This window comes from Amblyomma americanum, chromosome 8 (genome assembly GCF_052857255.1).
Source record: "Amblyomma americanum isolate KBUSLIRL-KWMA chromosome 8, ASM5285725v1, whole genome shotgun sequence".
NCBI lineage: Eukaryota > Metazoa > Arthropoda > Arachnida > Ixodida > Ixodidae > Amblyomma > Amblyomma americanum.
In genome coordinates this window covers 58,081,271-58,153,359 of record NC_135504.1, presented here as the reverse complement: position 1 = coordinate 58,153,359, position 72,089 = coordinate 58,081,271, and the positions used below count along the sequence as shown (strand labels likewise).

The following is a 72,089-nucleotide window of genomic DNA, read 5'->3' as shown; positions in this document are numbered from 1 at the left end:
CACGTAAGTGAGAAGGAAATCTCAAATGGAAGAAGGGATGTGACTCATAACAGTAGTTGAGAAGATAAATGTTTGGACTTATTCGACTCTTATACTTTACTGAAGGGTGCGCGGCTGATTTATGGGTTAGAATAGAAACCTTGTACGCGGGTGGGGAAGGCTTCAGTCCCTAAAGCCGCAGGCTACTCACTGGTTTTTGATGGAAACAAGACTACCGTTGTCCTTGAGGTCAGCTTCTGTCGGGTGAAACGCTCGGGAAAAGCGGGCCTTTTAGCCATCCTCGAACACGCCAAGAAATAAATTAGCCATTGTGCTCCATTTCGTTTCTCTGTATCAGGATCTCGCATTTGCAGTCGCCTTATCACGGTGGATTAAATATCAATATGATATCGAACGTCTCACACAAACCCCAGAATGGCCTAGATCTCAACATACCCAACTATAAATTAATTTGGCTGGAACTCAGTTAAAATTTCACAAACATTGACCGAAATAATTTCATTGTTAGTTGATTCAATCGCTCCCCTTCTTTATCCGTACAAGACTTTTGTAATGCTGTTCATGACGTCATGAGCACGTTAAAAGCTCAAAACAAAACAGCATTATATGAGGCGATATTAACATTAATCTATTTTACGCAAGATCCTCAAATACCGTCCTTTCGTTCATGTGCTTCCGAAACGTTGGTTTTTAATGCCTGATCACTACGTACGCATTTTAATACTGAAAGCAAAGTTCATTGATTGATGATGTGTTCTCCAACCGAACAATTCTATCGGTTGCAGGCATGCTTAACACGGACATTATTTACCATTATCCAGCTTTCTTGCGCTTTACTTCTAATCGATGGTCAAATATATCTCCCTCCAAATCTGTGCTAGATGAGTAGAAGTTCAATGCTGCCATTAGTAACGCGGACTGGTCTCTTATGAACCTAGCAAATGATCCCCCAGGAAGCTTTTGGCGTTTCTTGACACTTTTAATACCATCCTTTCATGCTAACTATGAAAAAAGAAATTCTAAAATATTCTATCGATCACTAACACACCTATCGATCACTGACACACTACTGGAGGACATGCGCGCACTTGAGAATTTTTGTTAAGAAACAAAGTAGCAGCCGTTTAACAAGAAACAACTTGTTCATTACAAAAATGTTTGGTAACTTCGTTTCGGCGCAGTTTAAGCAAGCCAGTGCATATTTCTTTGAACAGCGAGTTCTCGATGCGGTAGCAAGAAAACAAACAGGTGTCAAGTAATTAACTCATCTTTAACAAACGCAGACAATACGCGACAAAAACAACCGTCATTCATGGCAAAGTAACATACTATTGCCCTCAAGAGATCGGTGGTGCTTTAAAAATTTCTTTTATAGTTACGGTAATTATAATTATATTTTTAATGCGGTGCCAGCTACGCATTATGTGTTTCGCTTGAACTCCACCTAATGATGTTGTTTACGTTATTTTCACAGCAAAAAATAAACAGCGCTGGTCTTGATAACTATCAACTAGCTATCTAAAATTAGGTCCGTATAGCACACTCATTTCTTTAACATTAATAGTTTCAACAAGGGAATAATTCTTCGCCAGGTATGGCATGGCAAGATTACTACAGTATTTAACTAATGCCACCGCTCCTGACAAACAAATTATTGAACAATCGGGGTAGCTCATTTTTAGCAGAAAAATTGAAAAGTTAAGTGAAGAACGCTTGACCAAATATTTAAATAAGCTTTATGTTCTCTCCGTATACAAATAAGGGTGCCCAATTGGTGAGAACTAATATCTTTAAGTGACAAACTAGAATTTTTCCAGTGTAAGAAATTGCGCTGGTTCAGTATTTGTACACCTTACCAAGACATATAACACAATCAACCTTTAGACACATTTTTTTCAAAGTTACATGCACGAGGACTTACCGGTCTACCATTGCCAATAAAATAACATTTCCTAAAAGACCGCAGCCAACTATACTAAGGGACACTTTTTCTTGGCAATGGAGCCAAAGCTAAGGTGCCGAAACGCATTATCTTCCTACGCAGCTGAAAACAGTCCCTAGTTGTATGAGCAGTTTCATGCAAAAACAAATTGAAATCAGAAAGCTCTTTGTTTGCGGTATATTTTTTGTTACGGTACCAGTTTTTCGACATGCTTGACCTAGCAGACAAGATGACGACTGCCGACTGCTCGGGCAGTTCCTTTTGGTCCGGCTGTTCCGGCTCGTCCACTTCGCAAGGGTTGGAGCGTTTTCACCAGACAAGATTCGAGTCAAGTTCAAGAAACGCTGGCTGTCGAAGCAAACGAAGTAAATGATCTGCAACGTGTATGCAGGCGTGTGGAATAGTGACCCTGGACATCCGACCGCTTGCGCGTACCGGAAAGTAATAAGCGACCTGGCCGGAGTGAGCGAGCGTACCGTCGCCCGCATCAAAAAACTAACTTTGCGCAACGGTCTGAAATCGCCGAAACGAAAGCGGCTGAGGTGGACGTCCGGAAGTGTTTCAAAGTAAACTGGGAAGACGCGACTGCAGCGGTACGACTCATTTATTGTCGGTGCTCTGCGGCGAAAAGTGCATAAGTATTTTTTGCGAAACGAACTGCCGACAGCTGCAAAGATCCGAAACGACGTGATAAATGATCCGGACATGGAGATGTCGAACGTGTGTGTGCGTACAATGCGCAGGATACTCAACGACATTGGGTTTGCTTTTCAAAAGCGCAAGCGGAACTCGGCGCTACTTGAAAGAGACGATATTGTCACGGTCTTGGTGACAAGACAGGGACAGGAAGAGAAGTCTCGGCAGCACGTCCTTCGATGGGAGAGACGGCGAACTTCAACGTCCCTCAATCGCGCGCCAGCAGCGTCAACGTCTTTTCTCCTCAGCGCCACCTGGCATTCCTCCCCTCTTAAAAAAACGCAGCAGAAGAACGCGCGAACACAAGCACACCCAAGCCTACAAGAAAGACGAAGTATCGAGGGGTCACCGTGCAAAATACGGCTTCATGCGTAGAGCATGGACGATCTCTGGACGGAATAGTCGACGGCTTCTCTGCTGTGAAAGTTCCACGTCCGGTAGTTCCTCGTAATAACGTCGCTGACGCGCCGCGAGACTTTATAATACCGAGATAGCGGCAAATGAGTGTTTCGGACAAGCCTCGTCGTCGAACAGGTATCCATACCCAAACCTGGTCGCCGGGATCGTAGAATACTTGTCTGTGCCGGAGGTTGTATCGGCGCGAGTCTTTATCTTGTTGCTGTGTGATGTGAATACGTGCTATCTGAGGAGCCTGCTCGGCTTCGTAGGCAAACTTCTCGGCGTCAGCAGAAAGTTGGTCATCAGTTGCGCAAGGGAGCATTGCGTCGAGCATCGTCTGAACCTCCCTGCCGTAGAGGAGGCGGAACGGTGTGAAACGGGTCGTCTCTTGAAATGCCGTGTTATAGGCGAATGTCACGTACGCTATGATCATGTCCCAAGTCCTGTGTTGCACATCGACGTACATCGCCAGCATGTCCGCCATGGTCTTATTAGGCCGCTCTGTCAGCCCATTTGCCTCCGGGTGGCAAGCAGTAGTTTTACGGTGGGTCGTATCGCTTAGCTGAAAAATTTCGGCCATCGGCTGGGAATTAAAGGAGGTCCCTCGGTCGGTAATGACGTATGTCGGGGTGCTGTGCCGAAGGACGGTGTGTTTCATGAAGAAATCCACAACCTCGGACGCTGTGCCACGAGGTAAGGCTCTGGCCTCGGCGTATCGAGTGAGGTAGTCTGTGGCAATGATGATGTACCGGTTGCCACCCGAGGACAAAGGGAAAGGTCCGAGAAGGTAAAATGCCGACCTGATCGAAAGGGGCACGTGGTGGTGCAATAGATTGGAGGAACCCCGGAGGCTTGGCGGCCGAGGCCTTACGGCGCTGCCATGGCCGAGAGCTCTGCACATAGCGTTTCACAACAGTGGCAAGTTTGGGCCAGTAGATCAGCTGGCGGATTCTGGAAAGCATGCCCGAATGGCTAGACGTTGGTTCGTCGTGGCACGCAGAAAGTATTTCCTCTTGAAGTGTTGTCGGCACGACTAGGAGGTACGCTCGCGAACTGGAACCAGGGTTCTTCTCATAGAGCACGCCTCGTTGCAGGGAAAACGACGACAGGTGTCGAGAAAAACTTTTAGGTACGGTGGCCGTCTGACCTTCCAGATAATCAATGAGGGGTCGTAACACTGGATCGGCGCGCTGCTGAGTAGACAAATCAGAAGAATCGATTACCCCAAGGAAACTGATGTCATCGTCCGTGTCGGTGTAGCGAGTTAGACAGGCGCACGTGAGAGGTTGTCGGCGTTTTCATGCTTGTGTCCGGACTTATAGACAATGGTGATGTCAAACTCCAGCAGGCGAAGGCTCTATCGCGCCAGGCGTCCAGACGGGTCACGCAGGTTGGCCAACCACCCCAAGAGTGGTGATCAGTGACCACTTTGAACTGGTGAACATAAAGATAGGGGCGAAATTTCCCAGCGGTCCAAATAATGGCGAGGCATTCTTTTTCTGTCGTGGAATAGTTAATCTCTGCACGCGACAGAGCGCGGCTTGCATTAGCGATGACTCGTTCAACGCCACCCTGGCGCTGCACGAGAATCGCACCGAGGCCGATGTTGCTGGCGTCGGTGTGTATTTCAGCGTCACCCCGCTATCAAAATGGCCAAGAACGGGCGGAGTTTGAAGACGCAGGCGGAGCTCGGCGAAAGCCAAGTCTTGCTCGTGGGACCAAACAAAAGGTGTGGCATCGCGGGTGAGGCGATTTAGCGGGTCTGCGAGTTAAGCGAAATTTTCGATAAAACGCCGGTAGTAACTGCAGAGCACTAGAAAACGCCGAACAGCTTTCTTGTCACGCGGGGGTGGAAATTCCGCCACTGCTGCAAGCTTGTCGTGGTCGGGTTTCACGCCGGCGGCGCTGACATGGCCGAGAAATTTCAGCTCCTGGTAACCAAAATGGCACTTCTGGGGCTTCAATGTGAGGTTAGCTGAACGAAGGGCTTCGAGGACCGTCCGCAGGCGCTCAAAATGTTGGCTAAACGAGTGAGCGAAAACCACCACGTCGTAGAGATAGACTATGCAACACTGCCATTTAAGACTGGCAAGGATAGTGTGCATCATCCGCTGAAAGGTGGCAGGCGCAGAACAAAGACCGAAAGGTAGAACCTTAATTCATAAAGGCCGTCTGGAGTGACAAAGGCCGTCTTCTCGCGATCCCGTTCATCGACCTCGATTTGCCAGTAGCCACTTTTTAGGTCGATGGACGAAAAATATCGAGCGCGCCGAAGGCGGTCGAGAGAGTCGTCAATATGTACGTGGCAATGGGTAAACGTCCTTCTTCGTGACTGCGTTCATTTTCCGGTAGTCGGCGCAAAAACGCAGAGTGGCGTCTTTCTTTTTAACGAGGACGACCGGCGAGGACCATGGGCTGTTGGAAAGCTGAATAACGTCATCTTCGAGCATCTCCTTAACTTGGGGCTCAATGACTTCGCGCTCTGTAGACGATACGCGATAGGGGTGTTGACGGATTCGGTGTGCGTCATCGTACGTCACGACGTGGTGCTTGGCTATGGTAGTTTGACGCACTTTCGACGAGGAGGCGAAACACTCTCTGAATTCGAGCAAAAGTGCACACAGCTGTTCTCGTTGGCTGGTTGACAGCGTGGAGTTGACATCGAGGCTCTCGAGGGAAAAAGGAGGCTGCACTGGTTCTGAGGTGCAGCATTAGGAAACATCGGAGATGGGTTCGACAAAGGCTACGGAAGTGCCGCGAAAAAGATGCCGATGCTCATGCGTAAAATTAGTAGCAAGTACCTATGACTGGCCACTATTAAGATGGATCAGACTGCGGGCCACGCACATGCCTTGCGTAAGCAGTAACGAAAGGTTGATTTCGGCGATGGCGTCACCGTCCTGAAATGATTCGCACTCAACCGTAATGAAGGCGCTGGTTCGAGGCGGCAGTGTGACAGTGTCCGTAGAAATTCGAAGCGTGTGGCTTGGTTGCGGTGCATTGCTGAGGACGACTACATTCTGAGTTGAAAACGTGACCTTGTTATCGCGTAGGTGAATAATCGCCCCATATTCCCGCAGAAAAGGCAGCAGACGACAAATGTGGACCTCTGGATTTGAACTCGGGCGGTGCACATGCCGAGAGGTGCAATCATATGACCGCCCGCAGTGCGAACGTGTGTGCCAGCCCATGGCGTGAGAACCTTTTTGAGAATGGTGGCGAGCTGGCTGCTTAGAATCAAATAATCAGCACCAGTATCTAATAACGCTCGAACGTGGTGACCATCCAGTATCACAGGTATGTCTAAGAAAAACCGCTCGCGAGTTGGAGGCTCCGGAGGGGATGATCGGGCACAGGCGTCGTTGGCTGCATGCTTTGGCACCGGGAACTCATCGGCGAGGTGTGTGCTTTCTAATGGCGTCAGTGCGTCGGAGGGACCGGAGAGCGCAGGCGTCGTAATCGTCGAGGCGCCGTCATGTGTCAGCGCCGATGTGTCGAAGCGAGCGCGTACTGCGGACCTCGAAACCGTTGAAGCGTCGTTGTGTCGAGGAAGCGTCGCTGTGTCGGAGTGAACTATGACCGCGGACTTTGGAACCGTCAAGGCGTCGGCATGGCGTGTCCGCGTCGATGGGGGGTCGCACGCACAACGATGTCCAGCGAGCCCACCCCCTAAGGTCGCTGTCTGCAGTTTTCCCGGCATGGGCTGGGCGAGCGACCTTGCGCCGCCCGGGAAAAACTCGCTGTAGATGGTGAAGGACGACCCCTGGGGGATGGAGATCGGGCCTGCTGGCGACGAGTCTGAAGCCAACGTTGGTCCTCAAGGAAATCTGCGATGGCCCGGGGTCGTTCGCCATAGCGGGGTCGAGGAGAATCGGCGCAAAAGCCTTCGAGGCCCAGACGGCGGTAGGGCCAGTGCCGATACAGGTGACCTGGTTCGCCGCAGTGAACGCATAGGGGTCGTCGGTCGGATGTGCGCCACACGTCGGCTTTGCACGTGGATGGTCGGGAAGCTTCCACGTACTGCAGCACGGGTGCAGGCGTCCCCGGCACTTCACCAGGAGCCGGAACGAAGGACGCCGAAGCCGGAGCAGGGCACCGCAGGGCTTCGGCGTAGGTGAGACGACGGTCAGGCGAGACAGGAAGAGGGGATGGTCGAAGCTCTTCGGCAGGAAAGGACGGCCGGAGCGCTTGCTGCACGTCCTCGCGGACAAATGTCGCTATGGAGCTTGGAGCTGTGGGAGGGGCACCGTACAGCTGGCGGAGTTCGCGTCGCCCACAATCGAACGTATGAGATCGCGGAGCGGTGAGGCGTCGGTGCCGATGATAGGTAACTCGCCGGAAACAGAGGCGGCGGACACGGGTCGATCGTACGCGGACGCTCTTTGCTGAAGAACCCTTTCAATCGTCGAAGACTCAGCGAGAAACTCGGCGACAGTCTTCGGAGGGCTGCGGACATGGCCAGCAAAAAGTTGCTCCTTGACGCCACGCATGAGATGGCGTACCTTTTTGTCTTCGGGCATTGCAGGGTCCGCGCGCCTGAAGAGGCGCGTCATGTCCTCTACCTACGCTGCAACATTTTCATTCGGAAGCTGAACGCGAGATTGCAAAACGCGTTCTGCCCGTTCGTGACGATTCGACCTGCCGTATGTTTCTAGGAGACGACGCCGGAACTCACTCCAAGAGGATAACTGATCTTCACGGTTTTCAAACTAGGTCCGAGCGCCGTGGTCTAGGCTGAAGTAGACGTTTCTGAGGCGGGCGTCTTCGTCCCACTGGTTGAATGCGGCAACTCGCTCGTAGTGCTGCAGCCAGTCTTCCACGTCCTCAAAGATGTCACTGTGGAAGGACTTCGGGATGGGGGGGGGGGGGGGGTTCTGGAGCGTGAAGTAGGGTGTGGGCGCCCCAGGCATTGGGGTGGTCGCGGCAGGCATTGGGGTGGTCGCGCCAGGCATTGAGGTGGCGCCAAGTTGCTCCTAGGACATACCCGATGGGTCAGGCTCGGGTGGTAAGCCTCGAATCCGGCGGCGAGCACGGTGGACGGGCGTCTTGACGGGTATAGGACTGGAGCGCCGGCTAACCGTTGGGGTGCGGGACATGAGATCGATCCCACCTCCGCCAGATTTGTCACGGTGTTGGTGACACGACAGGGACCCGGCAAGAAAGGGCTCGTCAGCACGTCCTTCATTGGGAGAAAACGGCGAACTTCAACTTCCTTCAATCCGCGCGCCAACAGCGTCAACGTCTTTTTCTTCAGCGCCACCTGGCAATATCATCGCATGGCGGAGAAAGTATCTGCAAACCATTCGGGAGATGCGCAAAGAGCACCGGTACGTACGAATTTTTTCGCGTGTTTGAAAAAACAAAATGTGACGGCTCTGCGCGTACAGTGCGTGTCATGTTAACCCGTTTTTCTCTGCGGCGGCGCCTCCACCATCGCTGAGTCGTCGACAGGAGAGCTGTGCACGCAACTGAAAGCTGTCGAAAGACTGCCTGCGTCGAAATTCGACGAGTGCATGAATACATTATTATACTTGTCATCAATGTAATATGTACATGCTTTTAACTTCTGGGCTACAACTTATGCGAGAATATAATTTTGTTTTGCAGTACCCTCTACTACATTGATGAGACGTGGGTGAATGCTAGCCATACGAAAGATAAGGTTCGGACGGACACGACCGTGAGTTCACGAGATAATGAATTCCGGCAGGGCTTGACCGCTGGTCTTCACTTACCAAGTGGCAAAGGTGGCAGACTCATCATTGCACACGAAGGAATTGAAGAAGGATTTGTCGAGGGAGTACTCCTCATCTTTCGGGCAACCAAAGGAGCTGCTGATTACCACTCAAAAATGGATGGTGCTAGATTCGAGAAGTGGTTTACGAAACAATTTCTGCCCAGTATCCTGCCCAACAGCGTAATCGTGATGGACAAAGCTTCTTACCACAGCGTACAACCGGAAAAAAGTGCCGTCGGCGAACAAGCGAAAAGTGGACATTCAGTCTTGGCTTACGGAAAAAAAAACATACCGTTTTCGAGTGACCACTTGGAGGTGGAACTGCTGGATTTAGTGAGGCAACGCAAGCACAGGTTTAAGGGATGCCGTATTGATATTCTGGCCAAGTACGCTGGCCACGAAGTAGTACGGCTGCCCCCGTATCACTGTGAACTGGATCCGATCGAACTGGTGTGGAGCCAGGTGAAAGGCTACGTCGCTTCAAGTAACACCGCTTTCACTTTGGCCGCTGTGGAGGAACTGGCACCCGAAAGGTGTGTCCCGTGTATCCCGAGAAAATTGGTCGCGCTCCTGTGCGCATATGATAAGGCTGGAAGAGGAGGCATGGGAACGGGATGGTGCCATCGACACCCACCTGGACAGCCTAATAATTACTCTGCACTCAGATTCCAGCTAATCTAGCGAAAACAGCGACATAAGTGGCGTCGAGGAATTGGAACGAGGGCAGCAGTACTGCTGAATACTGTTGGCCGTTCACCGCTACGGCTTTATCTGGTTTCGATCACAAAGTTCCAACCTTCCGTTGCAACTCAGGCTATGAGGGACGCCACAGTGAAGGGCTCCTGATGTATTTAGACCACATGGGGCTGTTTAACGGGAACTGACATCGCACTACACATGGACGTTTTCGTATTTAGCCTTGAACGAACTTCAGCCGCTCAGCCCAGGATCGAAGCCACGACCTTGCGACCAGCAGCTGAACGTCAAAGCAACTGACACCACACGTGTGCTGCATAATTTGTGCGCAATTTTTTTCGTCACTGAAAATAAGCGCCTGCAATTGACTGAGTGCCAGAAAAAAAAAAGCTCCCTTCCGTCCCGCACCGCTATCACGCGGTTTTGTAACGTTTTTTACTCACATTTCGTTCGCGTACAAAAATCCAAACAATTTGTTGTATTGTGGCTTTCTGTATTCTGAAAAAAACATTCCGAAAGTAGAACCGAAACTGAAAGCTAAACTGAAAGCCACGCGGTCGAAATACTTGGCGGAGTGACACATTTAAAGACGCTCCGCCTCCCTACCTTTGCGCCCATTGCCAAGAAAAAGTGTCCTCGACTATAGTAAGCATTCCAAGTGTTAAATCTGAATAGAAAAAAAAAGACAATAAATGCAAGGCTACCACGCGGTTCTGCATTTAGCCCCCTCGTCTCTTTAGTTTAGATTAACTACTTGCGTAAACTCCTCACTTCTTGTACTACATAATATACGCGGCCGACTCTACAGTCTACGGTTCCGACAAATTCGTAAGGACTGCTGCTGATAATCTAAACCGTGAACATGTTCATGTTTTAAACTCATGTTCACAAAACAAACTTGAAATTAACCCCTTTTAAAACTTCCTTCATATTATTTACCTCACACAAGATGTTACGAAACCTTTCCAATCTGTTCAAATTGACCAGTATATAATCTTAGCTAGCGAACCCTGCATGTACTTAGCTTCTACGAATTTGAAATTTACCTAGTTCTATGTGTAATACATATACCAATTTCTAACATGGTGCAATTAGCTCGATTTCATTTGATGTGCATTGTTCTACAGAGCGAATAAACCGCGCAACGACTTATTTACAGAACACTTATATTTTACTATTCATGAGTCAGTAAGGCGGCGACAAGCTTAACTACAGATCGCAACATTTAGCTGAACACTCTCATTTTGTTGAATACAATAAGCCGAAATGTCTGCAGAACTTTATGAATAAGGTTCGCTGAAGAGACGATTATCAATTTTGATCCCAGTTTTTATAAATCCCTGCCACCTTTGGTAATATACTGGTACTACTGATAAGCTAATTTATATGGGCCCGAAAATATTTGCCTGCGTTCTTAAGGCATCAATGTAAACAAGTAAAATATTGCAATGAAGAGAACGCGTGTTAAAGACTGACTATTTATTTATAACATTGACAATACATCAACATCGCCTCACTGTCTTCGCGTACCCCAAGCCCACAGGTATCAGTGTGTTAGCATTCACATCTTCCCCTACTTCAATCTGGTGGAAGGGGCACGACAGGCAGAATGATGTATAATGGACAGAACCCTCGGCAGTTATCGTTATCATTGTATTCTCGCCACATCTATTCCAACAATGCACATCCGTAAACCGATTAGAAAAACCAGGCTCACAGACTGAGGCGCTGACAAATTTACAGGAAAGCATGAAAACTCAGTGCACAAAGATAACTCGCACCACCGGTACACCAGCGGGAGACTCGCACCTTCTCCCTATTTGGAAAGCCCACAGAGGTCTTCATAAAAATTGAATAAAAAAGCAGGAAGGCAATCGTGAGCTCAAGCTACGCATAACGACATTCACAGAAGCTGGCAGTTTTTCTTAGAAAAAACTGAGACAGCTGTGCAATAGCATACAAGGTATCTTGGACACAACCAATACCTTGTCTCTCCTAAGCCACCACATAGACCCGAGGTAAGGCAAAGCAACCAGCCGCTCGACCACACAATGGTTACTACACCAGCACTAAGGAAAAGATGCAGATATCATAGTCAAGCTAAAAGCCAAATACATAGCCTCACCCAGCCCGCCGCAGAGCACCCTCTCCCCCCGCATACAGCGGTACTACTAACCACGAGATAGACAACCTAATCGCAGACACTGAGTTGATGCAGGCCATATTCACATTCACAGGCAAACTCCTACGCAAACCGGACGAACCTTAATTCAAGCCCTCACGAAATACCAGTGCCTGCAGCACATTATCTTATTTGTCTGACATTAATGTGTTAGCCTTCATGAAGTTTTTAACGAAGATTTTCTGGTTTCTCTAATTTAACATTGTTTGCAGTAAAAAGATGGTATGTGCAAGTGTTGCTTGTCCTTGCTGGTTCCCGTTGCCCTAAGCCGAGATAAATAGCCCGCAGCGCATAGTCATGTCTGAAAGAATGCTTCCGCTTTGTTTGTGGCCGCCGCATTTGTCACCGCTGAACATTTCCCTGAGTGATACGAACAAGCACGTGCTGAGCAGCGCATAGAGCGACCTTGAGCTGAGAGCACTTATCAGCATGATGCACAGGCACTGTCAGAGCTTGCCGGAGTGATATAAAGGAGCAGCGCAAAGAACACATACACAACAAAGAACCACCATGGAAAAAAATGGCGCACTCAGGACAATGAACAAGGAAGACCAAACTACAGGAGCACTTGCTCGCTACTGGGTGTTCATTCAAAAAACGAAGAATAAAGAGAGAAAGATAAAAACCACAAACAAAACAAAACCCTTCACGCAAGCGCGTCAGGCTAAGTATTCATGCAGGTGCGTCAAGATAAGAAAGCTCCTTTTCATGCAGGACCCCCACGGGGTGAACAATACACGTGCGCTCATTCTTACGAATGCGATAGGCCACTGAAACCTCTCTAGTTAGATGATTAGGGTGTCGAAACAAGACTGGTTTTATGCAGCAAGGCTTGCAACCGCAACAATTCGCAGAGTGCTTAGCAAGGTTGGATGAAGGCGGCTTTTTGAAATACAAAAAGTTATCTTGCTGGCGTACATTAAGGCAACGGCAAGTTCGACAAATGTAAGTCCGGCCACAAGAGAAGGGAATGTGACACACCACTCGTTTTGCACATCGGACATAGCAGTTCCCATAGTTCACGGTGCACCGCTTCCTTTTATAACACACGCCACTGCTGGAGCGCCGGCAACCTTCGCACAAACTTTTTTTGGGGCAGAAAAGATAACATTAACACCAAATCTCTTACCCACATTTTTTAGTTCATGCGAAAACCGAAGAACACTGAGTGTTCCACGCTCGGAAATAGCAGGAGTAGGATATAAATCAGCAGGTCATGTAAAAGGAGGCACTAACCTTCAGTAAACGATCGAACAATCTTTAGCACAGCCGTGCCATGCCACCGCTGCTGCCGATGCGAGTAGCGTGGGTGTGTCGACCACAGCACAACAATTTCAAGGAAACAGCCGCGCATAGGCACCGGTAGTTGTGGCCTGCTGGAAGACTGTTGCTTATTGTCTTACGCACCTCGAGGATTGGCTGCGGCCCAGACTATTCTGTTAGAAGCAGTGCCGATGGTGGTCGCTTCCGGAGTTCAGCAGAGACGAAACGACGGAGACTGCAGTAGACGGTGGAACGATCTTTAGAAACACCGCTTCATGCCATAGCTGCTGCCTATGTTTCCTGTCTCTGTATGAGGCGCCTCTGATTCGTCAGAGAGCATTATTGCAAATGCGCAAAATAAATGACGTCACGATTCTCATTTTTCGCATGTGCTTTGGATGTGAAAAAGTTTTTAGATTTTCATTCGCGATTTCCAGTGACGTACCACCTTTACAAGCAGAACAAAGTGTCGATAGTATTTTCGATGAATATATTATGCGTTATAGCATTGTTTGATATTTCCCTTTAGGGTCCCCTTAAAGAGTCCGAGCAAAATATTCACAAGGGGGTTATAAAATCGGTGCATTACGCAAAGTACAGGTCCTCAGAAGTGAGCCGATAACTTGGAAATAATTTTTTTAAAAATTGCGAATCCTGCGCTTCACGTAGACGTCCGTTACCGGTCTGTGCTTTCAATTTCGTGACGTCATGAGGCTCGCATGGCATCAGTCGCGAAGGGCTCTGATTGGTTAGCCCGAAACCGCGTCGACGTTTGTAGACGAAGCAGCAGAGTAAGAGCACCAGTGTCTTATGCGAAGGCGCGAAAATGCCTTTCGCCCGTCCAGTGCATCATCCAAACATTCCCTCTCGGCTGCAAGTACTATCACAAAGGAAAGCCTGACGTAAGTAAAATTTCGCATTCTATCTCTGCGACATACTTTCTCCTCTAGAATCACCGCCAAGAGTCACGACAGATGCGAAAGGGAGTGCTGCCTCCGATGAAAGGTGATAGCCTCGGTGATTCGGTTCAAAACATCGGCAGAGCACGCTTCTCAACCGCTTTCTGACAAGGAGATTGCGATTTTTATTTTTGGTCTAATATGGTCTTTTTTTTTCACGAATCTTTCGTCAAGATGGCCCATTGGTCGTCACACCCAACGCTGCCGCAATGTGAAGCGCATGGTCTTTCGGCCAAGGACTCGATAAGATGGCATCGATAAACACTCAGCGTTGAACACTATAAGACGCAGCCGTGCACACTCAGCGCATGCTTACGTGTCTGCACTTGAGCCTATTGGATAACAACTCTCGTGTCCTAACTAGGCCATCTGTCTGACATTTAAACCAGCCAGACCGTGAGACGTGATGTCCTAGGAGTGAGAGAGAACGTTATCAGTGGGCACGTTTAGCTTGCTCACTTTCTTTGGATCTCTTCCCCCCCCCCCCCCCCCACCGCACCCCCGCCCACTCCTCTTCTTTCGTTTTTGTCTCCAAAGATTTCGCTGTGAGATTTCACTTCAGAAGGCGCCGTAGGAGCAGCCGAATGCGATGATGGTGGATGTTACTTGGGCGTGGGCGGCGGCAGTGCTTGCTGCCCTGTTGTACAGCCTGGCACACTGGCTCGTAAGGTGAGACGCAAACGATAATTTCTGGTCGATCTTCTGGGTGAAATGTAGCTGCCGGCATGACGCGGTTTAAGAGAGAAGCGCAGCACATTCTCATGCCCAACAATTCTGGACAAAACCATTTTTGAGCGGAAAACCGTACATGAACGCAATTTTTTCATTCAAGGAAAGATTTCCCTACAACAATCAATATATCCCCAGATTACCCGATCGCAGTCTCATTTCTTTGTCTGTGAACGTCGTCAAAAGCGAACCCCATTGGTTTCCTATAGCAGTCTTAACTGTTCGATGTGACGACGGAAACGCTATAAAAGAACGATTTTGCTCCACATTAGAGAAATGGATCATTGCCTTAAATATTTCGATAATAGCTAGTAAATTACAATTTTGCAATTTTCAAAATTTTTGTCACAGAATGTTGGACATGCGGACGGCTCACATACGCTGCCAGCTGCAGTATTTGAAACGGGACTAGGCCGGTTGAAGGCGTGTTCAGCGCGGCTTTTTCTGCGCGGTACTTCTCTGCACTTATTCACACATTTCGATGCCTTCTAGAGTTCGGGTGCGTCCTACAAAAAACCATGGACGATCAGTCAAGTGCTTGCGCGCACCGGCGTTAAATCCGCGTTTGGTTCCTTTGCACACTTATATGGGTTTTGAAATAATCGAGTACCATCAATTGGTTAATCTATACTGCCGCCAAACACGTCGATGGGCAAATTTAAGTTGTGAGGCCTAAATGGCACCGATTACGAACATTCATGCTTTTTCACGCGGTTGCATTAGAAACGCCGTAGGAGAAAAAAAACGAATGTCATGTATCTGAAAAATCCCCGATTGGACGAGGAGGTGTGACGCCCAAATGAAGTGAAGAGATCACGTGACGAGAAATGTAACGTCACTGGACCGGAAGTGGCGCCAGTTCTTGCGTGCGAATGCGGCAACGGCGGCCGCGTTTGAATGGAGGCGAAACGCAAAAAGGCACCCTTGTGCTGTGCGATGTCAGCTCACGTTAAAGATCCCCGGGTGGTCGAAATTATTCCGGAGCCCTCCACTACGGCACCTCTTTCTTCCTTTCTTCTTTCAAGCCACCTTCCTTCCTCCCCTTACGGCGCGGTTCGGGTGTCCATCGACATTTGAGACGTTTACTGTGCCAACTATGTTCCTCGGAAACAAAACTAAAGCTACAGCACTGCCGATACATAACGTAGTTGTGTGTCCCTCAATTTTTTCAATTTTTTAAATGGGGTACGCTTTCACGGCAGTGCTTTTACGCTCATTATCATAACAATTAAAAGGCACCCAGCCTAATATTAACATTGCGGAGGACGACAATTTACCTAGAGGCGCAAAACTTGCATGGCCACTACCCTACCCCCTGTAAAGGCCTCAAAATGGTGGAGGAGCGCTAGCTTCTCCGTCTATACAGTACACCAGCAAGGTATACTGTGCCCGGCAGTACTAAAGCATTTCAATCCGGCATATTCGCCGGGGAGTGCCCACACTGTATGGAGGTGTTTGCAGACACCTGTCACATGGTGTGGGCTTGCCCCTCAAATCCTTTCTTCCCACCAAACACAACCGTAAGCTGAAAATTAGAATTGCCCAGCTAACGAAACGGGCGGAAGGGTACGCGTGGTCTCTAGCAAAAACCAACTGGATATCTCAATGCGATTCTCTACAGGGTACCCTCAACACGAAGGGTACCTGGTGCTTCCTAAGGTGCCTCATTGAGCCTAATAAAACCATAGGCGAACAGAGCAGAAATTAAAGGAGGGCACTCAACGACTTTAAAGGCACGGACGAACACCTGTATTAATGGAATGGTTTTGCAATGGAATATGCAAAACCAACTAGCCCAGTCTGCGGCTTTACTGAACACCTAGCTGTAGGCGATGATGAGGAGATTAGGACTTACAGCGGAGATGAAAACTGAAAGTTGGACGCAAAATTTACCAGAGAGGAAATCAAAGCCGCACTGCTGAAGATGAGGCGAGGGACGGCACCGGGAGACGACAAAATCGCGGTCGGCCTTCTGGCCAACCTCAACGATCCAGCTCTAGAAAATTTTACGCACTACAACGACGAATGGTAAGACTCGAGGGATTTAACGAAAGATGGGAAAACATCCGTAGAGACGTTGATCCTCAAACCCCGGTAAAAAAATAAACACAATAAATTTGACACGAATACCTCACGTCCTGCGCAGCAAGATCATGCAGGCGGCAGTGAGGCAAAGGTTCTCCAATTATTTGGAACAGCACGAGGTACTGCCGCCCTCTATGTTCGGCTTCCAGCCACATTTATCAGCCCAGAACGTGCTGCTCTAAATCAATAGGGAAGTCACTGACACCCCTCCCCTTTCGGGAATCTGACAGACAGGGCTATTTTAGCCCTGGACCTGAAGGGGGTTTTTCACAACGTTAAACATAGTAAAATTCTGGAGAATTTGAACGCCATGGATTCCGACGAGAAAACATTCAGATATATATATATATATATATAAGACTTCTTGAAAACATGAAAGCTTTCATCAGAGTTGGGAATGCAAAATTCTGGCCCATGAAGACGGGAACCCGATGCACGCCTGAAGGAGCGGTTATCTCTCCGCTGCTTTTTAACGTTGCCCTCATGGGCCTCCTCGAGATGCTCAATGCCGTGGATAGCGTACGCCACGCTATCTACGCAGACGTCGCTATCTGGTCGTCCCGGGGCAGCGGTCGGGGCAGATGGAGGGGGCCCTCACAGAGGCCGCCTCGGTAGTGGAAGATTACGCTCTGGAGTGTGGTCCGGTGTACGCTCTGAACAAATCAGAACTCTTAGACATTAGAAAGCGCAGAAAACTAGGCGCGAACATGCAAATTTACGTTAACGACACCCAGATACCGGTGGTGGAAACGCTTCGGATATTGGGATTACAAATTAATAACTGGGGTAACAATGCCATGGCCTTGCAAAAAATAAACTCGACCTGCCAAAAAATTAGTAGGATCATTGGTAGGATATCCGGAAAGCAAAGTGGTGTTCTCGAAAAAGAAACCGTTCGCCTGGTTCAAGCGTTCATCGCAAGTCACGTGGTGTATGTGGCGCCCTACTTCAAGCTGAGGAAAAGCGACCGCGGGAACCTCGACGCGATGATTCGGGCGGCGGTTAAAAAGACGCTAGGACTCATTGCCAAAGCGTCTACGGAGTGCCTGCTGCAGCTTGTTGTCCACAACTCAGTGGAGGAGCTGATTGAGGCCCACAGAGCAAGTCATATTGCCCGGCTGTCGATGACCAGCGCCGGTAGACAAGTCCTTCGAGAGCTCCATCTCGCGCTTCGCCCCACCACCGAAAACAGAGTCGACGTCCCAGAGGCATGGAAAAAACAATGACAGTTAAGCCGCTCCCCAAAAATATGAATTGCGAGTATGATCAGGCGAGGCGTGAAGCCAGGGCAAAATTTATTAAAAATTACTACAGGAATAAGGCATGCATATAGTACGTGTGTGCAGCGGGTCCAACCGAGGAGGGCATAGATGTGCACTATTGCGGTGGTGCACGAGGAAAAACAGGTGAACGGGCTCTCGGTAAAACTAGCGACGCCCTTATGTTGGAGGAAGTGGCGATTGCACTGGCCGCCACCCACTTCGACGCAGCGTACGGAATGTCGGACTCGCAGCAGGCCTGCCCAAAATACGTGCGGGGTAGGATAGCGCCACTCGCCCGCGGAATTATATTGGCATCTGAGAGCAATGCTGATTAGGCGATTAGTTTAAAACAGATAGCATGGGTGCCCGGTCACCAGGGGGGTGAGGGGAACGAGGTCGCTCACGCGGCTGCCCGAGCGTTCCTTCCCACGAGTTGCACTCAATCTTCAGGTCCTGCCGTGGAAATCATACCAATCCCGGTAATCCCTTTCGCGGATATAACAAACCATCTACACCTCTGCAGGAGGGCACTCCCGGGACTTGCCAAGGGTCTCGACAGAACCCAGGAGTGCCACTTTAGACGGATCCAAACCGGGTCTTTCTTAAATCCCGCCGTACTAAAACACGTGGATCCTACATTCACGGGCAGGTGGTGCAAATTCTGCTGGTAGTATGCTGACCTATACCACATGGTGTGGTCCTACCAATACAATACTCATATAGCCGTTATAGGTCAGCCAACTAGGGAGAGGGCTGGGAGGCGGCCCTGTCCTGCTCGGACCTGAGGCCCAGCGGGCTCTGGTCCAGAGAGCACGGGCAGAAGCGGCGGCCAATGGCGCCGCGGAATAGAGGCTGCCATCCGGCGCAACAACCATCCCAACCTCCCATTTGGAATTTAATAAAGTGTAACAATAAATATTTTCTCCTCCTCCTACACCAAATCACCAACCTAGCCTAGAGGACTGGAAGGCTGCCCTGCTCGGTTTCTCCGACCTCCAGGCCCAACAAGCTATAGCGGCTCGAGCGCGGGCAGGGGTCTCGGACTAGGGACCTCCGTGGCTTCCTAGTTTCCGAGTTATTCCGAGGCTTCACACAAGATTTTTCGTTGTGTTTGACCCTGCTATGTAGTGCTTTCGCACTGAAATGCCTGCTAAGCACAGCTGTGGTAGAGTAGACCAGTGGAAATAAATTAACAGGTGGAGAAGGGTCGTTCGGAACTGTAAAAGGCAGAAACCAAATCGATAGAATGAAGCCGGGTTCAAGACTTGTTGAGAAGATATATATTTTGTAAGTCTTCGAGCTCTGTAGTGTGTTCCACTGTGCCGGGGCGATTGATCGGGTTCGAACAACCGGCTTGAACGCAAAAGGGGGCTGGGGGAGGGGAATCGACCTCCTTGTCACCGGCTACCGGCCGGTTTCCAATAGATACAAGCTTTCATCCTGGCCTTGAGCTCTGTTCTGCGGTGAAATGCTCGGTGAATAGGCCGTTGACACCACCTTCAACACAGAAAAAATATGTTAGCAATGGCGCTCTGTGGCCGAGTTGCAACCGCGTCATGAAAGCTGACTCATCACCGCCATAATACTCTTTTTATGGAGGTGCGGGAGTAACTTACAAAAAAATAAATTCTAGCGTTACTGGTCACTGCAACACCGGTACAGCTTGGCAGTCTGATATACAGAGCGTCCTGGGCGATTCGTTACACATATGACTCACAACGCGGTGCACAAGGTAGAGAATTTATGCACTGAATTTGCTGATGTGGCGCTGATTAAGAAGATAAAAAAATGTATATCTTTCCTCATAATCATCCTCCGTCTGAATAAGTTGGCTTGTGTATCTTCTTTAGGTGTTTCCAGTCAATGAAATCGATGGCTTCTGCTTCTGTAATGCGCTGTTCGCCTTCAGATATTTGTTGCGCGGCAATTCTGCAGTGCGATCGTCTGAAAGCATACACCTATTTTAGATATTTGGGTGGTCTGAATGTACCCCATATCTTTGTTCTCAAAAAATGCCGTGCCCATCATTCCTAGCAGCGTTGATAGCGGCTGTTTTACGCTCGTAAAATTTTCAAGACCACTTTTATTTAGAAATTCGCAACGAGAGTAAAGGCGGACTGGGAAGGTAATGCATTCTATGTACGACCATTGATATTTACGCAATTATGCCTGCGGTATCATATCGGTACACACCGAACCAAGGCAAATTCTTTGTGTTGCAAATTAGAACGTGTATTTCTCTCAGTGGTCCGTTTTCTTCTATTCAATTGCCGGTCAGAGACTATAACACCGGATCCCACCATTGCCACTGATTTGCAGCAAGAACGTTTAACGTCCCAGTAAGCAGTGGTCCGCGACAAAAATAAAGATACAATTCAGAGTAAAGACTGGAACAAAATGGTGCTCATTGAATATAAACGGAATGCGCGTTTTATTCGAATGAGATATTGTAGTAGCATTCCTGCTTGGTCAGTGGTGAACAAATTGGCATCTTTCAAATCTTCTTTGTTGGCGCTATCCTAACTGGATACAGACAGCGTCGAAAATGCTTCGAGGCCTTCGAGGGTACCGGGATACCGACTGTGCCACTCCGAAGTCTCATCAAAGGCAACTTGGACGAGTTCCAGAAACCGGTACGTAAGATGCCTGATGCTAAATCCTCCTCCAAAAAAAAATTAGATTGCAATACTTGAGCAGTTGAAAACAGTGCCAAAATGTGCTTACCAAACTCAAAAGATCAGTGAGCATTTTAGTACTTTTCTGTTCAATACCGTAGCCCGTGTTTTACGAAACGGCGAAAGTTAAAAATCTCTTTGGCCTATTTCCTAATCTAGCCTCCTGTGTACTTTGGGGTACGGATAACCAACTAGAACGAACAAAGACTGATTTAAGTTCGGTGCTTTCTTCATTCTCTTGCCGAGGCCCATAGTGGCCCTAAAGGCCCGCTGATATTTTCCAGTGTACCTTAATGCGCGTATTTTTACGTTTCCTCAGTCATATAATTGCGTAATGAGTGAATTACAGCTAATGCCTGTACTCGATAAGACGAACCTACGCGACTTGCGAAGAACTTCAAAGATTCCAAAAAGAAATGTGTACTATTGCCTGAAGTGAATAAGATCGCTTCTGTGGCACCCCTTCCGAAAACCATTCGGTTCCCTTGGTTTATTGGAGCGTAACTCGTCCTGTATGTTATTCGAAATACGTGTACTGTGCGATATCAGTGCATGTTAGAGAACCCCGGGTAGTCGAAATTTCTGGACACCTTCACTATAGTGTCCCCCATGGGACAAGTTACTTTGGGGCGTTAAACCCCATAGACCAAACCAAGTAATTCTATTCGAAAAGCCGCTTACAAATACAGTGTGCGCAAGGAGCAGTCCGTTAGCGGGGAGATAAAGTTTAACGTTTTCAATATGCCGTCGGTATATCTTATACTATACAGTGGTGCTATATCTCCTGTGCACATGATTGATTATATAGGTTTTGATTTTGATTGTGTGAATTTTTCGTTATAATCGTACGCGACTTTTGCTTCTAGAGGGAATCGCGTAAAATTCATAGCGAATATTTTTTTCTTGCTACAAAAATTTTCTGAGCTTGCTTGGCAAGACGAGGTTGCGCTCAGAAATCAGTTCAGTGTTGACAACGGTCTCGGGCATTTGAAAATTTTGCTCGCGCTGGTTTTTTCACTGTGACTGCGGTCTACGGCATTTTCATTTTTTCTCGTGACGCCGCGTAAAGAGTCTAATTAAAAACACTTGTCAAAAAACCTGCGAGCTCATAAAAAAAATAAAAACAGTATTTGCAGTAAACTCTTTTCTGCGCCTTCTCCTTATCTGAGCCTCTAAATCTGGTGTGTGAGTAATAACAGTTTTTCTAATTGCAGAACTGCATCGAAAGCCTCGGTGAATGGCTTAAAGAATATGGCGATGTCTTTGGGTAAGTCCACGAAGTTATCTACTAGAAAGGAACTGAAGTCGCTCACCGTCGCGGTACGGCGGGTGACAAGCGCTTACCGGTTCGCCAAATGACAGCACACTGAAGCCGACACTCTTGAGCGTCTGTCACGGATCCCCGGAGAACACTTGGACCGAAAGAGTAGACAAGGCGGCAGACGTACCCACACACACGCATATTTAGTAGACCCTACGTGACACAAACACTAACACTCAAAACTAATAAACAAACCTAACACAAAAAACAAAGATTACCGACACACGACCCCGGAACACTACTACCAGCGTCTACTACTATTGTTCTACTACTAGCGTTCGGCGTTCGTGCTCACGGTTCGGTGCTGATGCAGCGTTGCATGGATCCAGTAGCCGGCGTCGAGGTGGCGTTCGAAGTACTCAGGCTGGCGTCGCTGTCAGCGTCGTTCGCTGCAGCGTACGAGCTCCCGGTCCAAGTGCCCGTGGAGGTGATGCCGGTGATGATGGCGTTGTGGGCCCCACCGGGATGGGTAGCCACAGCGCTGAAGGCACCCCCGGCCGCTGGAGATGGTAGCGTCATCCGTTGACTCCCCGGAACGGGCTCAGGCACGGCAGGTGGTCCACGATGCGAAGCCGTAGAACGCGAGCTCACCGGAGCAGTAGCCGGCGTAGCTCTCTCCAGCCGAAGCGTCCCTGACCCGCCGGAGCCTCCGCTTCTCTGCTGTTCCCCCCGTCCCACGCTATCCCTCGCGCTTTTATAGCCTTGCCGTTAGTCCACGTCATTCTTGTCGTCGTCATCTTCTCTTCTCCACCAATCATCTCTTCCCGCCTCACTGAGTACTTCTTCGTCTCCTTTATTCTTCGCTCACCGTCGCGGTACAGCGGGTGACAAGCGCTAACCGGTTCGCCAAATGACTGCACACTGAAGGCGATACTCTTGACCGTCACTGCCACTGATCAAGCACCAGTGGGTGCATAACATGTGAATGGAAGATTACGGTCATTTTATGAGGGTAGAATGCTGTGCTTTCCAGCTGCCAGCTTTGTATAATTGTATCCAATTGTGTATCGATAATGGCAGTACCAGTTTTAATGCGAATGCATTATATGCACCATCGGGAAAAAGAGTGGCGTCCGCAGACAGCTGCACAAAATCCCACACGACGTCACCATTGCATCTAAGAAAAATATTTTTTTCGGAAGGTGCGGAGAACTGAGCCCGAAGCTTTCAGGTTGCGAGACGAGGCTGCAACCGAAATGCCTTAAAACCACTGTTCTTCTTGGCAAACCGAGGTGAACCTAGTATATATTTTGCTGTATGACTGAATGCTGATAAGTAGGCGTGTCAGTATAAAAGGAGAGAAAAAGTTATTCATATATACTGACGAAAAATAACAAAAGAAAAATGAAATGTAATGCTTTTGCTTTGAAAGCACGCAAGAAGTCCTAAGCGCCCTACGTAATTTTTTGGAAAGCATCCGCATGCGGAGTTGAACGCGGAGTTCCTACATTTGACTACGTAGGTGTCACGGATCTCTCCGGAGAACACTCGGACCGAAAGAATGGACTAGGCGATGGGTGTACCCACACAAACGCACATTTAATACACCCTACGCGACACACACACTAGAACACAAAACTAACACAACACACAAAGGCTATAAATACACACGACCCGGGCACACTACTACCAGCGTCTACTACTAGCGTTCTACTATTCGTGGTCGGCGTTCATGCTCACGGCTGGTTCGGTGTGGCTGCGGCGTTGTATGGATATAGTAGGTGGCGTCGAGGCGGCGTTCGCCGTGCTTGGGCTGGCGTCGCTGGCGGTGTTCGACGTGCTCGGGCTGGCGTCGCTGGTTGGCGTCGCCCGTGGAGATGATGCCGGTGTTGTTGGCTTTGGTGGCGGCGTCGCTGGCTGCGTCGTATAAGCTCCAGGTCCAAGCGCCCGTGGAGGTGATGCCGGTGTTGTTGGCGTGGGTGGCAACAGCGCTGGAGACACCCCTGGCCGTAGCAGGTGGTAGCGTCCTTTGTTGACTCCCCGGAACGGGATCAGGCACGGCAGGAAGTCCACGATGCGTTGCCGTAGAACGCGAGCTCACCGGAGCAGTAGCCGGCGTCGCTCTCTTCCAGCCAAAGTGTCCCTGACCTGCCGGAGCGTCCGCTTCCCCCTCCCCCCCCCCCCCAGTCCCTCGCTCTCAGTCGCCCTTTCATAGCCTCGGTGTTAGTCCACTTAAGCCTTGTCGTCGTCATCTTCTCTTCTCCACCAGTCATCTTTCTCCACCTCAACGAATGTTTCTTCTTCCTCTTCTTTATTCTTCGGTTAATTCGCGTCGCCTTCTTAACACCTTTTTCCTTTAAAATTTAATTTAGGCTCCTTAATATATGTGACAGTAGGAAAGCTTTTGGAACAGAACGTCAGGTGTGCACCGAATGGATGGTGACAGGGTCAAATCTAATAAATTATGTTGTTCTTGAATAGGAAACAGTTAACCACTGGTGCATCTGCCTGCATTAGAACCTGCTGATAAAAGCCTACTATACTTCTTTCCATTTTTATACATGGTTGCATATATATATTTCGCCAGTCACAAGACTGAAGAAATTACACGCAGGAAATGACTTGGGAAGGTCTCAATGACGCGGCACACTCGAGAGGCACGCACATACCGGTTGAAGACAGAAGTGATTCTGAATATACAAGGCACCAGAGGAAATGCCTGACTGTAAGTTGAAGGACAGAGAAATTAGCGATGAGCCACGATGTCAAGAAAGAAGGGACATTCGTGGAACTTGAGGGAGGCGCCACGTACGCAGAAGGAGCAATGACTGATTTTCGACGCACAGGTAGTAGCGCCTGTCCGAACCGCTCATAGTCTATACTGTGCAAAACGGGAACACATGGTCGGTTTTTTGGACAGGAAATGGCGGAGTAAATTGTCTCAATTCGCAATGGACACCTCCACCGCGCTGAAAGGAAAGAGAGGACGATGGGCGTGAACGAAGAAAGAGGTAGCCGTAGATTGATTGATTGATTGATCTGCCCTATACAATTGACCAAAGGGAAGAGGTCCCACGCGATGTGAGAAGACGCATCAACCACCTGGGGAAATTTAACGGGAACTGACATCGCACAACCCACGGGCGCCTTTCGCGTTTCGCCTGCAACGAAACGCGGCCGACTTTGACGCGTTATCAACCATGTACTCCGGCTCAGGGGTACACACGTCTAGTTCGCCAATGCGTAAAAGGTACAGGAGGGGGGGGATTTTTCCCCGTTGCTGGGTAAGACGATGGTTAGACAAAGCCACGGGAGTCGTGGATGATGGACCGCTTCCTTCTCTACATAGCTGCAGTGAAAGTCAAGGGACGCGAGAGGGATTCCTGTACGCTCTTCGACAAAGGCCACAGAGCCTATGGTATATGGTAAGCGTGCGTGGTTTCTGAAGGGGTCTTTCTGGTGGCTGACCAGCAAACAAACAACGAGGGAGAAGACCACCAACTAGGCAACGTAATGTTGTAGATGACACTCCAGTTTCTTTGTACGCACACTTTCTTGTTCTCTTTGTTTGGAATAATACGAAATGTGGGGTTTCACTTCCCAAAGCTGTACATGGGCTACGATGACAGTGGGTGGCTGTGGATTATTTTAAACCTGCCGGACTTATTTATTATCCAGTTACATCGCACACCACACGGCGTTATTTCCGTCTCGCATCGAATGGCATGCGGCCGTCGCAGACACTAATCGACCTCGTGTCCTTAGGGTTTGTAGCCGAAAGCTCAAGCTTCTCAGTCATTGCGGCTGCTGTGTTTTGTCCTCGTAGTTTGTGCGCTGGTTCGCACCCAGAATTCACCACTTATGGCCAGCCCAGTTTTTCTTCTATGATTACTGGAGAGGGGTTGTCTTTGCAATGGCGGGAAACCTACCCTAACACCGAACGGAGCGGGTCATTAGCACTTCTGGCAAATTGGAAATGAGACTATTGCTTGGCGCGACATTCTCTATATCCGGGACCTGAGAAGGCGCTCTGGCGCGAATGTTGTGATTGGTAGAATAGTGGTTCTGATAAAGGGTGACTCAGGACAGGAGACAGATCACTCCTCAGCGCAGCCACTGCAGTGAGAAGCAGTGATCATCTCGCAGATTGTTTCTCTGGAAACAACATAGCTTGAACGTTGAACCGCAAGTGTGTTGTGTGCAAGGTGATAGAGTAATGTCGGGTTCCCTTTGCGGGGATGGAGCTTAGTTGGCTGGTAAAAACGCGCACTCTCCGAGCGCCCAAGGTGCCGTGCTGCTAGCCTCGTGGGCTGGAGGCTGTCTACTGCGGTAACCTGTCTTGCTGATTGGCTTGCATAAGAAACCGGATTAGTCCTTTCTTCTGCAAAAGTATCAGGCACAGCTTTACTGTTCGCCACATGAGCCTGCGGTAGCAGCTGTGCAGGACCACGTAGATTAGCCAGGCCCATCTAGATTTTTGAAAGCAGTTAAGAACAACTACAGAAATTACGCAACTTTCTGCCTGTCTGGATAACATTTTCATTTACATGAATGTAAACATTGGATCTTTTAGTTACACGGGCTTGGTGCACTGCTGTGTCTCAGCCTTTTATTTTTTTTGTTGCCAACAGTGGGAACAAAGCCTTTACTAAGCCTTGCAATTAGTGGTATAATATTCCCCGCACCTTGCAACCGACGTGTAACTCTTCGTTTCGTCCATATCGCTACTTCCAACGTGTTTCTCAAAACCGTGCTTTCGTCGGAGTACATCAAATCATACTAAGGATTTTTGCCCGCTTGTGTTTTGTCTGTCCTCAATATCACTTAGGTTCTTCCTGGGGGACACTCCGTTCGTGGTCACTAAGGATCTGGACATGATCAACTCGATTTTCATCAAAGACTCGAAGAAATTTCAGGGACGGGGAGTGAGTACATAATTTAATCTGCATTGCGGCGATTCATAACTGTGCTGCATGCACTTATTGAGTATAAACAAGCACAAGCTAAATGTGCAGCATTTCTTGCTTGTATTTCTGCCGCATGATTTCAAGTCACCTCATGATGCGCCTGTCGTAATTGCGACGGGATACGAAGAACAACTGCTATCCGGCGTAACCTGGCAAAAGGCGTGTAGGAGATTACACGTACATAATTTATAGACAGTTTCGTTCTCATAGCGCAGGCAGGAAAGAGACTGGCTGTTGTGGGAAAACAAGTGAAATGGCTTATGTGGCTTCAACGTCCCAAAACTACTCAGGCTAAGAGGGACGTCGTAGTTAAGAGCTCCGGAAATTTCGAACACCTGGGGTTCATTAACATGCACTGACATTGCAAAAACAACTAAAATGATTGGTTTAAACAGCGCAAAAAACGCGGACGCGGAGGGGACACACAAGATACACACAGCGCCTCCCTTCTGCGTCCGCGTCTTTTGCGCTGTTTAAACCAAGTATGAACCACCAATTATCCCGCACGTCTACTCAAGTAAAATATAAAAGAGGACGTCGTTCCTGTGGTTGCATAAAAATTACTCACAGACCCTTCCGGCCTACGATCAGGAGCTTAGGATAATAGTTTCCGCGGTCAGCACACATTGTGTTCCTTGGATTTGTATTACATTTTTATTGAAATAAAATAGCTACCTTTACTACGATTTGCTTGGCAGCAAAGGGCAAATTTTTTTGCGAATTAATTCAATTTAAATATTTGCCCCGCCTCTCCCTCCCTCTAGATACTAACACGTGACGTCAAGATCAGGAAAGAAGTCCGTGATCGCCATTTAAAAGTGAACAGCGTTGTCGTCTAGCATTAGGGATCCGCGCACAAAAGCTAGAGGAAACAAGCTCCGCGTTAAGTGTATGAAGTGAGAGCGTTCGGTTGTTAACGCGCGTGTAAGCGGAATTGGTCATTTTCCACTTTAAATTCACAGATCGCTGGGAGTCCTTATACCAATCTTGGCGCCGTGGTGCAATGGTTAGGCGATGTAGCACTGCTCTGTGATGGCAGGTGCTTCTACAAATGGCGCTTGTGAGACTCGGGTTGTTCTTTTCGAGCAGCCTTTGCCACTTGCTACGGTGGTCAGTTTGCTCAAAATACGATGCACAGGTTATGATGACGCTAGAATGTCACGTGACCTAGCTGGACCATCTACATTGCCGAAGCGGCCGGTAGTTCCGGATTCGAGGCTTCAAACGGTCGTCGACGCCGGCCCTGGAGACTTCTCCCTACGAAGGGATACTAACGCTTTCCTGTTGAAAACTGCGTTGGTGCACCACATTTTGCTTGCGAAGACGCCCAGTGAGGGTGGTACGGGTAGTTCAGTTTGTTCTCTGCACCACCTAATAAAAGCTGCGCTTTCAGTGCAAGCAGCACCATAATATCAAACGTATAACGCTTTTTATTATAACGTCTTAATCGGGCTTCGATCAATTCATAGCGGCGAAATTAAATCTGCTCTCAGCGTCTGTTTAAGGCCGAGAAAGGGGCAGTAGTTTAGGACTAATAGCACCCTCATAATGCGATCGGAATCTTCAGTGTATTGCTTCTGCTCTGGAAAGAAGCGTTGGTCGTCTGACTACCAAACTTTTGCGCCTCGTAGCGGCCTCAGCGAGAAGGAGCGAAATGAGAAATTGGCTTACACTTGTTGACGAGCGTGTTAGCCGGCTGGAGCCAATTTTCATAGAGGTGACAACGTGAAATCAAGTCGGAATGCCGACTGGAAGAAAACGATGAATGGGCTGCGGCCGGAGGCGGAGCGTGTACGAGGAGTATGCGCAGCAAATCGCCAGAATTAGAGAGTCCACGTGATCTCACGAAGTTATATAAAACTTGTAGCGCAACACATGGGACAGTGTAGAAGAATACATTCCCCAGCGCTCTCTCTATAGTGGCGGCGCTGACACCACAGTGTCATATACTTATGCTTAGTGAGATGCCTATATTGTACTATAATTCCACACACACACACGCACACGCACGCGCGCACACACAAACACGCACACATACGCACACACACGCACACACTGTCCTGTCATGTACCAACTGGCCCATACGATTCCTCTCGCTTCATGCACTTATTGTCGAGTGTCGAAGTTTTCCTATCAGCTTTTTGCTTTACTGTCCTAAAGAGTCAAGCTCCACAACCGAGAACACTGCTAGACCCCAACCGCGAGCAGGTTCATCTGTATTTTAGCGATAGCTACATTACGGCAGCATTTCGAGCCTTCAGCGTGGCTGCGCCGCCACGCTGTCACATGGTTGATCACGTGGTGCGGAGCAGCTGCCGGCGGCGTGGAGCCAGGCTCATCACGTGATTCGTCACGTGGTTGGTCACGTGACCAAGTTCCACTCGGCCAGCTGTAGCTATCCCGTCACTCCAGGTTTAACCAGAGCTAAACCACCGCCAATTTTTTGTCATGTTATTGAGTACTGTCGGTGCCGACGTGGTCATTACGTGATCTGGCTACCACCGTCGTTGCCTCTACCCGCAAATGGGCCATTAAAAGCTGCGATGCGCATCGTCTTCTGCGTGAGAGCAGGTTTTAAAGTCACGCCGGCGAGTAGCTAGCAGCTTGCTTGGCTGACGCCTTAGACCACTCGGCCATCGACGTGATGTTGCGAACACTGTGCACGGCACCAACATGTTAGGCTGGCAGTAACGCTGCAATCGGTTGGCAATCTTGGTTGAATCCATAGCCAGTAAGTGTTTTTAGAACAGGGACTGCTACGCAGACTTGATCCGAGAGAACAGGCGTTCTACTTGCCAACGACGTTTGCATTATTTTCAAGCACGCGATCGCAGCAGGCGTGTGAAGGCGTCTCTGAGGCTTAAAGAGGTAGTGTGAATGCTGCTCCAAACCCCTGGCCAAGCCTGATCCAAAGTCTCAAAGACTGTACGGGCAATTCCATCGGAAGGACGGGATTTCAATAGGGACCCCGTTGCTGTTGTAGAGTATTATATGATACCGCGTTAGAGACGTCATTTTTGTTTCAGTTTCAGCTGTTAAAGGGACGTGTATGGGCTCTGCAGCGTCGGCGTCGTGTAAACACCACGCCACGTTGTTTCGTAAGAATACAGTGACGTCTCGCGTGACCAAAGCGCCATGCAGTGATGCAGCAGTGATGAAATTTTTCGGTGAAGCCTATTAGGGAGCATCATCTTCAACCGTTCGTTTAATAACATACGAAATCTCTATCTTATTTTGCTATAACTTAAATGAATAGGCAATCTTAGCATACCTATACAACCTGCTAGTCTTGTACACCTATACTTGCTTTTAGTTGCTCCTCAAAGTAGAACCATTAAGGGCACGAGCTTTGTCAGCTTCACTGTTTCGCGTAGCGCGGCGGGGGGGGGGGGGGGGGGGCACTTGGACGCGCAACTTTTACTGCGAGTTCTCTGCCCTTTCTATGAAAGACACATGGGACTTTCCTGTGAATAAACATGTTCGTAGGCACCATTCGAGGAGGACCCCGCAGTTCAAAGGTCGCCACTTCATCTTCTGGACAAAGAATATATTATCTTTTCAGTGATGCGGGCGAATCCTGTTTGGAAGCTGAACCGAGTGATAACAACGAGTGTGATGTTCTTCGGCTACAAATGCATCGAAGAGTTGCTATTTTCTTTCAGCCGCTTGTTTTACTAACGCAAGAACTCACTTTAGTCCGGAGATGCGATTTCATTGCTTACGTCTTGTGGCTCAGAATTTATGAGTATCGTTTTGCCCCTGTATTCGTTTTACATAAGCAGTGGACGACTCTTTCGTAATGCTGCGGAAGTTTCTGTTGAGGAGCTTTGGTTTTAGCTTGCTTTTGTTCTTCATTTCAAAATCCCTCGTTTTGGAACAGCAAGGAACTAATGTGACAACTATTGATTTGAGTCGGAATCAGTCAATCAATAATAGAGCGAAGTAGTGAGATTAATCACCGGAACAAAAGAATGGACAAAAGCACCATAGTTTGGGCCAATTGTTATCGATCCATCTGAAAAAAAAGCGTACCAGCACCAAAAATGAATAGACACACATACGACAAGACGAATGCTGCACTTCCAACTGAAGCTGGAAGTGCAGCATTCTTCCTGTCCTATGTGTGTCGATTTCGTCCCCGTTTTTTCGTGCTGTTAAGTTTGTTCAAGATGGTGCAAAAAATAGGGCTGGTCAGTGACCGAAGTATTCATTCCTTAGAGGCTCGGTAGAGCGGAATTCCCTGCGGCGGTCCGCACGTTCGGTTAAATAGAGGAAGTTTCGAGGAGGCAATTGCAAGCAGGGGTTTTTCTTAATCCAGCTCTCTTCACTAAGGTACACGCGGAGGGTTTCAAGCCACAATGTTGTTTTTGCAATAAGATATCACATATGGAGCACATGGCGTGGAGTTACGAAGCATGGTATGACGGCACACACACAACAAAAACCTGGGAAGACACCCTACGAAGCCCCAAGAGTAAAATGAAAAGCGAAATCATCGGTCAAGCTCTGTCTGCCGCCGTGACCTTCGGGATCCCGGCCGACGGATAGACAAGCTGCGTAGGAAGACTATTCTCCAGTGCGGTTTTGACTGGTGGCAATAAATGTTATTTCGCACTCGCTCTAGCCGCCGCGGTGGCTGAGTGATTACGGCGCTCAGCTGCTGACACGAATGACGCGGGTTCAATCCCGGCCCCGGCGGTCGAATTTCGATGGAGGCGAAATTCTAGAGGCCCGTGTACTGTGCGATGTCAGTGCACGTTAAAGAACCCTAGGTGGTCGAAATTTCCGGTGCCCTTCACTACGGCGTCACTCATAGCATGAGTCGCTTTGGGACGTTACACCCCCATAAACCATACACCAAACCTCTCGCTCTTTCTCTGCCCATCACTTTTGAAAGGATTGGAGCTGGCCTTTCCTGGTAACAATGGCTTGTACACGCTAGGATCTGCGGCCCGTGAGCACCTTAAATGACCTTTACGCACGGCTAACAAGTTTCTTTAATGAAACGACTTGGAACATGACAGACCATACAAGGGCAAATCAAATAGGGCGTCAACCGAGTGTAAACAGAATAAAGAACAAATTAAGAGTTTTGCATTACATTCAGAAGTGCGCGATGCTGAGAAAGGTTGGTAATTTTGCTTGGACTCATAGCGCACTCAGTGTGACTGGCACAAATATAAGAAACGCGCGCAGACAAGTAGGCGAATTTCAGCGTCATTGGTTTGTGGGTGTCTTGTCGCTGTTATATCGAGCACTCGAGCAGGGAACCAGTGGTGCGTGTGCGCTGTTTATGGCTTGCGTTCGAAAGAAAACTGCACCCAAATTACCCAAGGTTTCTCTCTTAACAATACAAGCTTGTGAAAACTTTCTCTTTTTTCGTGATCAGCACATGTTGAACATCTACGAGCTGGACGCCCTCTTCGCAAGGTTCGTCGGCTTTTCCAAGGGTGGAATATGGAAAGATTCTCGAAACTGCATGGCGCAGTTCTTCACTCCGTCGAAGCTAAAAGCGGTAAGCCCACGTGTTTTTTTTTCTTAGCTGTTAAAAAAAAATTCTCGACAGGAAGCATTCTTTGCCTTAGCGGAACATTTTCTTCAACTGAAGGCAAATATGCATAATTGCATATTTTTAAATACACATATCACCAGCAGCAAGGCTGTGTAAGTATAAAGACTGCAGCCTTCTTGATTCAGTTGTATTTGACCTTTTACTCCGTCGGCTGCCTGCACGAATTCCCAAAATTTTTTTTGATTTCAATGCGCCACCTGTCCCCCTGCCGCCTATGGGTGCGTTGTGTTTCCTTAGATTCCGCTGCAACCCGCCGCGGTGGCTCAGTGGTTAAAGCGCTCGGCTACTGATTCGAAGTACCCGGGTTCGAACCTGACAGCGGCGGCCGCGTTTCGATGCAGGCGAAACGCAAATGGCGCACATGTGCTGTGCGATGTCAGCGCACGTTAAAGATCCCCTTGTGGTAGAAATTATTCCGGAGCCCTCCGCTACGGCCCCTATTTCTTACTTTCTTCTCTCAGTCCCTCCTTTATCCCTTCTCTTACGGCCCGGTTCAGGGGTCCGCCGAGATGTGAGACAGATACTGCGCCATATCCTTTCCCCAACAACCAATTTTCATTCCACGGCATGCCGATCATATCTTAAGTTGTCTGTTATCCCCATAACATGCCTCCACCATTGCTGCTGACTTCATTTGATTTCCGCTGCATTCTCTTTGTTTCATTGCATTACCACTGTGACTCTGCGCCTTAGATTCGTGGCTACGCTGTCATTGATTTATTTCGATTTTTTTCAATAGTGTCGGTGTCTCAACCGCATCTGGGAGTAGCGGTTAGGGTCGACACACGTATTTTTCATTTGAGGGATATCCGCAATCATGGCTGACTGACTGTATCCTGGCAGACTGTATCCTGGACACTTTCCTAATTATTCCCATTCCTTAGATAGTTTACTGCTCGTATTCCGTATCTTCAGTTTGGACTTTGACAATAAAGCGAAAATCTCTACGCACTGTAAACTTTTTCTTTTAACAGACTGGTGAAGATGCGTTTCCCGCTCTTACTGTTAATACTGAAGGATATTCTGTTCCAATATAGCTGTTTATGTCGTCATTCTTATGACGATTAAGTTTATCCTCTGAACTATTCCCAACTTCTGTCGTCACCACCCTCAGCCTTTTGAGGTTCGCTGTAATACTAGAGCCTCTTCCACGTCCCTGTCAGCAATCATCTCCTGCGGCAGCAGAGAGCACCTTGTCGCCTCAAAGTACCTACTCCATTGACCCAAGGGCCCATCGTTTATCGTGTCTTCTCATTACACGTGCCCCCCTTGTCCATTGATTTCAACTAAGATATCATCGACTCGCCTTTGTTCTTAGACCCCTTCTGCTGTCTTCCTTTTTCTTAACGTTACGTCTATTAGGTTCCTTTCAATGCCGCTCCGTCATCCTCAAGTTAATGTGAAGCCTTTTTGTCAGCATCCAACTTTTCATCCATTTGGTGAGCACTGCCAAGATAGCATTGTTCCCTCTAAGGCCTATTGGAACCTGCGAGTTACTGCCAAATGCACTGTGCTGCAAACTCCTCCTATTTACTTCATTCTGTTGGTTCTCATCCCTGGACAATACTTGCCTTCGGTACATATAATCAAGTACTACTTCCAAAACTTCGCTGGTGAATACTAATTCCTCGCCTTCGTGCTAATTGTAATTCTACCCATTTTTATTCTTTGGTGCCAAGGTCCTCATTCATGCGCCAGTGCAATTCGTCCCCTGAGGTACAGAGCAAGGCTTATACCAACAAAAAATCAGAGATTAATAAGGTAATCTCCGCTAACTTTCATCGTCGACCCTTCCCGATACAAATACTCAGTTTGGGTCAGTAGCCGAACGCTACGGCGTTGGTTTGCTGAGCTGAAAGTAGCAGGACCTCTTACTGATCGCCATTCTATTGTACAAGCACATACATTGCACTGTCCGAACGGGTTTTAGAGCTCAGCTCTTAAAGGATCGCCACAGCTTTCGCGGAGGTGTCAGAGTGATTTTTTAAGTGCAGGGTGGTTGCCACGGGAACAGCAAGGAAGGGGGAATCCCATGGGTGCTGAAGCGCAACGCAAAAGCGAGGCACAGTACACTCGGCCAGTTCTTCTATCGCGATGAAGGGGGTAGACGCAGCTGCTAAATGTGCAGCGAGAAGAGCTGCACTCCGAATTCCCTTGCCTAAATGCTGTTCGCCTAAAGGCATTTTACCTAAAAGCTTTTACCAAGAATGTATTTACCGTAAAGGTCTTTACCCTAAATGCTTTTACTATATGGCTTTTACAATAAAGGCCCTTGACCTAAAGGACTTTACCCTGAATGCCTTTAGGTCAAATGCCCCAGCAGCACAGCTAATCGGCCCATTATTGGAAATGTGTTGTCGAATATTGACCCTATAAGGGACCCAAGTGAAACCATTATTTGCAGTAATAGGTCGATTACCTGTGCTGCTTAAGGGGCCACCTGTGTGAGGCCTTTACCTTCAAGCCCTCACCGAAGGGTACCCTTCATAAAGGCCTTCATCTAGTTGAAAACCTCCCAGGTTTGTTGCCCACAACCGCGTCATGGCGCTTTGCTCTGCAGACGACAGATGGCGAACCACCACCATTTGGCGTAGGGTGTCTCGATACTCGCTCGCCTCCTCTTTCAGGGTGAGGACACTGCCCGCGAGGGCAACATGTTGGGTCACATTCTCCCGTTCGACTGCATTGAGCGCAATGCGGCGGCGGGCCGTTAGGAAGACAAAACTGCCACTATCGCGTGAAAATCCGCAAACCTGGTGTTCTAACAACAAAGTGTGGTACCAGAGATGTTTCAAACAGTGAATCGGAGTTAGTGAAGCTAAAATATGTCATGTTTAGCAGCTTATCTGCTGAGAAATTCGGCGCCTTGCGAACATTTGTTACATTCTCACAGCGGTTGTAACATTTCCAGCGCTATCTATACACCCGGATACTCTACATCTCGATTGCTTTTCCAACAGTCAGAATTGCTTATTTAGAGCTGGAGTTTCATAATCGCCAAACAACGCCACTCGGACAGTTCTAATGAAAATATCAAGCTTTCTTTCAACGACAGTTTCGAGGATGTTTGGACATTAACTTGCTCCTCTGTTGCTACTGCGACAAAGCAGTGGCAGTATATATGAGATAAATATATGAAACATAACAACTGTAAGAAGATTTTGACATACACTGCTCACCTCGTGTTGGGGGTGTTGTTGAAACAGAGCAGTGAACTGTGTAGGAGTCTCACTGTTTAATGGTAGCACAAAATTGACTCACACTATTTTATAATTTGTCTTGCTTTCAAGAAATGTGTGAAACGGTCAGCATTGTTGAATCTGCTGCTGCGTGGTTTTCTTTCGTAGTCTACAATTAACTTGTGAGTGTGTATGATTCACTTTGCGTAAGAGCGTGATAGCCATAACCGCTGCTTATTCGCCGTGAAAATTTGACTTCACTTTTGGGAAGGTTCAAGGCAATGCCAGCTCGTAATGACCAGCCCGTTCACTTCAACAAAACCAAATTAAAAGATATATTTTGTGTGTCGCTACTCCAAGCCTCCGCACTTTCGTCATCGGAATACGGCGGACATCAAATGCACTGACCATAGGAGTCTCCTACTGAGGAATATATACTACTTTAGTTGCCGTCACGTATAGCCACAAGATAAGTAAAATTCGTCGCACGTGCTTCTGGGCAGGCATGCAATAAAGCTTACTTTGTTTTCTCTTTCTTGATGACAGCAGCGGTGATGAGAGCTTGCCTGCCACGCGTCTTTCCGCTTAACATGAGTGAAATCCTCTCCTCCTGTCCCTTCACCTCTTTCATTTCATTTCTCCATTCTGTCTGCTATCTTTTATTTCCGCTGCCCCAGCTCAGGTGCTTCCGTATCGATGGCAGATGCCGGGGCTAGCGGAAACGTTTTCCTGCCTTTTTATTATTTTAATAAAACCACTTACTACAACTAGCCGGGACCCGTACCTAATGAGAGGTCTACTGCCTTGGCCAGCGACTATGGAGTAAGGCGGCAAGCCAGCGTCTTTTGGCAACTGGAGCAGACAATACCGCTGAAGCGAGAAAGGCGGCCTGTGTTGATCCGACTCCCCCTTATTTGAGTTTGGTGTGAATAGTGGCATTTAAATGAAGCCGTAATCTAGAGTTGAATTTTTCAGGATTCTTTGTGAATCGGTCGCTTTTTTGTTTTTCCTCCATGCTTTGACCAGAAGGAAAAACTAACATTTTTTTGTATACTTTGCAACTGAAATTTGTTGTTGCTATGTTGCCTTATTCAATTACAAATTTCACTGAACCGTTTATTTTTAATGCTTTCCAAGAAAAACCAATAAAACGACAGATGTCTTGTGCAATAATCAGCAAGATGTCGCATCGTACTATCAATCAACGTCTATTCAACACTATTTAGATGGAGATTCTGACCATGTGCATAATTTTTTTTCGTAACAAGCCTTTAGCAAACTAGAAAATATGAACGTATTGTTTCAGACATGTCCTCAGTTGTCCGCTCCAGAAGAGTGTGGCGACGGATCATTTGGAAAAGAAATTTCCTATTACTGCTTGGGATCCTTTACATATGGCGGAGTAGTAAGACAAAGTCATCCCAGTTAATGTTGGACAAGCGGGTGTTTACCACGCAAAAAATAGTTATGTTCGGCACATCATCCTCCGCGCTGCTGGCATACCTGAGAAACTTGGGATCTAGCAAACAGTTTTTACGTTAGAAAAGCAAATGTAGCATAATCCAACAGCATTCGGCGACCCGGATACTGTACATTATGACTACTCAGGAGGCGCCAATAACCGCGGGCTCTTTTTCAGTGTAGCCAGTGATTGGGGAACGCAGCGGCCAGTCATAACTTTTCGATCGGCGTGCATTCGCAGCGTCTGCATCATGTAAACAAACATTAAAAACTGGCAGTAAATTGCTGCCACGAGCGAAACAACCATGTAGCGTCAATTTCCAGTTTATTCGTATCATTGCAGTCGCCACGCAACCGCACAAAAACGACGCCACATGCATAGCGCGCAGTATACGCGACCGGCGCGTGTGACCTAACATGCCGCTGCGAGGGGGAAACGGCGGCGCGGGGTGCTACAAAGGGTTTCCTCACCCTGAAAGCGGAGGCGAAGCGAGCGGGCATCGAGGCACCCTAATTTGGCGACCTTCGGTTACTCAATCACGGCTAACACGATTATAAATTGGCATCATGTGTGGCTAAACCAGGTAAGTTTAGTTCTCAACTAAATATTACACAAAAGACACCTAAATACGCAAGCTTTGGGCGCGGTCTGACCGGAAACGAGCCTCTGATTGAGGCAGGAGAATTTTTCAAATGGGGTTACAATAAAACTACAGAGCATTGCATTTTGGAGTGGTGGAAATATACAGACAACCTGCCCCATTGGCAGGTCTCGGAGCGTAAAAGGAACTGCCGCTTGCCTTTTTTGTTCACCTGCGCGTCATGCGACAGGTGCTGCCCTCTTTGTTGAACGCCGAGCAAGAGTTCATCCAGATCTTAGGCGAACATGCTGACCTTGATGCCGAGACGGAAATCAACAGCTTGTGCGAGCGGTTCACCTTCGACGCCATTGGCAAGGCTGCGTACGGCATCGACACGGACGTCCAGCGGAACCCGGAGAACCCTCTGTTCAAGAATGCCCTTGCCGTCATGCCAAGCCTCCATAGCGGATTTTTCTACGAGCTTGGTCGTGAGCAAAGTTTTTTTAGCTGTTAGCATGTTTACATTTGAACGCTGGCTTAAACAGGTAGCGGAGTCCTTTATCGCTAGATGCGGCATCTTTTAGAGAACACGAGACAGACCGACGGCTACAAAAAAAAAAAATGTAGCTGTGCAAAAGGTTTTGCACATGGACGGCACTTTGAACACAACAGGTGGGCTTCAGGTTTGCAAGGCGCCAGTTGCCCTTGTGATGTGTACGGCGTGTGCCGACAGCTGTCGCTTGCATCTGAAACTGCTGGAAGCACAACGTATGCACGTGAGGGGTTAGCTGGCGGTTTGTTTTCGATCAGTGGAACTCGCGGAAGGGCAGACGAGGAGCGGAGCGCATGCGACGTGCGGCCGTATAAAAATTAATCGAATGATTCGCCAATGCGAAATCAAATGACGAGCGTTTTTTTAATTTGTTTTCACAGATGATTTCGACACATTCGGATACCAACGTGTACATCACGAAAAAACGATTCGTTTGGTAGCACCCGCATCCCTCTGCGACCACTGCTTCGCCCGCCCGCACGGCCTTGCGAATGTCGCCCCTATTAAAGGTTTCGAGGACCAAAGGTCGTCGGCACGAATCCCTCTCACACACCAGGCTTCAACTCGACTAACAACTTCGTGCGCCAAATCATGCCTATTCTTTTGCCATCACTCCAAACCCATTACGCCAAATGGGTGGGCCACAGTTTGTCGCCAATGGCGACCCCCGGTGGCACCAGTCTCGGCACCCGCTCAAATGGTACATACTATACTGCAGAACGCCAGCATAGGGAGTGAAGCGGCCACCGTGCCAGCCAGACGACCGCGGGCGCGGTTACGTGATGGGGCTTACATCTTGCTGACCCGAGATTTTCGCCCGCCATCTTGAAATCTCGGACGGACAAGAAACGTTCGCATGCGGGTAATAAGAGCTAACACTCTTAAAAACGGGTCTTTGACCGCTGCAGGAACGTTCAGAATATCGCGCTCGTATGCGGTGTTGACAAGCGAGGTTGTGCCACCCTGTCTTCGCATCCCTGACGTCTTGTGATGAGCAGTATGTTTTGAACACGTCTTGTTTTTAGCTCCCGTCACCTTTGAACTCAAGGGGAACAGGAGGCCTTTGAACACAAAAGGGAACAGGAGGCCGGACATTCAGATATTCTCCGTCCGAATTAAGTCGAGTTCGGCGTTCGCTAAGGGCCTCTGTGCGCCGCGAGCTCAAGCGCTGTGTTTGAGCTTTCAGGGCTCTTGAATAACGCCGAAAACTCGTAGGGTTAAAGGCAGCCGCGTGTAGCACAGGTAGCCACGGCCTCGAAGTAGAGCGGAGTCTCGGTTTCAGAGGTGGCGGGTTCGAATGCCATAGCCGCCTTCCCGCAATTCGTGCAAGCCGTCCCTCGGCCTGGTGCTCGACTTTACAGTGTGGGTAGCTGGGTAAGGACCATAAGCTCCATTCCCGAGCCCGGTTATGTTCAATGTCAATAAGCGGTATGGGTTAGCTAACAAATGCGAGCTAATGTCAGTCGGGGAGGCATTTGTTTTATAGTTGCCATAGCCTGGTGAAGGTGACCTATGTGCTTATTCAGTGCACGTGTCGGTTCGTAATATGACCTCACAGTGTTGAGGCCAACGAACCAAACGAATCTTTTGCATTTTCAGAAAGCCTTTACCATTGCTCGTGGCTGCTCAAGGTGCCAGTGAATCTCATGAAGTGCGTGTATAACAACCCCGTGAGCGACCTCACCCAGAAAGCAAAGGACGTGATTCATTACAGACAAAAGAATCCGCAGGTTTGGAACACCACATGTTGTGCTTGAACTTAAAGTGCCCAAAACTGCTGCTTACAGGCTTTTATTTTTGCGAGCAGAATGATGAATTGCCTCTCCTGTTGTTTATCAGGTGTACGCAAACGAAAACATCACAGTGAGTATTGGGCATTTGAGCGCGCATTCAGATGAAATATGAATTTAATAGATTGGATAGTTAATCCAGTACCTCGCGATTGGAAGTGAACATCAGGATAACGAGGTTTCTATCTTACCTCGAAGGAAATATTATGCTTGTAAAAACCGAAGAAAAAGAACATTTGCCAATTAAGACAAAAGTGTGAAAACAAAAGGTTCCGAGTGCATGGAATGGAGTTTTAGCCCATGAGAATATGGTCGTGGTCTCGAAGGTCCTAATATCCACGTGGTTCTTACCGCGTTCCCTACTGCGCACACAACGTCTCCCCGAACTCTGCTGAGCAAGGCATAATAAACTGCTCCTTCAAGGGACCTAGCCTCCGAGCGCGATTGAAGACCATTCGCAATGTTTGACATTCCTCAAAAAGGGCTTCTGATATTCCTTTCCTGTGCTGCTTGAAATGCCGTCCTGCGATACATCACCAAATGTTACTAGAACTTTTTCGTGGAAATGAAAGAGCTTAAGAAAAAAACTCTTCAACTGACGAGACGTTTTCTCTGGCTTCCAAACAGCAAACCTTTTACACATATGTTTACGTGGGAGCAAAGCTTAATTACCCCAGTGTCTCTTTTAGCTGTTCCTACATACTCGATAGCTAGTGGTCATGTATGCATCAAGTTTCACAGTAATAATTGTTATCTAGGATAAAAAGATTTCATTCATTCTTCTTCAAGCCGTAGGGCTGCCGCGGTGGCTTAGTGGTTATAAGGTGCTCGGCTGCTGACCGGAAATACGCAGGTCCGATCCCGGCCGTAGCGGTCGAATTTCTATGAAACGAAATTCTGGAGGCCCGTGTACCCCTGGTGGTCGAAATTTCCGCAGCCTTCATTACGGCGTCCCTCGTGGCCTGATATAGCCTGAGTCGCTTTGGGACTTTAAACCTCATAAAACAATAATAAAAAAACAAAACCTTCATGCTGAAGAACTCACACCGACATAGTGTCCCGTTCCCTGTCCTTCTTATTGAAACTGCGCCCACTGAAATACCATTGACAAGCCAGGAGGTTGACCTAGCTGACCACGCTAGATAATTTTTAAAGCATGCTTGAAGCATGTAAACTTGTACTGGCTCAGTTTTTTTTATTTTTTTTTTCAGGTAAATTTACCTGATATGGCACAAATCCTTCTGGATGGCTTGGCTTGCAAGAATGAGTCCGACGGAAATATGCAAGGAAAGAAGGAGGAAAACTTAGGTATGGAGCATTTCGTGCATTGCATGCCAGTATTTTTGGTCCACGTGTGGTCTCTAGCGTGAAGGAAAAAAGTACTAGGCAGATATGCCAGGATATCTTAGAAAGTTGTAGGCGCGACCGCTGTAAAAATACGGGATATTCAGAGGTCAGTGCTTATTACGGGAGCAGCTAAGCTGGCATTCGTGATGATTATGATGATGATGGTGGATTTTTATGGCGCAAGGGCATCTATGGCAAAAGAGCGGCATGGCACAACGTATTTTCGACTACTCAAGGTGAGGTGAAATGCCCATAGTTAGCGTTCATGTCTTGCAAGGGAACGCAATAGATCCAATGACAAACAGAAAGAAGAGCCATTTGTGTAGCTAGGGGCGGAGACATGGCAACCTGCAGTATTATGTGAAGCTGGCTAGACCGAAATCTGCCTTCCTTAACGCACTCAAAAAGAAAATATTCGTTTTATGAAAGAGGTACACTATGCGTACACGTTTATTGTTTGCCCTTTTTATGCAAAGCTTATGGCTTGCTATGTGTCTACACCTGTGCAGTTATATTGCTTGTGTTTGCATGACGTGGTTAATTTATTGGCCCATGTACCACCCCTTTTGCATCTTTATTGGTACACACCTCCACTAGATGGAGCTTCTAGCGCAGGTGCTTCGAAAAATACTCAGTAAGGGCTGGTTTACAAACGTAAAACGTTTTCTTTAATTTCGGCCACCTTGATTCCCTCTTCTGTTTGCCCTTCTACCTTGCAGGGAAAAAGACAGGTCTTTTGACTCAGTAAATCTTGTCACTGAAGAGAAGGCTGCAGCAGAAACTGCGAATCCTAGTTCCGGCATTCGGGATCTTGTGCGTAGTTAGGTTGGAGACTGGCTCGCGTAACTTCGTTCATTAATGGTAATTGCGCGTGGGGAAGTGTACAAGTGCATTGAGAGTATGTGTGCTTATAACAATGAAACAGCTTTGAATACCTTTGAAAATTTCGCGGTTCATAAGGCGGTTCATAGTTTAGCTTTCGTAGAGAGACAGATACCCATGAATAAAAAAGCAGATAATTTAACCGGCGTTTAAAAAACCGCTGGCATGTTACTCTGCTTGGGGAAGGGAACTTGGGAGAAACCCTTAAAAATTTCTTTACGCAGTGTATAGACGGTTCATAGACGTCTGTCTCTAAATTTTATTCGATATCTATAGACAAACCCTAGTGAACAGTTATAGGCAATACAAATCCTATAGAGAGTCAAAGACAATCTACAATTTTGTGGCCATACATTTTTAGTAGACTTGTTTATAGATAGCCTATAGACTACAAATAGACAAAAATAAATACCTTTTGGAAAGCCATACAGTCTACAAGAAGTCTATAGACTGTCTATAGACCATTTTTGTAAGGATAAAGACTGAAAGAGAGCCGGACGGGAAAGGTGAAATGAAAGAAAAAAAGAGGGGAGAGCATAAAATGAGGCCATTAAATGCCTACTAAGGTGCATTGGCGAGAAATGGTGTAACATATGAAATGAAGTGTATGGCCTGATCAAATTGGGCTAAGTTCACTGCGAGAATGCATGAGGGCAGCATGCATGTTGAAAATAGAGCTTGCCAAGATGTCCGATGTCCACGTGCATTTACTTTGGCAGGGCTAGGCTATTATATACTGCTTTAAAGCGGCAATAAAAGAAAATATCGAAATTAGGCAAGACGGATACATTTTGTATCAGTCAAACAAATATTTTTTCAATGCGCAATGGTGGCTTTGTTGTTGAGAAAGCCGCAAATTTTATTGGAAATGCGATCCGTCTTAGTAATAATGAAATTAGAATGGGCTGCAGTGGCGTGCATGCTGATATGTCCACGGATACAGATACGCTTTTGAGTGTAAATAAAATTGTCAGTTTTGTTTCTATTCCTTATTTTTTTCCACGCAGTGGAACTGCCAGAAGAGACGGTCAATCAACTGGCGTCAAACTGCATGGCCGTTTTCATTGGAGGGTAAGGGCTTCCTCGACGATCAGGAGAATAATGCGCAAGATAGGAAACGTATATTACCTTAAGGAGAAGGTGGGCTCTATGCATAGAGCGCACCGTTCAAAAGATAGAGTTTATTGTTGGGGGTTTCGTTGAGGAGATTTGACCGAGTGAAACCAAACTTATGAATCGGGTTATGTTTATCTCATTTTATTCAGGCGAAAAAAATGTTAGTCTGACATTCAAGAGATCAGTATAATTAGGAGCGAGGTTGATAAGTATGCATTTATGATGGAGAAAATAGCAGTGAAAGAGCGCTGACAGGACTAGATACAGACTAATTAAGAAATAAAAGGCTGTTATAATGTAGAGTATGATGAAGAAATTTCTTAAAGTAGATTGCGCGTACCGCTAAAAACTGACGTCATATTGTTCAATAATTTTTGGTAGGCTCTCGCACACTTCTACAACGTGACAGTCAGCGACAAATATTTTGTAGCCCGCAGTCTGAAATTTTGGAGTGACAAGAATCATCAACCTAACTAAGGCAAGACCTTCTAACAAGATATTAATCTCTTCACGCCAGAGTGAGGAAAACAAGCAATCGAGGTTAGGTTACATCCTAAGGTCAAGGCTATGGTGAGTTATAAGAAACAAATTTTCGGAAACGTCGGTTCTAGGCACGGGGATGAAAAAAAAAAAACCCAGTATCTTAGTCGGCGCGACTACAGGATTACCACGTGGCAGCTGCAATATTTCATCTATCAGTTCATTTAACACGTCCAGACGAGTCCAGAAAGTTCCCGTTCAGAGCACAGTGCGTCCTGTCTCAGCACTCAAGGAAATGTTGAACGAGCGATTTTTCAAAGCGATTTAAAGTTACGTTGATGTACAATGAGCATGATTACCGGTTTTCCAAATGGATTCTCTATTTTAAAATCAGTGGCGTCGCAAATTGACCTTTCTTTTGTTGTCACCTGTCGCAGGTGTAGGACTTCGAAACTAAGCTGGAAGGTTGTGCAGTTTAGTCCGCCGTTCGGGTGCCGAATAAAAGAGTTGAAAGACTGCGAAGTACATGGGTATTTATTTGTATTTATTTACAAAAATATGGAGATAGCAGCTCTGCGCAAGCAGGAAATGGTTTCAACAGATCTGCAATAAAAGCATTTTTTTTTCACCTAAAGTTCTTGCATTTGATTCAGCAGAACAGTTCCTGTTGTGTATATGCAGGGGAAATAAGATATTTAGTTTAACTTTCGTCCCGTGAAAATACGAGATAGAATAGTTTATCGTTATTTAGATACTGGAACAGCGTACTGCTGGATAAATTGTATACACTATGACAAACCAAATTTGTCCGGATAGAGCAAGTAGAAGAACTTTAGCCCCGAAACTTGACAGCGTACCTTATGGGTTACAAGTTGAGCGGTCACAACATATTAGTGAGTGCTGAAGTGAAGCGATGATCTCATAGAATAAATCTGCAAGTAAGGTGCCGGCTGCACTACACTTTAGCGACATTCATGGCATAATATGAGTCCCACACTGTTGAAGCGTGCACGAGGACCGGTTGAACTTGATTGCCACACACTTCAAGCTTAGCGCTTGAAGTTGAGCCTTCTAATTTTCGGGCAAGGAAGAGGCGTGCTTTATTTGAGGTTGTTTGTCATCGACAGGTCTAAAGGCTTAACGGCCGAAAAAAAATTGCGCCCCTTCTGGCGAGGCGGACTGATGGGAGAAGCATTTGCGCACAGTGGTGTTCTACTGCACAGGTAAACTGTTTAGCTCAAACGCCTTCTGCAAAGCCCGTGGATGCTGCATCTTGTATGCATTGAAATACCAAGCACTTCCCATGCGCAGCGTAGGCATAGTAGCCTACTGCCGAAATTCTCACGCAGCTAGAGGCGTAATCATCGTCTTCTATGAACAGGTTGCAGCAAGTCTAGGAGAAATGGCTATTACACACCGTTCTCCAAATAGCCTTGAACCAAGTGTGGGTTATGTTGAAGTCGTTCAACCAAATGCTAGGAGGAAGGCCCACTGTCTGTACCCGGTCGTGTGGGCAGTAAAGGTCGAAACTGTGGGTAAGCTGGGTGGCCAACATTGAGTAGCTGTGGACCGGCGTACGCCTCACACAACTCTTTCTTAGCTGTTGGTGAGGGCACTCTCAACTTCGTTGGTATGAGGTGCGATTGTTGACGACATCAAAAAAGTCGTCTCAGATTTCGAGGCTGGTATGTGGTAATGAGCAGGAGGCACTGGAGTCCTGGACAAAAAACCATGCAAAAAAATAGGCCGCATAGCGACTTTTGTATGCAGTCGGTTTTGACGATTCTACCGCCTCTGGTAACATTTTACAATTCCTAGGCATCTGGTTGTCTTTTTTTGCGCGCAAAATTTCCGGCCACATGCACCTACATGTCTCGCTTTAAGTTAGTAAATGATTGGTATGTGCTCTCGTGTACTCCGTAATCGTCTGTAAATCCAGCTGTTTCACTTCATTCTGGTTGGCACTGAGCAATACTATGCTATTTACGTAATTTATCACTTTGAAACTGTTATCGGATTGACTGTCTTAAAGGCAAAGGGGGATGGTAGCATTTCGTTTATATTTGAAGTAAATCTGAAACACATTTTTTTCGAGCACAGATACGACACAACAAGATTAGCCTTGACATCCTGGTTTTACCTCATGGGAAGGCATCCAGAGATTCAGGAGAAAATGAGGCACGAAGTAATGAAAGCTTTCAAGGAAGAGGTGAGTCAGTGGATTTTCGTGTGAGCGTAGAAAATATATGCGTAGAAATTGAAAGAAAAACAACCGGTGATAAATATACTCATGTAGAAACTACATTTTTCAAGCAATAAATCGTCGAAATATCCGTTCCTGCACGCTATAATAGAGTGAGCAGTACTTCCCATAGCGTCAGGGACCGATCGGCCGAATAAATCAAAGCAGGCGTTAACATACTGTATATACTTTATTTCAAGACATCTCAAGTGTAAAAATTTGTAAGCGCTAGACAAATAACATTGAAACTGTTGATGAGGTCATTTTTGCATGTGGATGAAGAAAAACCTCACTGTATTTCACCACGGTGCGATAACCCAAAATGACTGAAAAACGCAGCCAGTTGTATTTGCATCAGTTTTGTTTATCCCAGTAATGCTTGCCATATTACACGATATACGGCCTCTAAAATACGAGTAGTTATGACTTATGTTTCAAAATTGCATAAGTCTCGGGGGTCACTGTGCAAAGACCGTCCTCGCGCAGTATTTATAAACTTTAGCTCAAAGTGGCACCAGCCAGAGATGCAGCAGATTTGCTGGAGGAGCAGCCAATGCTAACCGTTTCGCAGGAACAGCATAAATTTCTATGCTGATACTGCTGCTTCGGACGAAAGTAGGAAATATGGAACTTGACGAGCCCTTAGTTTGTGTTCCTGTGTATTTAAGCCCAGTTTCATCCTTTTGAGACGCTAAGAGATTACCTGATCTCTCACATTTGACTTATGTAGTAAAATGTTTTTGCTAGTAAATCTACAATTTTTCTGCTTTCCCGAAATGTGCGGGCCGTTAGCCATGAAATAGTGGAATTTCTTGAATTTTTTCTCATATTTTTTTAGCGTAGACATAAGGGGTTTTAAAAGGCTTGAATATATAACATTATGCTCGTGTACTTGGGATTTACCTGTACAGGTAAGGAACGCAGTGTTATTCTGTTACTAACGAATTAGCACGGTGCCTGGTTTTCAGAACTCATCTCAGTCATGATGGAGACCTCACATTTCAAGATGACGGTCCTTGTGGCGCTCAGTAATCGCATGAAAGGCAATGCAGAAGATACACCCTCTCGCACTTTCCTATTGGCGAACTGAAAACTACACTAGATGGCACAGGGTGGCAGCAATATCTGTGGCACTCCGCCTTTCAAACCATACAGCATATACATCATGGGCGCCTTTCTGTAACAGATGTTATTCACTACTTACGTTATCAGTATTTTAGATTCATATTTCAGATTTATCGTCTCTGGATTGAGTTTTGCGCAATATGAATTCGAGGTTTGTACTAATTTTATAATGGGACCTACAGATCCAGTCCAGTAATGAATTCCTACGTTAATGAAGCGTACAGAAATTTGTTTTTGGTTTATACGCTTTCAGAGCCATCATGTGAACAGATGATTGAGGTTGAGAAGTAGGCCTCTTGACACATTTAAACACTTACAATTTTATTCCAGGGGGACAATCTATCTTATCGAACGCTCGCTAGGCTTTCTTACACAAACCAAGTGATTTCGGAGACCCTTCGGATGTACCCGCCAATTATAACGTGAGTATATCACTCATGTATTAGGTCTGTTCCATGTTACTTTTTTCTTCATAGCTTTACAGTTTTCTTGTCTAAGCGGGCACAGACCTACTAATGACTACGCAAAAGTAACAGTAAGTGCATATTAGATGGTGATGAGGTCTGACGCAACGAAGGCGATTTTTTTTTGGCACCAGTATTGTCAGTGCTAATTACTCAGCTGTATCAACGGCTATAAGGTTTTTCATACTGACGACTATTTAAAGCACTACAGTGCACTTTGACACGGCAGAGGAAATCTAAATCAACTGGACTCTAGTCAACGTGACGTGCATATAACGGGCTACCGATAATTCAAATTCTGCATTCATATAACAAGTTTTCTGCCTCGTTAAACTTTATATATCTGAGGTTTGACTGTATTCTGCTATAAATTAAGTTTTTGGAATACTTTTAGCAGGGTTGTAAGCTTGACAGTGGCCGTACATATACTTCTATTATTGATGCCTGCATGTTTGCATTAAGTGCACGTCTGAACATTGGGCATGCTACTTGTTTAATAAAAAAAGCTTAGCTATAACGGGCAGAAGAGCAATAAAACATTAGTCAACCTGCAGAGAATTTGTCTTTCAAACATGCACAACGAATGATTAGAGTGCCATTATCACTTCTGTCGTCTCCTTATATTTTATGCATTGGATCCACGTTCTCGTTCAACATAGCCTTCTCCAAAGACTATGCTGTAGCTACCGTTCTCTTCCTTATCGGGATGTACAGAATAGCTCAAGTTATTTGCTAACGTTCAGCTCAGTCTCATAATAATTAAGGAGAAAAGCACTACAGAGCTGGAGTCATAAATGTCTAGATAATGCGCCACGAGTGTAACCATGCACCAGCTTGTGCTAGATGGCTGACGAAGAAGGCAATGTTTCTCGTTAATGAGGACCGTGCACATATGAGGCATATTATAAACATTTTTATTGCGATAACGTTAAGTGTTCCGTTCAGCGGAAAAGCCAGGCTTGTAGTTGTTGGCACTGAGTCGAAGAAATCCTGAATGGCCGAGAAGGTCTTGACGTAAAACCCACATGACCTCTCGCGGGTGATTCAAACACTCCGCAACGATCACAAAGTACAACAGGGATGACGTCACTACACAATTCCTCACTGGTGCACAGGGTCATGGCATCATTCTTGCAGCATTGCGTAGTGCCTCTGAAGATGGCAAAGGAAATGCATCGAAAGGAAAAATAGTCGAGCCGAGACTCGAGTCTCTGGCTCCTTGGTCGTGAACGGAAGAACCATCGTTCGACTTGCTTAAAGGGTGGCCTTTTGTGTCTGGTGCAAAGCAGATAATAAAAAAGCTAAATTTAAAAAAAAACGTTGATAGCAAGAGAAGTGTTCGTTTTAACGATGTGAAAAGCGAACAGGACTCCAGGGGTCATATTCCATATGCTATTCATTTTAAAATCGCTATTTCGCGTCCGTCTGGTTCGCTGTCATTGGTCACTCATATAGAGAAACGGATTTCAAGCGTCTGTGGAAAGCGACCCGCCCATTGGGTTAAAGGTTACCGGACCTAACCATTGGCTGCATATCACAGCCATATGCAGCTAGTGGGCAGGCCTGGTCGCCTGCTGCTGACAGAGAGATGGACCTCACCAGTGGCTGCATATGGCAGCCGATGCGACCTAATGGGTCAGGGCCGGTCACCAACCACCCAAAGGCCGGGTCGCTTCCCACAGACGCTTGAGAGTCCCGGGTATATCTCAGTGAACAATAACAGAGGACCAGACGGACGCGAAATGACCATTTTAAAATCAACAGACCACAGGATAGAGCCCTAGGCCTCTGAAGGGAGCCATTAATCCTGCCGCGTGATACCCTTAGTGTGGAGTTTAAATATCGCCAAAAAATTTTAAAATAATCATTCTATAACGCGAGGTTCCATTAGTGCTTTCAAATAACGGCTTGTGCACAGATTCACGTCCCGATGTGTGGACGAGGATTATCGCCACGGCGCCTACCTGATTAAGAAAGGAACTTCGGTAATGGTGCCTGTCTACCAGCTGCACCATGACCCGCAGTACTGGAACGAACCGGAAAAATTTGACCCCGATAGGTGAGCATCAATTCTTTCATTATTCAATATTTTGCTTGAGCACCGGGCAACCGTAGGCGAGTTGTATATTCCGGTGATGATTTACCCTCGCAGCTACAGCGACAGCAAGGAACCGCCATGAGCCGGAGGCAAATGAAACAATACGCGCAATATGATTTACGTTGTTACAGTCATGTGCCCTAAAGTGAAAAAAGGATGAAAAGTAGACCTAGCTGATTGTGGAGTTGGCGTTCTTCAGATCTGAGTAAACCGAAGACGAGAAGAACCAACAGGAGCATACGCACATTACCATAGACACGTGTATCTGTTTCTTTGAGCTAGGCGTCTTCAAATTCCTCAGGTCTTAAGAATTTTTGTTTATGTTTATGGTGGTTTAACGCCCGAAAGCGACTCAGGCTATGAGAGCCGCCGTAGTAAAGGGCTTCGGAAATTTGTCCACCTGGGGTTCTTTAACGTGCACTGACATCGCACAGTACATGGGCCTCTAGAATTTCGCCTCCATCAAAATTCGACCGCTTCGGCCGGGATCGAACCCGCGTCTTTTGGGCCAGAAGCCGAGCGCCGTAACCACTCAGCCACCGTGGCGGCCTCAGGTCTTAAGAATATCCTACCGTAGTCTGAACACCCGCTGTTAGCGGCGCCCCTCTCGGGCTTCTGTAACCAGAAAAAGGCAGCATGTCGAAGAAGGCGCTTGCCCTAAGGTGGTCACAGCTTACAGGTTCGTGTTAGTGTTAGGGTTTAATGACAACGCGACAAAGTATAATATTACATAATAAATTAACATTAGAGGCGGCTAGTCATAAAAGCAGGCTAAATGCGCATGGAATAAGCTTTGTATTTAGACAAGTTGTGCCCATGAAAGAAGGAAGCATGGCACTGGAGATATTGTCGTGAGTAAAGGGTGGCCATTGCAGTTAAAATGACTACAGTGGTCACACCCACTCTGAATTCCTCACATCGGTCTGGACGTTCTACGTAACAATGTTGCACGTAAAATAAAATGTCGCCCTCTGCGTAGGATCTGAAGACATGTCCCGGCCGCAAAAAATGAGGCGCATTATTTACGAAACGTACAGAAAAACTCGGAATTACGAAGCAACGGAAAGAGACGTATTGCTAATGCATGTCCGCGCGCCCTGCAGCCAAAAGCAACAGATTCCTTTGTCTTTGCCTCAAACATGCGTCTCATTCGCTAGATTGCATACGAATTACACCATAGCCTATAGGTCGAGGCGTATGGTTTCAAGGCCTGGAGCAGAGACCCAGTACACCCTGCATATGTTCATCTCAACTTTATTATGCACTATATGATAGTGTTACTTTGCTACCGCGTCACTACAAGTCCGGGGCACCAAAGCATTCATAGACAGTTGAAAAGCGTAGCAGAAAATGATTACATAAAATGGGGAATGTTAATGCTAATGGTACATAAATTGTAGAATAAGATATATAAAGCGGTGCTACAAATAGAAATGTTAAGGCAAGCAAAACAAACGTAAAGCTTAAAATTCAGTGCACCCTTGCCATGCGCGCTTGGCTGTGTAAATACAAGTTTTGTGAAGAAGACTTCTTATAGAAACTCTGCAACTATTAGACAGCAGGGCCCTAACTGGTAGTTATGTTAGCGCTCTCGACATGAAACGAAATTAGTAACAAATTTAGAACAAACAATACTTTTTTGTACAGAAGAAGACGGGCGAAAGCATAGCAAGAGTTTCATCCTTTTAACCTGTTTCTCTCTATTTTTCTTCTATTTTCATTGTTTTGGTTCGGAGCTTAAAGAGAAACGAGAGCGAAGGGATGAAAAACCCCGGAGACATGTAATTTTCCAGCTAGCCGCAGCGATGGAAGTGAGGTAAATACTGCCATGATGGGTTGAGACAGGTATGAATTACGAATGCGTTAGATTAAATTTTGAGAATACCAAGAGTAAACTAATAAGGTCCAGTGACCGGAAGGGTGCGACGAGATGAGGTAGAAAAGTAGGGAATATATGTACCCTAAAAGTTATATTGTCCATCATTTGTGTACATAGTAAAGAAATGTACGTGGTGTAGCGTTTCGTAAAAGCGCTCTTAACTGAAGTTCACAATTCTAGTCCTGATTGCAGAGCCAGCTTTCTATATATAGAGCTAAGGCATTAGCGGCCCTTGCCGCCTCCATTGGTCGTTTCGTCCGAAGCTTTTAACGAACTTCTTCGCGTGTTATGAGTAACAGGCAGCATGGAAGGATAGCCGCACGCGTGATTCGGTGCACACAATGGGTTTGAAAGACACCATTCTACTTCAGCCTAGCTGTTGTATAAGATTTACGCGTGCTGCCTAACTGCGTTCGTTTCAGGATTGAAAGCTGCAGTGATTACTATTTCAAGACGTCGGCCGAGATCACTCCGTAGTTGCTCAGTTAGTTTAGAAGCTAGGGCCTCGTAGAATATCACAAACTTCAACTTAAACACGGGAAGACACTGAACACACAAGGGCTTTGCTTCGAAACAAACACATACGTGCTTCCAAACAAGCTGCCTTAATGAACATGCAAAGCATTTATCAGAAAGTTAGGCGCCGTGTAAGTGACGACAAGAGGAGGCCAGCCTGCAGAATAAAGCACACCAAAGCACTTGTTAAATGTGAGGTTGGCGTGGTATGCAGAATTTTCCTCGCCTGCGGGAAAAGTTGCATCGGCCAAACTGGGCGCTGTCTTATAGAGCGCTTGCTAGAGCATTGCCGGAATATCGATTCGGTCAGTGGCGGGGGCCATTTAGCTGCTCACATTCGTCGTTGCTTGCACAAGCCGGCACGCAAAGCGTTTCTGACGGATACATGTCTTCTGCGCAGGTTCGGCACACAGCGAAGCTGGGAAACTTTCGAAGCCCTTTTCTTTGAATGAATATATATGTGTGTCAGTGCCCCATCTGTCGCGCTCGGAAAAAAGGAAATTGATTATTTGCAGCCAATTGTGATTGTAGGTTCAGGCACGCAAAATATAAAAAACTAAAACAGAAATTCTGCGATGTGCTCTTCTACGCAGTTGGTTGATTTGCCTTTGTTTAGTTTAGATGCATTCGTCATTTGTGAATCGGCGTGTGTTGATAGCTGTGAACGGTTGGTGGCGATAGCGGCGCTTCTCTGCATATAATAGTCCCGCAAGTGTGCAATAAAGTTCAGTTGAAGTCCAGAGTTCGTGTTGTCTTCTCCCTTCGTCCTTGTCCCTTGCGCTGGTGCCATGTTCTATAATAATGCAAACCAACTGGCCCAGCTGTATACCCTTAGTATAATTCCAGATATTTTGCGGGCTATTGCCTGACTCACAAGAGGGTCAGACAGTTGGTAAAAGATTTGAAGAGAGGTTTTTAAAGCTTTCAGAATTTCTAATTTGAGTGCGTGGGAAAGATGTTAAGGAAACTGCATGCCTAAAGACATGAATTCATGAGCGCTTTATGGGAAGAAAACTGTGATGTAGAAACGAAGAGCAGTGCGATACTTCGGACACTGAATGCTGGTCTTCTTACTTGATATCTGTGGCTAAATCGAAACGGCCTTTTTTGCACAATAAGGGACCAGAAAAAAATGCTTACTACAACAACGCATGACGCAGTCATAAATTATGACAACCGAGATACATGCTCTCGTCATGTCAGATTCTAGACCCCGTAACCGAACCCACGACCTCTGGCCTCACGAAAAAGACTGGGCAGCAATCAACGTTGACCAGTTGGTAGAACACCGGATGCAAACTAAGACGTCAAGAGTTAAGATCCCGCCAGAGGCATCTGGCTGTCTTTCTTCTGCTTTGTGGTCAGTTATCCTTAAAATAATTACCCCATTAATCTTCCATTGATAAACAGCACAAATTAAAGAAAAACCATCCGCAATGCTCCTTGGTTTCGGTTACTGTTGATTTCCGCCATGCATGGCATAACCAGCCCCTCTTTCCCCTCTCTTGTCTGCTCGTTCCACCCCCCCCCCCCCCCCAAAAAAAAAAGACCTGTAAATAGTAAACCTCTTCCCATCTTGAAGTGCTGTACAAGACTTTTTCAAACCTTCGTACTGCAATGGGTTCTGATCGCAGGTTCAGCCCTGAAAACAAGACTCTGATTGATCCGGTAGTCTACCAGCCTTTTGGCCTTGGGCCCCGCATGTGCATTGGCCAGCGTCTGGCGCTCATCGAAATCGCATCAGTCACATCGCAAGTGCTGCATCACTTCCGGATAACACTGGCGCCTAGTCAGAAGGTAAAGCTTGCCATGCATTTTTTGGACACTGGAAATTGTACGCAGAACGTCGTAAATTCTTATTTCAAAAATTATACTAATAAATTTGACCAATCAAGCAAAGAGGATATGAAAAGCTTCTTACGACATGCGTAAAAGGAGAGAACAGACGCAGGTAGAATAGCATGAGTAATTTCAGGAAATAGTTTCCTTTATGGTTCATTGCAGTTTAACATCCCAAAGTGATTCAGGCTATGATGGACGCCGCAGTGAAGGGCTTCAGAAATTTCGACCACCTGGGGTTCTTTAACGTGCACTTGGCTTCGACGATGATCATGCAGGTAAAATGCGTGGTTTTCAAAAACTAACCTGTTCGGCAATATTTGGGTATGGGAACATGGTAATGAGCCGCAGCTACTTACTCTTACCTTTCAGGCTTAAAGAAGCGTAACTTTTTTTCTGCGTGCGGGGAACGCTCCTTTTACTTTGTTGAAGAGGCTAAGGCACCAACTTTTCCGGCCCGTGTTTTACACTTCATAATAATGCAAATGATTATTTTATTTGTTCCGCAAGGTGACTGCTAAATAACCCTGTGACTGCTAAATAACTTACGATTTAATTTCTTCTAGGTGAATTTTCACTTTCAACAAATAAGCAATGGCGGTGAAGTCGTAGGTTGTTTAGGTCATGTGGGGATTAAAAAAATTCAATATAATAGCTGATACGTAGTTTTAATTAACTACAAAGCTTACACCCTATTGCTGCAAGAGCTGAAACTACCGAAGACGACGTATTAGCGATTATTTTGTCACGCCGGGGTGACTGCAGTCCGGAGAGCAGAAAGGCCGTGAAAATGGTGTCTAAACAAATTTTCTTTATTTGGGCTGACTTGCGCCCATAATGGACTGAATCACTCGGCGGCGGCGTTGAAACGTGCGTGCTCGGCGGTCGTCGAACAGAATGCCCGCCGCTGTCCGCCGTGCTCGATTTAAAGCTGTTAGCGAACTTTCGAGACATGGCGTGCAAAGTTACCAAAACATTCAGAGACTAAGCAGAATCGGCTCTGCCAGGGTGCCAAAAATCGAAATAAATCTGGTCGCGTCTTGCATCCACAAATAAAGTGACAAAGCCGCGTGGCGGCAGATTTGAAGAATCAACAAATGAACACTACAAAGGCTCGCGGCAATATTACAGCCGGAGTAAGCGCAGGCGTGAGCGAAAAATCCAAAAAATCACAGAGAAGCAACCTAGCATGGCAGGTGGGGGTTAAATTAATCATTGTCCGCGGGGGTTACTCAGCAAGACAACCTGGGTCTCAGAAGGCGCACCGGGGGCAGCACCTGCCATTGCAGGGCAGTGGCGCATTGCTTAACCACTGCACCCGAAGTGGTATAAATACTCGCAGGGGTCTATGAATGTAATGCCGAGGGTGAAGAATTTCGCTAGTATGGGCATTATCCCATTAACGCTATCGCGTCGTACCCGAAGTCGAAGGTTAAGTGCCGCCTCAATTTTTATTAGCTATTTTTTTTCAGCCAGCAGGAACATGCCGGGACCAATATTGGCCCATCTGCAAAGTTTACGTGTTAAAAGGAAAAACACACGAAGGAAATTTTGTCGTTCTTAAATATCTAGGGGAGGGGGGATGGGGTCCAAAATTATGTTTGAAGTCTATTAAACCTCAAGCCGACCCATGTACTTAATGCCTAAAATAAACAAAAACTTAAGAGCAGTGGATGACTGCATTGTTTTGTGTGAGTTTTTTTCCTAACGACGGGAGTCAATCCCTAATTTTCTTCTTTTACAGCTTGATCTTGAGCTGGACACATGCTCATTCCTGGCCGTGCCGAAAGAGGAAGTGCGGATAAAACTCCACCGGCTGAAGAGCGACGTGTAAATTATTAATTCATTGTTGAGAAATGATGAAAGTGCGCAACAGGCGGAAGAAAGAACACTCTTGGAAGAGATCCTTAGAACAGCGCTTTAAAATAGACGTAAAGAAACTGCTATTGCATTTCGACTGCAGCAAACGTGGACGTAAATATACGATACCGCAACGCATATTTAACATTGTGACCTTAAGACACTAATGCCTCAATAGTGGCAGCTTCGCGTCCTGAGGCTCAGAGGCATTTTTCTGGTTGTGTTAGCTCACATGGATCGGTAAGCATATTACGGAGTTCATTCGCTTTGTCGCCAAAGAATAGTGATCAAGGTTACCTACCAACCCAAACGATGAGGAATTCAAGGTTCAAGGTTTATTTTTAAGTCCGATGAGGAATTCAAGGTTCAAGGTTTATTTTTAAGTCAAATACACGGCTGAGCAGAAAGAAAAAAGGTCGTAATTGCGCCTTGACGAAGCTCCCAACCCCTAAGTTGCTTCGACAGCTGTTGAGTGTAAAAGAAAAAAAAGCAGACATTGCGCAACAATACAAAGGTCTGCACTCCCGGCTCCTTACAATGCACGCACTCGAGGGTCATTCACAAATAATTAACTAATTAAAACGAATTGTAAGCAATCAAAATCTGGTCATGGATAAGAAACAAAACATTTCACACAGTACACTGCTCAGCCACGCAAAAACAACACACTAAAGGAACAGATTTCGGATGTAGTTGACCATTACTTATTAAATGATTGGCTTGATCTTGAAGCTGCGGTTTATAAATATGTAAAACCCCGAACACGTATAGAAAACTTACTGGCGTAATCCTGTAGATGGAAAACAACGTTTGTGTAGGAGATAAGTAATCTACATTAGCGATAGGTCTGAGGGCATGAGGGCGTGTTTTTGTAAAGTGAAAAGTTTCTGGATATTTGAGTATGTAGTGTTACTCAACACCAAGTGACAATATATATTGCCAGTTGCTCAATATGTATATATCGAATAATAAAGGACCTAGAATACTTGCGGGACATCGCGATATATTTCTGTGCATGCTGAGCTACAATCTCTGTCCGAAACGTATTGTTGTCGATCACTCAAATAACTACTAATTAGCTTCAGTGCAGTGGAAAGTTTTTCGATAAGAGTATGGTGGTTAATCCTGTCGAAAAATTTCGAGAAATCAATGAATACCCATTAAGTTATTTTCTTGTCTTTTAGGCTGTTCGGAATGATTTCTTTTTTGACGTGGAAGTGCAAGTTCTGAAGGGCATTTTGGCCTGAACTCTAAACTGTAGGGATGACCTCGCTGCTTTCCTCGATAACTTTACCCCTGACGCAAGTTCAAGTTTCGTGAGTTTCAAGTTTCGTTCACTGGAATCAAACTGGTTACTTTTGAAGCCCGGAATACAACGCCTTATCAGTATACACATTCCTACTATCACAATAACTGAGCGACATAGTTCCCCATGGTATAATAAAACACTAAAGAAAATAAACAACAAAAAGAAACGATTATTTCGTACAGCTAAAGCTACGAACATGGCGCACACTGGGAACAAATATTTCCTAAATAACATATCCTAAGGAACATATCCTAAATAACCAGTTTTCCTCTGTATTCACTGATTAACGTCTCGAATACCTCCCTGAAGTCCACTGTCTTAACGATTCTCCTACCGAAAATATTACCTTTGAGCCGAGTTGAATAATAAAGATCACAGAATCATTACCAAATTCATTATCTGCTGGTGTTGACGACATCAACCCGGGAATCGTGAAATATACTAAAGTTTTTTCTAGTATCATATTATCGCTAATTTTTCAGCAGTCGATTTCTTCGTCCTCACTACCACGCGATTGGCGGATTGGGAAGGCCATTTCATTCTACATAAAAGGTAACCGATCACCATGACTTTATTACAGTCCAATATGTTTAACAAGTGTTTGCTGTAAAATAATGGAACATGTAATATATTCCCATACTGCCAAGTTTCTATCATCGCATAATTTTTTCATCCTAATCAACATGGCTTCTGGAATGGTCGTCCCTGTGATACACAACTTGCTCCCTTCTTTAATGACATACATGCATGTCTAGACCATAACATTCCTACGGATGCTATATCCATAGATATTGAAAAAGCCTTTGATAAAGTCCCTCATGCACGCCTCATTCTCAAACTGTCGAGCCTAAACCTTCATCCTTTGGTTCTAGATTGGATCCGTGATTTCTTAATGAACCGTTATCAATTCGTTCACGCTAATTCTCATTCATGACTTTCTCCTGTTCTGTCTGGCGTTCCGCAAGGATCTGTCTTAGGCCCCTTTTTTTTTCTTATTTATATAAATGATTTGCCCTCTAACATCACTTCTAACATACGGCTATTTGCTGACGATTGTGTCATATATCGCCCAATAGCCAACCAGTCCGACATTACCATCCTCCAAGAAGACCTGCTACGCGTCCAAGATGGTGCAAAACCTGGCTAATGTTATTAATTTCTGCTAAAACTTCCCTTCTTTCATTGCACTGCCGGCGCAACCACCAGCATGCAATTTATACAATTAACAACCTTCCGATTAAATTAGTAGATTCCTATGAATATCTCAGTATTCATTTAAGTAAAGATCTTACCTGGTCGCAACACGTTCACCATGTAACTAATGGAGCTAATCAAGTTTTAGGGTACCTGCGCCGTGACATGGCCTTAGCACCGCGTTCCATAAAATTGCTTGCTTACTTAACATTTGTACGGTCGAAATTGGAGTTTGCATGCGCCGCCTATGTTCCTAACTTTGCTAACCTCATTGACACACTCGAATCCGTACAGAATCGCGCTGCAAGATTCATTTGCTCTAATTTTTCATACCACAATAGCGTTTCCGCACTGAAGTTTCAGCTTATCTCCCCACATTGGCCTGCCATCGTAAGATCGCCAGTCTTTCGTTATATCGTAAATTTTTCCCTACCTTTAATCACGAAGTTATTCCTATCGCACGCGCTCATCGTATTTCCTGTAATTGTCACCCTAACGTCGTCTACCCTGTGAAAGGCCGCACCGAAGCATATCACTAGTCTTTTTTCCTGAAAACAGCCCGAGACTGGAATGACCTTCCATCCGATGTGGCAACAATAATCGACTTCAGCAAATTCAAAACCGCCATCTAAGATCATCCGTATTCAAGGTAACTGCCTTCTCATTCCACCCCTCATGTAATGTTCCTTGAGGGCATTTGAGGAATAAATAAATAAATAAATAAATAAAAAACAGCGAAAATTATACACTTGATTTCACAATGAACGCGCGCTCCCGTAGCGACAAACGAAAATGTGCCGCCACTGCCAAGCGCGTCTCTGCCGTAGCTCTAAGTCGCGTCCATGTCTCGCGGGCCACACCTACCGTGGACAAGAAAAAAACACCGAGTGCTTTCACGGCCGAAACCCACTCGACGTCGCCCAACAGATCTGACGTGAAAGCGCCAAATGGGAGCGCCTTGCACTTGCCCCTGTTTAGCATGGCGCCAGACAGCTCGCTCTACAATTCGAAAAGCCGCAAGAGCGCTTCGTAACTGTCTTTTATCACGCAGAAACAGGGACACATAGTCGGCGTACGCCGAAACCTTAACCTGGCCTTGGCCTCGCATTGGAAACCCGCGCACGGACGGCCATGGGCGATACGACGCCGCAGCGGGTCTAGGCATAAAACAAACATTGTAGGCGACAAGGGGAAGCCTTGCCTAACGCCTCGGGATACACAAAAAGGGGCGCTGATTGTTCCGTTAACTGTCAGACGGGCCGTTAGCCACGAGTAAAGAAGCCCGACTCTCGCAACGAAGGCCGAGGGAAAGCCGAAGGCTTCTGGTACACCCAGTAGGTACCGGTGCTCGATACGGGGAAAAGCCTTAGACTGATCCAGCGAGACAAAGTGGATCCCCACTCTCGAGGTGAACGTGAACGAGTGACGAGTAAGTGCGAGAGCGGAAAGCACCGAACGACCCGGCAAGCTACACGTTTGCGCAGGGCTGACCAGCGAAGGCAGTAACGCGCACAACCTGTTCGTCAGCAATGACGCCACGATATTGTAGTCTGCGTTGAGCAGAGTGATCAGGCGCCACGCCTTCGGGTCGGATGGGCTCCCGCCGGGCTTCAGAATGAGCATGATTCGGCCCTCCCTAAATGACTCTGGTCGGACTCCGTCCGTCAGAAGGCTGTTGACCATACCGAGCAGGGGACCCTCTAAGACATCGTAGAGCCTGGCGTAGAAACTGACGGGGATACCGCGAGGTACAGGGGCCGAGCCAGCGTTTAATTTGGCTACTGTGGCGCGGAACTAATCTCGCGTCGTCGGCGCGCAGAGCTGCTGCAAAGCTCATCGGATACTACGGGGAGGCTCTGAAAGAAATCGCGAAGAGCGACGCGGAACACGGGGCCGCCCGCCCGCTCGACACTATAGAAGCGAACAGCTGGGAAACTTGGCGTGTGAGCACGTCGCGGTTGTCCGTGACGCTGCTGCTCCTGTCCCCGTTGGGCAGCACGATTTCCTCTCCGGCACGTCCACGGTGAGGCGGAGCGCCTCGCCACGAGAGAGCGCTCCGCCGCTCTTGTCCGCCGATCGGGGACAGTCAGTGTCGCCGGAGGAGGACGAGTCTGGCGAGCTCGTCAGGAAGATCGGCGGGATATCGGTGGGGATCAAAAAAGTCAGGGTGTCGGTAGACACAATGTCCACCGTGTTCTCCGGCTCCTCCTGCGATGGCGATGCAGGCTCTGGATCGGCAGGGGTTTCTGACAAGTGCTCTGCCAGAGCGGCAGACGTGTCATCGTCCTGGCGCGGCGCTGTCTCGGCAGGTGACACCGTCATGAGGGCGGGAACAGGGTCCCACGGCGGATGCACAGCAGGCGGCTCCGGCTTCTAGGTGCCGCCGCCGCCGCCGCCGCCGCCGCCGCGTAGGAGCGCGGGCGCAGGCAGTCGGCCGTAGCGTGAGCCCCGTAGCAGCGTCGGCACGCCGCGGTACATCCAGCCGTTTCATGGCCAAACACCTCGCATCGGGAGCTACGCGGCGTGCGGCAGGCCGCTCTGACATGTCCGTTCTGGCCACAGCGAGAGCAAACTTTGCGGACGCCCCTGTAATCGCATATTACGTGGTGTACCTGCACGGACACAAAATTTGGCACCACCTGCTTCATCTCCATCTTCACGAGGCGCTGGCCGTTGTTCACGTGGCGTCGCCCCTTCAGCGTGGGGTGCAAGATCCGAGTACCTTGCCATAGGGGCGCAGTGCCGAGGCCAGCGCCGAGCCCCCTACGAACAGCGGCACCCGGAATGCCGTCACGTGGACCACGGAGGGGCCCAACGCAGGACACTGGAACAGAGGTCCCGTTCACAGGGAACGCTCCCTCCCCTAGAAGCTTCCTTCTTTTCCGCCGCGGCCGAGGACACGGCGATGCAGAACTTAAACCCTCCTTAGTGGTGGAGGCTTTGCAGCCCTTTCGGGCGGACGGACGATGAATTCGATGCCGTCGACGATGTCGTCGGCCGTGACGTCCGCGCTAGGCGCGAACGTGAAGTAGTGCGCCTTGGGTGGAGGCGCCCGGAAGCAGGACCGGGAGGCGTCATAGTGGCAGCAAGGGGACCTGGAACCAGCGGGTCCGATCCAGGAGGTGGCTCCCGGGCAGCCGGCGGGCGGAGCTAGGACCGCTATTTAAGTATGCAGTCATTGCGATATATATGCTCCGACAGAAGGGCAACCATCCGGAGACAGTTGTGTACAGAATTTGGTAGGCGAATACAAGCCTATAGGTTGTGGTATAAAAATAAAACCAGAAATAAATAACAGGTAAACATCGTTTACATGCAATTACTAACTGAAGCGTTAACATATCACACCGCAAGCCGCGTTCTAGGCCAGCCTTGACTCTCCAAACTAATCTAATTCCGTTTGGAACATATCTTTAGGGGGTATAACTCGACAACGGGTAGAGGTGCATCGTAATTTTTCTGATAGCTAGTGCTAGGCGGTGATCGCTCCGCTAGGCGGCATGCGTGCACGCGTAGCCGAGCATGGTGGCAAACCTCCCCGTTTTATAGGGTATTACATTCCGTTTCTCGAGACGAGCTGCGCGTTCTTCTTCACTTTCTTCGTGTAGTAAACTACACAGCTAACGCTCGTTACTTCAACGTCTTCCAGACTGTGGCGGCCTTTCTTTGGAGCCCCAAAATCTTTTGCAATCAAACAGGGACTTTAACGCAGGTCACTGTTGACTAAAGCACACGCGCAATGAACATTAGCATCCGTAACCGTTGTCGAAGGGCGGCTGCTTGCATGTACGTCTTCTGGGCCGTCTGTCATGGCTTATTAAAACTTTCGCGAACTGCAATTGCATCATTTCTCTATGCTGTCTTGATCATGACGAATGTCTCGGTAGGAGAATTTGTCAGTTTAACGCAAAACGTCGCCGCGTACCGACGTTCAAACAATTGTTTCATTGTTTACTTAACGCAGCAACGAAGCAGAGGTGCATTCTCAAGCACAACCACTCTCTGCGTCTGTTCCACGTCAACTGAGCGCTTAGCTTTGTGACGCTGAAGGTTCCATAACCTTTCTCCAAAAACAGTGTCTCAATAAAGCTTATGTGCACGCATCGACACGGCTTGTCTCTTTACTTTTAGGACAGACTGTATAAAGAAAATACTTTCACCCTCCGTTATAAATAAGACATGCACGCAAAATACCAATATCATTTAGGTATTCTGGAGTTTAGTCGACGAAATTGGAAGCTCGCCCCCCTCATGGCTTCATGAACAGGGTAGCTACTAAGGTGTGGCGTCACAGAGGAGTCTTCCTCGTCCATTGGATGCACTCAGAGCCCCTTCTCAATATTCCTTTCGGTGTGGCAAACGCAAGCCATCAACCGCTTAGACGTAACACGAAGAAACGAAACTTATCATAGGGTATGAACGTAGGTGAAAGAACAGCCATGAAAAATAAGAACTTACAGCTATAGAAGAGTCGGGATTTTCCGTTTTAAGGGGCCATAACACTTAGATTCGGCGGCAAGTTGCACACGAAAGGGGTTTGGTTTGGTTTCTGGGGGTTTAACGTCCCAAAGCGACTGAGGCTATGAGAGACGCCATAGTGAAGGGCTCCGGGATATTCGACCACCTAGGGTTCTTTAACAGATGCACTGACATCGCACAGCACACGGGCCTCTAGAATTTCGCCTCCATCGAAATTCAGCCGCCGCGGCCGGGATCGAACCCGCGTCTTTTGGGCCAGCAGCCGAGCGCCGTAACCACTCTGCCATCGCCGCCGCTGCACACGAAAAGGGTAAACAACATAAAGTTGAGACGCAGTTATATCACCATGGCTTTTTTAATAGCGTTACTGATACTTGCAACTTTATCCCATAGGCTGCGGGCGGAGCGTGATCTCAGTTGTTCACTGCACTTTGGCCAATCCCCACTTCATGATTTTGCATGAAATCCGCCACTAACCACTGTTCTCTTGAATTCTAAAAACAGCTCTCAAATCGCTTTCATTCGATAGCAGTTGCGACGGGTTAGAAATAGCCGTCTGCTGGCAACTTCCTACTGAAACTCAGGTCCCCCCTGACACTAGCGCGTCTGCTACATAGGTATTCTGTAATGTGCAAAAAAAGGCATCCGACTGCGCCGCTTACTCTAGGCATAATAAAGATTTTCCAACTATACTTAAGTGATGGCTTTGTGAGCGTGAAAAAATTATGGTCATTTTAAACGAACGTTTCCAGATATTCTGAAAAGCAGATATTTTAAAGAGCAATTGTTTATGGTGCCATTATTTATGGAATGTAGGATTGCACTATAAATATCATATCCGATAATCTCCGCTCCGCGGGCTTGCATTTTCTTGCTACTAACCTTGTTCCTGATGTCAAAAACATGCCCCATTGTTTTCCTATGTTAACCATTAGCTCGACGAGAGCGATAGACAAACATTGAAAGATATTGGTACACATCGGAAAAATGAACCATTAAATTCAATATTTTAAGAAGAGTACCACACAATATCCTCCACTTGCCTTAAAATAAAATTGATGATCAAGAATCCTGTACTTGTAAGCAATGCTACAAAATGTGTCTTTGGAATGAAATACATTGTCTGAGCGCAAGCAGAATTTAAACTTATAAATGCGGATTAAGTAGCGCACTGGTGATGTGAAGGCTGAAGTCAAGATGCGCTGAGAAAACGTCAAAGAACTCACGTGTAGCCGGGGGCCCCCACTGATCATGTCACGTCGGTACGTTAATGCCGTTCGGCATGCCTATGTATTACCTTTTCGAACGAAATGAATTTCAGGTATAAAGGTTGCATCACCTTGTAATAATTTCTGGTTAGGAAATTCGAAGTAGAAAGAATTTTTTTTTTTCAGGGACGTACTCCTTAATACGTAAAAGCTGTTAGCTGGTAGTGCATACTGAGGACTACAGCCCAGTAGCAATACGCAGAGACGAGAACAGGGCATAAACACAGACTAACAACTGCGTTTATTATCTCGATCTGGTGTATATAGGCACCAAATCTGTCAAAAGAGAAGGAAACAAAACGACAAACCTGCATGGCACGACTATCTCAGCAGTCCCTCTAATCATTCACATTTTCACTGACATTCGAAGCGGCAGCCGTTTTTTGGTCGGTCGCACGAAAGCCTTGTTGACACAGCTATTTGGGAATTTCCTAACGGCATGGGATTTGTTATTACCGAAGATGTAAAATTTTCGTAAATAGCGCTTGTTGTCTTGTGTCGTTTCTTCTGTATTAGAGTAAGCGCACCCCTTTCCTGAGATGTCCGTCCAATTCGCCCGCTTTAAAGCTTTGCTAACGGAAATTTTTATTTGTAAAGAAAAACGAAGAACAGCATTTTTTTCAGAAATATTAGAAATATCCAGAAGGTACTAAAAATAGGGATGTTCACGTAATTTATATTCGGATACGCCCGAAGTTCGAGGGCAAAAAGACAGCTCAATGGATTCTTGCAGAAATTCACGTACTGCCTGCTGCTTTAATTGAATTCACAAACGCTGTGACTTGCTGGGTTATAGTAGCCTATAGTACTTGGATACTATTGTCTGCATTCGTAGACGTGGCGAGGCAAAGAAGGTGCCTGTGGAACAGCACTAAAATGTTAAAGAAATGGGAATCGGAGGGTCATCTATTCAGTGTCTACGCGATGGTGCTTCAAGGATAACGGCTTTCCGTAGTTTCTCCAGAAGCCAATTTAGAGAAGCTGTGAGATCCACGAGTATGGCGTCGAAAGTAGTCCGTGCAAAGAAAAAATAAAACTAACACACAAGGCGATCATTGCACGTACCTTCTAGAAACACCTGTTGAGAAAATTGCACCACAGTACCAGAAAAAGCTTGATGAAGCGCGGTCACAAACGCTGCACACCTGTTGGACAGCTCTACTGTTAAGAGCCCGTACTGGCTTGAAGCCTTCGAGCTGAAGCCAATTGCAGTCGCTAAGCGCACGAATCTCAGCGGGGAGTAGGTAAGATTGATAAGGCAAGCACTGGAGAAATGGTAGACATATAGAAACTATCACGTGGTGTCTGCAGGTTTTTCTGGGGAGGTGAGTACTCTGGTGTAGTCGCACTTCCTTTCTATGATAGTTGAACGGCTATGAATTTGTTCTCAGAAATGCAAAAAAAATTATGTGCGGTAATGTCACTAAGACCATGAAGGAATGCAAGCTCTTTTTTTTTCCTTGTCGCAGTAATTTTTCCGGCGCAGATAGGAGGTAAGAAAGAAATACGTAGCAGCTGACAAAAAAAATATACATTTAAAAATTTTCTCCTCTTGCAGCCACATTCTCAAGTAGAAGTGAAGTTTGTTTATTTTTATCTCAACTGTTTATTTATTTTTTCTGTCATGGAGCATCCCACGAAGAAAAAAAAAGAGTAATCTAACAAGGCGAATGCGTCTATTTCACCTATATAACTAATCCTTCTAAGCACTGTGAGTTATTACTTCTAAAATCAAATTTAGTTCGTTTAAATACTGAGAACATCAGTTAATCTCCGAATTTTTGTGCCGCGTTGTGGAAATCATCGTACCTGAAAGAAAAAAAGTGGATTAGATGTGCCGTTGATCATTTGTTTCTATGGGGTCCTCAAAATGAAATTTTTAACACAATTACTTTTTAACGAAAGGAATCCTATTCGAAGCTTTCAATGTAGGGAGGAGTTTACATTCGAGAGACATTCGATTTTAGCCTTTTTGACATTACGCTGAAGGTAAAGGAGCATCGCTTGCTGACTATATTTTTTCAGTGCCATGGATCCGCTGATAGCTTATCTCTTGTTTTATATTTTTTTCTTACAGTGGGCCTGATGATCATACATGCAACATCTGTGGCACAGCCAGACATCGCCGCCAGGTTCTTAATTTATGAGGCTGCAAGAGGAGATACGCAGGAACATGGCGCCTGAATAAAATAAGAGGCTTTGATTAATTGAAGGAACATCCGTAGCATGCCCCTTCAGTCTTTTAGGTGTCTTTTGCGCTCTTTTAAGACGATGAGTAAGAAATATGAATAGAATTTATGGGAAATAAATGTGGTTTATTTGGCTTCAATATTCCGACCGCTGAAAAGCCTATTAGAAGTGGTAATGACATGGCTCCCCAGCTCCTATTCTAGGTGTTTTATCAGTCTACGAGTAATCTCACTTTGAAGGTGTCAGTGTACAGGGTGTTTCACCTAAGATGTTACACAACTTTTAAAATAGGCTTTTTGAGTTAGAACAGCGCTCTTTTCGCCATAGCATTTTCAGTGCTTTAGTAGATCTGAATACAGCTAAGACGCGCTATCTAGCAGGCTGTTTAACTAATATTCAATAGTTAATTTTTTTACTTTTACTGTTAGGCTCCTTATTTGAGAGGCGTGTAGCGCACCGTAAGTAATACCCATACCACTTTTAAGAGTTTCGAAAACGCGGTTACCCTTGCCGATGTGACCAAACAAATTTTGGCTACATCGCGCCAAAATACATGCGCTTTCGAGAAACTTGAAGGGGAAGCAAACCCCTCCAGTGCACGTAACTTGCCGAAATAGCCAAAATTTGTTGCGCCATAGCGCTTAGGGTAACTGCATTTTAGAAATTCCCTAAACTTATATGATTATTGTCTACGGTGGGCTACACGCGTCTAAATAATTAATGAACCTGACATTAAAAGTTGAAAGGATAGCCATTCAATATTAGTTAAAGCCGCCACGGTGGCTCAGTGGTTATGGCGCTCGGCTGCCCACCCGATAGACGAGGGTTCGATCCCGGCCATGACGGTCGCATTTAGATGGAGGCGAAATTCTAGAAGGCCGTGTACAGTACGATATTAGTGTACGTTAAAGTACCCCCGGTGGCAGAGTTTCCTGAGCCCTTCATTACGGCGTCCCTGATAGCCTGAGTCACTTTGCGACGTTTAACCCCCATAGACCATCAATATTAGTTAACCAGCCTGCTAGTTAGCACGTCTTTGGTGTATTCTGAAATACTACACCGCCGACAATGATATGCCGAAATAAGGGCTCTTTTAACTGAAAAAGCCTATTTTTAAGATTGTGTAAAATCTTAGGTGAAACGAACTGCATACAAGGAGCTTGGATAAGAGGATAACAGAGGTGACATCCTTCAGCCTACAACTTCAAACGTACAAAGTGTCTGTCTGGAAGACTAACCTAACGTGTCGTTTATGTTGTAAAACACAGTAAGCCAGCGCGGTCTCTCTTAAAGGACTTTAATTAAAAAATTGAAGAACGATGTTTGGTTGCCTGCGCTTAGCTATTAATTTCCGTATATGAAACCTGAAACGAGTTAAGCTCCGGTTTACCGTATATTCAGAAAAATATCGCAGCGAACCAAAGGCCTCCGCCAGGAAAATTTTTGGTGAAATTTGAGGAGAAAAAAATGAATTTTTAAACAGTGAGAGCTGGATTAGAATCAATTACACATAATATGAAGAAGGCTCATATTTAAGGGCAAAACTGTTAACCATACTGACCCTAAATTTCCAAATGTATTTTTCATCAAAGCAAAGAGAAGAGAAAGTAATGGGGCTTAAGGTCCCAAAGCGACATGGTCTGTGAAGCACGCCGTAGTTGTAGCTCCGGATTAATTTTGACCACGTCAGGTTCTTAGACGTGAACAGATATTGCGCAGCACAAGGGCGCCGTGCTTTTGGGCTCCATCAAAAGGCAACCGTCGCTGCCGGAATCGAACCCGTGCCCTCGGGCTCAGTAATCGTACGCTCTAACCCCTGAGCCACCGCGCACCTTTCTCAGTTTAATACCTGATTTTAAAAATAAAAAGCTTGAAAAGTTTGGGACGTTCATCAAACATAGTGGTTAAGATAAACTAGGATTGCCATATCTAGAGCTAAAAGCTTCATTAGTGAGCAATGGGATTGAACAACACATGACTTTCATAAAAAATTTAGAATTTATATATTTCTTCCGAATTGACCTGCCAGCGACCAGATTATCAGGGATCACAAACTGCCCATGCCGGAAGTTCTTCTGCCGTAAGTCCTATAAGTTCTTGAGATGCATTAGAAGCTAAGGTCTCGATGGTGTTTCTGCGAGGATGCCGAAAGAGTGTTCGAGTACCGAGTCAAAGATTGCGCAATCCGTTAGAAGTCTCTTTAAGGTTGCAAGCTTTTGGGTGACGTCAATATTGTAGATGTAGAGGAAATATTTAGAAGTGGCTCCAAACCACGCGTGTCAAAGAAAATATCAGCTTAGGTAATTGCAGAGTTGTAAAATTCTTGAACCGATCCTACATCTACCACTAATGAAACGACTGATCTTGTGGGGCTTTTTTATAGAGAGAATGGGTCCTGAAAAAGATTGTTATGCACGAGACAACTTGCACTGATTGTATTTTTGGGGAAATTAAAAGGAAAAGACAAACCGATGATATTTTTTTCGAGTTCAGTATTGGGCACGGCATCTTTGTAAATTCGTTTACAAACTCGCGTTAGTGTAAATATAAACACTGAATGGCAGATATGGAAGGATGATTAACCAACGGGGAAATAAAACAGCAGGCATTTGTCATGAAAACGTAATTAGGAAAACAATAGAGAAAATGAAAGAAAAACATACAAAACTGGTAGGGGGTTAACTTAGATAAACTGAGAAAACGTGCAAATGCAGGTGATGATTCTTCAATTGCCGGAAGCACTTAAGCTCTGCCTTAAGGGCATGACACGATGTATTTTGTGGTTTAATGTCGGTATATGCAGAATTGCTCATTCTCTACTTAACATTCATAAATGGCAGCGAGTCCTCATACCACTACCAGCGCAGTGGGGCAGCATTTAAGTGATGCGCCACTGCAATTGCAAGTGGCTGCTCCTAGCACAGCCACCCGTACGGATTGAGCGACCCGAGTAGTTCAAGGATGCACTGACGGTATCCTCATAAAAACCTGGCGTAGTGAAGCTTTCGCTTCAATATAAGAAATATTGAGCCTAGAACTTCTTCGCTCATGCCCGAGACAATCAAAAATTGAGTCGCGCGCCAGATTCCGTTTGTGGGAGCTACGCACGCAAGTCTAGCAGCGTAGTAACAGTGCTCAAGTCACAAATACTGCTTGGTGCATTCTTTTATCGCTATGCCGATGCAATTAAGTTTGCTGCTTTTATACACGAGCACTCACTACGGTGTCTGCGCTGCTTGCGTGATGTATAAGTCCTATTTTAAATCCCCCTTCCGGCACCGCGGCTGCGCTTTTTGCTTTGAGGCTGGAGCGGTGAATGAAGGTGATGCCTTGATTTACCTTCAGCAAAGGAAATGTTTTAACACTTAATGCAGGAAGACTTGCCTGGATCATATCATATTGAATTACAACAAGCACAGCTAGCACTGCAGGGCGCGCGCCTGTGCGAAATGTATTCCTGCGGGCTCATGTTACTCGCCGTCACTCGACGAGGCGGCGGGGTCGTAGCCGTACCTCTAGTGCATGGCCATTTCGCTATCTGGATGATACAATCATTACTCCCTCTGCCGCTTTCTAGGTCGTAACTGTCGATCTGTTTCATGTTCCTATGCCGCCAACTCTGAACTTCCAGGCGGGACAGCTGAACCGAAGTCAGTATGGTGCGATGGGAAGAGGCTGCCATGAGACGTGTGACGTCACGCATGCCTCCCGCCTGGGCGCGCTGCAACTAGCACGCGCTCGCAAAACCTACAAAATAACGCTATCCACGGAAAAATACATGAAATAAAGATTGAAACTTTAGATAATCGCACCGTCTGAATCCAATTTCTGCGATTTTACAGAAAGTCGCAATTTAATGCAGTATCCGTTTAAGCTCCGCCTTAAGTGCGTGACGCGATAGCTTAATGGGTTGATTCCCATATATGCAGATTGTCATTCACCCCTTAATAATCATAGATCCCTAGGGGTCCTCCTACCCTTCCGGGTGCAGCCGTGCAGCGGTTAGGCGATGCGCCATTGCCCTGCGTTGGCGGGTTCTCGCAGCAGTGGCCCTTGTGCGGCCTAGGTTGCTCCTGCCGAGCGACCACTCATTACATTCACTGCCTCCTTTCACGGTGGGCAGTTTGCTTACTCCGAGATGCACAGGTTGTGATGACGCCGGAAGGCCACGTGACCTAGGTGGCCCAACTGCTTCCCATGTTGCAATCTGGGCACCACATGCCAGTCATACTAATGAGTGTTCCCTCACAACGCCAATAACGTCGACGCTGCATTTTCTGGACAAATGGGCCTTTAATGCTCTCGCATTAAGAACATACGAGTAAAAGTGTAAACAAAAATAAATCAACATTTTACCTCCCGGAGAGAAAATAGTTTTAAACGCAAGCTTCACGACTTCTAAGGGGAATTAATCTGCGCACAAGCTGAGGTTTTCCCAGGTGAGATCTTTTCATTGTGGTACAGGTGCTTCAATTGTCTAGTTCGCGCTTTATTTTGTGCTGCCAATACAATCTCGGCTGCCAGGGAAAGCAAAACCTTTGCGTGTTCTGAAAACTTATCCTGCGTGCTTGCTGCTGCAGACGGGCCCGTAGAAATGTCAGCGGTATTTACAAAGGTGCAATAACGCAGGGCCTAGTGTAGTGGAATCTTTCACCCATTACAAAAATTCAGTTTCCTTTGCCTCAGCCTCATAACGGCTGACTTCCCCTGCCGGCTGTGCGAAAAACTCATATTAGGCCATTCGCGCGGTTTGTTTGTTCCAACCTTATTACGGCGTGCAGGAGTAACAAAAGCCATTAGAACGTCCTTGTTTTTAACCTCTGCATTTTACACACTCGACACTGCCCCTCTACTAGCGGCTGCAGACTCCGACAGCTGCGGTGTCAGCACGTGCTTGCCCTGTGTTGTTTTGAGTGAAAAGGAGGAGTGCGAACCGCCGGCTAACGAGCGTGCGTCAGCAAGGAAACAAAATTTTAGCCGTTTCCTCTGTTTTTAGCCGCAGAGAATAAGTTACAGGAAGATGTTCAAAAGCTAAGCAAAAACCGCCGCTAAAGGCACATATGGTACGTCGAATGTAAACAGAATACAGCTGTCCAATATCACGGCAAAGGCCGCTATATGACGTCTAACTTTAGACGAAAAATGCTGGTGCACGAACGTAGAACCAGCATGCTCGGGTAGAGAGGCTGTGTGATTTGAATTGCGCAGTGAATACTGTGCGTCAGTGCCTGTATATATCAGAAATCATGTGGTTTATTCCCATTTTAGATTAGTTATGCACGAGTCTGTGTCATGTAAAGTACGGCTTTACTGGAAATAATTCAAAAGGAGCGATGCCTTCCATACACCTCCGAATATTTTTATGCCGGCGCGCTGTCTACAAAGGCACATGCATATCATGTCAGCCGGCTCGGCAGAACTCCCACCACTGTCAGACAATTTTGCGGTAATCTAGTCGTGTGTAATACCGACGCGATCCAAGCACTGTCGCTTTAGGAATGCCACTTTATGCTGTGCCTCACATGGCCCAGCACAGATAGTCGTAAATGAGTGTCTAGCAATCCTCGCTCAGTATTGACGAGCGGGAGAGCATGAAGTTTCTGCGTGAAGTTTCTGCCGATTAAACTGTTGGCTGGATTGCAAAATGAATGAATAAAAGACATTTCTTAAGAACACCTCTCAGGCGTTTGGTTGGAGCACGTAGGGCAAGGTCGCTATATAGACTTTTGCAGCTCTCAACCTGTTCAGCAGTCGTCGCTGGTCCTACAAGTGTGAACTTAACCCAGCGTCCTCGCATTGCTCCTTTGATGGG

The 72,089-nt window shown here is 46.7% G+C and overlaps 1 protein-coding gene across 2 annotated transcripts; it reads left to right on the top strand.

Annotated features, from left to right (window-relative positions):
* The first annotated feature begins 14,384 nt into the window (after positions 1-14,384).
* On the top strand, positions 14,385-56,315 carry LOC144101729 (cytochrome P450 3A4-like). Of its 2 annotated transcripts, XR_013308052.1 has the most exons (15): positions 14,435-14,543; positions 20,484-20,583; positions 21,840-21,892; positions 26,715-26,811; positions 32,243-32,368; positions 37,897-38,134; positions 39,799-39,929; positions 41,201-41,297; positions 43,226-43,289; positions 45,915-46,023; positions 47,512-47,603; positions 49,564-49,704; positions 53,773-53,935; positions 55,722-56,170; positions 56,209-56,315. XR_013308052.1 is itself a non-coding variant. In XM_077634862.1 (14 exons), exons 1-14 carry the CDS (start codon positions 14,464-14,466, stop codon positions 55,809-55,811), a joined length of 1,581 nt encoding a protein of 526 aa, XP_077490988.1. In that variant the 5' UTR covers positions 14,385-14,463; the 3' UTR covers positions 55,812-55,944. The 2 variants fall into 2 exon arrangements, 1 of the variants encoding a protein (XP_077490988.1); XM_077634862.1 differs by lacking the exon at positions 56,209-56,315 and having other exon boundaries at positions 14,385-14,543; positions 55,722-55,944.
* Positions 56,316-72,089: the final 15,774 nt, after the last annotated feature.

Coding starts and splice junctions, on each gene's coding strand:
- LOC144101729 (XM_077634862.1), top strand. CDS start 14,464: ATGATGGTGGATGTTACTTGGGCGTGGGCGGCGGCAGTGCTTGCTGCC. Junction 14,544..20,483: donor CTGGCACACTGGCTCGTAAG/GTGAGACGCAAA, acceptor AACTGGATACAG/ACAGCGTCGAAAATGCTTCG. Junction 38,135..39,798: donor ATTTTTCTACGAGCTTGGTC/GTGAGCAAAGTT, acceptor TTGCATTTTCAG/AAAGCCTTTACCATTGCTCG.